This window comes from Chenopodium quinoa, unplaced genomic scaffold (assembly GCF_001683475.1).
Source record: "Chenopodium quinoa cultivar QQ74 unplaced genomic scaffold, ASM168347v1, whole genome shotgun sequence".
NCBI lineage: Eukaryota > Viridiplantae > Streptophyta > Magnoliopsida > Caryophyllales > Amaranthaceae > Chenopodium > Chenopodium quinoa.
In genome coordinates this window covers 2,709,106-2,779,509 of record NW_018744290.1, presented here as the reverse complement: position 1 = coordinate 2,779,509, position 70,404 = coordinate 2,709,106, and the positions used below count along the sequence as shown (strand labels likewise).

The 70,404-nt window shown below is 34.4% G+C and overlaps 8 protein-coding genes, 2 non-coding genes and 1 pseudogene across 14 annotated transcripts; 5 read left to right on the top strand and 6 right to left on the bottom strand.

The window, feature by feature from the left end:
• Positions 1–1,457: 1,457 nt before the first annotated feature.
• Positions 1,458–4,957, top strand: LOC110695298 (protein PIN-LIKES 1-like). Its single transcript, XM_021872556.1, has 10 exons — positions 1,458–1,704; positions 2,381–2,460; positions 2,574–2,698; positions 2,880–3,001; positions 3,093–3,251; positions 3,343–3,456; positions 3,780–3,880; positions 3,992–4,044; positions 4,149–4,334; positions 4,489–4,957. Exons 1-10 carry the CDS (start codon positions 1,570–1,572, stop codon positions 4,611–4,613), a joined length of 1,200 nt encoding a protein of 399 aa, XP_021728248.1. The 5' UTR covers positions 1,458–1,569; the 3' UTR covers positions 4,614–4,957.
• Positions 4,958–10,438: 5,481 nt separating this feature from the next.
• LOC110695295 (protein MID1-COMPLEMENTING ACTIVITY 1-like) lies at positions 10,439–15,941 on the top strand. Of its 3 annotated transcripts, none has more exons than XM_021872549.1 (8): positions 10,439–10,798; positions 11,390–12,053; positions 12,979–13,376; positions 13,951–14,060; positions 14,208–14,279; positions 14,750–14,856; positions 15,037–15,127; positions 15,673–15,941. In XM_021872549.1, the coding sequence occupies exons 2-8, from the start codon at positions 11,649–11,651 to the stop codon at positions 15,723–15,725; spliced, it is 1,236 nt and encodes a 411-aa protein (XP_021728241.1). In that variant the 5' UTR covers positions 10,439–10,798; positions 11,390–11,648; the 3' UTR covers positions 15,726–15,941. The 3 variants fall into 3 exon arrangements, with proteins under 3 accessions (XP_021728241.1, XP_021728242.1, XP_021728243.1); XM_021872550.1 differs by lacking the exon at positions 10,439–10,798 and adding an exon at positions 10,859–11,160; XM_021872551.1 differs by lacking the exon at positions 10,439–10,798 and adding an exon at positions 11,184–11,305.
• A 232-nt stretch (positions 15,942–16,173) lies between these two features.
• LOC110695296 lies at positions 16,174–18,575 on the bottom strand. Of its 3 annotated transcripts, none has more exons than XM_021872552.1 (5): positions 18,136–18,575; positions 17,291–17,644; positions 17,119–17,181; positions 16,490–16,862; positions 16,174–16,364 (listed from the first exon to the last, which is right to left on the bottom strand). In XM_021872552.1, the coding sequence occupies exons 1-5, from the start codon at positions 18,179–18,181 to the stop codon at positions 16,310–16,312; spliced, it is 891 nt and encodes a 296-aa protein (XP_021728244.1). In that variant the 5' UTR covers positions 18,182–18,575; the 3' UTR covers positions 16,174–16,309. The 3 variants fall into 3 exon arrangements, with proteins under 3 accessions (XP_021728244.1, XP_021728246.1, XP_021728245.1); XM_021872554.1 differs by having other exon boundaries at positions 18,391–18,575; XM_021872553.1 differs by lacking the exon at positions 17,119–17,181.
• A 4,415-nt stretch (positions 18,576–22,990) lies between these two features.
• Positions 22,991–24,109, bottom strand: LOC110695297. Its single transcript, XM_021872555.1, has 2 exons — positions 23,822–24,109; positions 22,991–23,685 (listed from the first exon to the last, which is right to left on the bottom strand). Exons 1-2 carry the CDS (start codon positions 23,847–23,849, stop codon positions 23,363–23,365), a joined length of 351 nt encoding a protein of 116 aa, XP_021728247.1. The 5' UTR covers positions 23,850–24,109; the 3' UTR covers positions 22,991–23,362.
• A 7,689-nt stretch (positions 24,110–31,798) lies between these two features.
• On the top strand, positions 31,799–34,769 carry LOC110695293 (SKP1-like protein 1A). The gene is made up of 2 exons (XM_021872546.1): positions 31,799–32,230; positions 34,248–34,769. The coding sequence occupies exons 1-2, from the start codon at positions 31,916–31,918 to the stop codon at positions 34,419–34,421; spliced, it is 489 nt and encodes a 162-aa protein (XP_021728238.1). The 5' UTR covers positions 31,799–31,915; the 3' UTR covers positions 34,422–34,769.
• Positions 34,770–35,697: 928 nt separating this feature from the next.
• LOC110695292 (pentatricopeptide repeat-containing protein At3g51320-like) lies at positions 35,698–38,336 on the bottom strand. The gene has a single exon (XM_021872545.1). The coding sequence runs from the start codon at positions 38,147–38,149 to the stop codon at positions 36,083–36,085; it is 2,067 nt and encodes a 688-aa protein (XP_021728237.1). The 5' UTR covers positions 38,150–38,336; the 3' UTR covers positions 35,698–36,082.
• Positions 38,337–38,418: 82 nt separating this feature from the next.
• On the top strand, positions 38,419–41,428 carry LOC110695294 (protein preY, mitochondrial-like). The gene is made up of 3 exons (XM_021872547.1): positions 38,419–38,586; positions 38,713–38,767; positions 41,022–41,428. The coding sequence occupies exons 1-3, from the start codon at positions 38,486–38,488 to the stop codon at positions 41,118–41,120; spliced, it is 255 nt and encodes an 84-aa protein (XP_021728239.1). The 5' UTR covers positions 38,419–38,485; the 3' UTR covers positions 41,121–41,428.
• A 502-nt stretch (positions 41,429–41,930) lies between these two features.
• TRNAE-UUC lies at positions 41,931–42,002 on the bottom strand. Its single transcript has one exon. It is a non-coding gene; the product is annotated as a tRNA-Glu (tRNA).
• Positions 42,003–44,055: 2,053 nt separating this feature from the next.
• On the bottom strand, positions 44,056–44,127 carry TRNAE-UUC. The gene has a single exon. It is a non-coding gene; the product is annotated as a tRNA-Glu (tRNA).
• Positions 44,128–45,517: 1,390 nt separating this feature from the next.
• LOC110695291 (protein FD-like) lies at positions 45,518–48,695 on the bottom strand. Its single transcript, XM_021872544.1, has 3 exons — positions 46,822–48,695; positions 46,233–46,307; positions 45,518–45,631 (listed from the first exon to the last, which is right to left on the bottom strand). The coding sequence occupies exons 1-3, from the start codon at positions 47,440–47,442 to the stop codon at positions 45,560–45,562; spliced, it is 768 nt and encodes a 255-aa protein (XP_021728236.1). The 5' UTR covers positions 47,443–48,695; the 3' UTR covers positions 45,518–45,559.
• Positions 48,696–50,056: 1,361 nt separating this feature from the next.
• On the top strand, positions 50,057–51,920 carry LOC110695341 (annotated as a pseudogene).
• Positions 51,921–70,404: the final 18,484 nt, after the last annotated feature.

Genomic DNA, 70,404 nt, shown 5'->3' with positions numbered 1-70,404 from the left:
AAGTTAATACTCCCTCCATTTCTTTTTATTTGCAACAAATTAAAGAGTTATTATTTGTGAGACATAAAAAATTTCTTTATTGCAAATACTAGTAATAAGAAACGAAGATAGTATATAACTTTACAGTATTCTAATACCTTTAGTTTTAGACTTTCATACTGCACGTTTTGCTAAGTGTTTTTCCCTTATTTAATTAGGTATTTTTTATAAGACAATCAAATGTAACAAAACCAGTTGTTCAATTTGACTATATCCCATATTATGCTCTACTAATAACTTTTTTGGAATTTAGGTCACAATCCTTCACGAATTTTACATGACCTGCCCCTTTATGCTAAGCGAAGGGTGTTGCTCTCTACCCGTCTCTTTCTATTTCTCAAGAAGGTAATTAATAAAGTGATCCCCTAAAATATTCTGGCTTATGATTATTATGTCCTTGCATTAGTATAATTGATTGAGTCTCTTTGGCCCTTATTATCCGTCCAAGTGACTAATTTGACAAATTTCAAATATTTTACATTACCAAAATAGCAATACCAATGCCCTGGGTTTACATGACTACCAGTACCAACACCCCCACTCCCAAAGGACCAGAGTGAGCTCTGAGAGGTTACGGCTCAATAGGGCTATCTCCTTACCTACCAAGAAAATTATATTCATATGCATGATAAAATGACTAAATTCTTTTAGCAAAACCTAATTTTTCTGTATTAATTGAGAACATGTATGTAATAGTGCAATACGACATGGTTCATTATTGAATAAACTCACTGTGTTGACATTTGAGTTCATGACAAAGCCTTATACAATAATGACGGATGTTCGCTGAAAATATTACAGGGTTGATATTTATATCTCTAATATGTTGCACAAAATTAATCATAATGACGCAATATTTAATAATTAAAATATAGTTATTCATATAATAAAAATAACTTATAGGGCCTGGCTTGGTCCCGGTGAAAGATGCCCATTCTGTTATACAATTCTAGTACTCCTTAGCACATAAACACTTGTAATAAAAACCCTTCTAAATTTCTAATGTATTTATGTATGTATTGTATAGATTAATAGATAGATGCGCATGCATATTCTTAACAAGCTATAATATTTTTCTCTAAGTTTGATTTGCACTCTTTACTAGCTTTCTCATAGAATATATAAAGCGTCCATTTTCCTCAATTATAAACTATTATTGTTTTGTCGTCTAGCCCCTCTTTTTAGTTTTTTATAATATAAAATGTAAATCCGCAATTTCCTACTCTAATTTTCTATGTTTTATCAGTGTTATGACTAGCTAATCAAGATAAACACAGACCAAGCTACTGCTTGTAATTTAGTTATAATGAAATAGGCAACACATAAGCTTTGAACAGGCAAAGATAGATGTAGAAAATATCCGATTATATATGCATTAAATAATTCTCAATAAAGCTCTATAAAATTAGCTAAGTATAAGATTAACGAAATCATCTTCAGGTTGACTTTTGTAGTTCATTTCTTTTTGTGATCGACTCCAATTAAATAAAAATCAAAAATCAAAAATTTTAAAAAAATTGGTGATCAACAATGGGATTCTTAGAATTGTTCATGGTGGCTCTAATGCCGGTGTTGAAGACGCTGCTGTTAACAGCAGTAGGGGTAGTTCTTGCCATGGATCGAATAAATCTGCTGGGTTCAACAGCAAGACATAATTTGAACAATGTAAGTACACATACATATAAGTCATATATACATACAATTATGATCATGCTATCAAATTTTCATTTGGTTCATATTTTGTACATTTTGCTTTAATTGATTTACCAAGAAAAATATGCATATTGATGATATATTCCAACTTAGCTTGATATATATACACATACTTGAACTTTATTTTTTATTCATTCTGAACTCTATGTTGTTAATATAAAGATAAAAATACATAGTTGTGGATGTAATGCACGCGTCTTTATTTTGTATGAGTTGGGTTCATAACAGATTAGAAAGTGTTAAGGTTCCTAACGTTTTCTTATTTTTCTTACCTATTTTTTTTTAAAAATAAAAATAAAAATAAAGATTACAAAGTGTTACGATTTACAATGTTAATGAGATTCAATCTCATGTTTAAAATGCCCTGTGACCGCCCAATGATTTGAATTACAAACCAAACTTGTACGCATGTCCTAGGACTTGGCCAAAGGAAGCAAGTCTAATTCAACATAGAATATATACTTGGGCAATCCTCCTTTCAATTCGAAAAAATTAATTATTATTGATCAAAATTGTTTACATAAGACGGAGTACTAATTACATATTCAGATGGTGTTTATTACTGATGAAAATATGTATCATTTACCTTCCTCTATAACTAATGAAAGGAATTTTTCTATGACAACAGATGGTGTTTTATGTATTCAGCCCTTGTCTTATGGGCGCCTATCTTGCAAAAACAGTTACATTGGATGTTATGATGAACATGTGAGTAACCCAAGTTGGTATAGTAATGCAAAAAATTTATTCATTCCATATGATGTCGCGCTTAATTAATTAATTACATAGTCTAATTTAATTTTATGTACTTGTAATTGTAGGTGGTTCATGCCAATTAACATTTTGATCACGTTTATAATCGGATCAGTTCTTGGATGGATACTTGTTAAGATCACTAAAGCACCCCGTGATTTGAAAGGCCTTGTTATCGGATGTTGTGCTGCAGGTATATTTTACGCGCTATCTTATAACCGAAAATAATAATGCTATATGTCTAATTTTTCATGTTGACATAAAATGTTATCAACATCCAAATTATGTTAATAATCAGTCAATTTAATATAATCTTTTACGTACCTTTTATAAAGTCTTACATTCAATTTGTTTATACAAAATTGAATAAACAGGGAACTTGGGGAACTTGCTTCTTATAGTCATCCCAGCAATATGCAATGAGCCAAATAACCCCTTTGGTGAATACTCAGTTTGCATGACTGATGGAGCAGCTTATGTTTCGGTTTCTATGGCGGTATTGCTTCACCATACTTATCTCAGTGACACTTATTAAGGATGTTGTATGTAATGTACAACTTTTAACAAAAATGTGCATGTTTTTCTAGGTAGGAGCCATCTATATATGGTCTTATGTGTATGTTATCATGAAAGTATCAGCTGAGAAGAGCACTCGCGGTGAGAGATTAGATACTCATCACTCTGTAGTCAGTGTAAGGCCTTCTGTTGCAACTTCTGATAGCAAAGAACCGTTACTAATCTCTAAGGTAATTTGATCATTGTATTTAGACTACTTACTGATAATCCTTGTTATGTAAATCAAGAAATTAATAATTAGCCTCGTGTTTGATTTTACAGGTAGGAGGCACTGTGTCTATGTTGGAAAAGATCAAGACGGGTGCATTTGGTTTAGTCCGAAGAATCAGGGGTATCAACTTGCAACATTTATTCGCGCCTACAACTATCGGATCTGTAATTTTCTAAACTCTGATTAATATTTTTGATCCTATATTCCTATATAGTATATACTCTTGCATCTTATGGACGGACTTGAATTAATTAAAGTATATGTCATTCATGATCCCGACCAATTCTATTTTGTAAATGACAAATTACACGAATGGTCTATTTCTGATGTCTCAATGTATCATTGAACAGGACTACAGATGATCTAGTAATCCTAGGCCATGTAACATTTTCTCAGTCGATGACTGATGCATATATCTCAGACAATTTAATCTTTTTTTGATCTTAACATAAGTAGTATTCTTCCAACTAACAATATTTGTACGTAGGTTATCGGATTTGTCGTTGGAGTAGTCCCTCTACTAAAGATGTTGCTGGTTGGTAACAGTGCTCCTCTTCGAATTATATTCAGTGCTTCTGAAATACTGGGGTATGAATTCTTGCTAATTAACTTTCTTCACATAAATGTACGAAATTTATTCCCTAATTTTCTGTTTTTTTTTTTTTTTTTTTTTTTTGTTGTTGTTTGGGGGGTCTTTAGAGGAGCAACTGTACCCTGTGTTACACTAATAGTTGGAGCGAACCTTGTAAAAGGTAATTATACAATTTACAGTAACGAAGTTACATAATTGCTGGTTTAGCTCGCTCTTTAAATTAAGTTGCCTAGGTACAAAATCATGATTCTGTGCTTGTTTCAGGATTAAGAAGATCAGGGATAAGTGCATCAGTAATCGTAGGGATAATAGTGGTGCGTTACATTGCATTGCCTTTGATTGGCATCGTCGTTGTTAGAGGTGCTCACCACTTTGGTTGGGTAGGATCCAACCCGTTGTTCCAATTTGTTCTCATGCTTCAATTCGCTCTGCCACCAGCAATGTCTATAGGTATGTTTTTCGTAGCAACTTAATCCATTCTAAGGCCCTATTCTCTTCAACATACTTAATTTACCAAAAATCAAATGATGTGAAGAGGAACTTAACAAATAACGTGTTTTATGTGTAACGATGGTAGAAGAACTAACATGAGCGCGCCAAACAGGTACAATAAGCCAACTCTTTGAGTCGGGTGAAGGCGAATGCTCAGTTGTTATGCTATGGACGTATGCTATGTCGGCGTTAGCCCTTACTCTTTGGTCCACACTGTTTATGTGGCTGGTGTTATAGGTTATGTATCTCTTTGCATTGATGTATAAGTGAATTATTCACTCATATCACACAACATTGTGATATATATTGAGAAATTGTAATCAATGATCAAATTATGGAGGCTGTAAATTTCTGCCAAGATGGCTGAAGAAATTGATTATGTGTGCCATCATATTACGGTACCCTACTAAGTTGTAATGGGGTCTAAACATGATGTAAGCTGAAATTGCAAAATTAGAAATTGGATGTGTTCAAGTTTGTTATGGTAAATTGCTTGGAACATCCTTTTCTACATCTGTAAACTTGGTTTCAAGTACTACCTTCCGTTACCTAAATACTCGTAAAAGGAATTCTGATTCAAATCTTCAACACAACAAAATATTGAAATACAATGACAAAAAAATAACCCTCAATCTCTAAAAGTTATTCATGTTTGAATGGTGAGAGGTCTAAGCAAAACTTTTTCGAGATAAAGGGAGTACATCGTTCGGTCTTTCCAAGTTACAACTTAGTCCGTACTAGTGTTTTGTCTTTATCATTAAAATAAATGTGGACATATGCATCAAAAAAATACATAGGCTATCCTAGCAACAAAATAAAATAAAAATTATATTGAGTAAATTATAGCTGACTTTCTTACTTTGACAAATTTATACATGTAACTATCTTTGAAAGATTAACAAATTTATATAACTAAGCAAAGAAGAAAAAAAAAAGAAATACATTTTTTATTATAACTACTACTAAGGAGATTTTTTTAAGGAAGATATTTTGTTCCTCTTCAAATATTTTTTTTTGTAATTTTATTAGTTCAAGTATTAATGTAACATATCCAAATAGAATTTCTAAAATTGTAGTACACCTTTATTCAGAAAATTGATGGAATAACTCCAAAAGTCCACCTACTTGTATGGCAATATAAGCCCTTTCTAACAATTTACATGGCCCGGATCTTTTGGATTCCCTTGTGGTCCGTACTATTTGTGTGGCCTTCATTATTATCTTCGGCCCACTAAGCTTATATCAAGTTATATTACTCAAACTGCTTAATAATATCAATCGCAATTCAATAATAAGGTCCTCTATTTATGTCCTTGCCAATTTTTTGTTGTTTCAAAATCAGTCGTATTCATATTCATATATTTATACATATATGTACATCGCATAATACCTGTTCAAAAGTGGAGGCAGTGGGAAAGATTTACAATTAACGTCTTGCTTGGATTGGGGGTAATATATTAAGGGGGTAATAAAAGTTAAATTTGAAAAAACATCATTAATTAGAGGTGGTGTTGTAGGAGGCACGGTGTTTACAAATAAAATAAAGTAATTATGCCATGAGGAAAAGAGAGAGATGGAGGAATTATTACCCTCATAATGAGGGTAATAGTTACTCACCCTCCCCCTAGTATAACTATTACCCCCAAAATGAGGGTATTAGTTCCTCTTTCTTTATCTCATACCACACCATCACTACTTAATTTTCCTTACAATCACACCATCACTATCTCCTCCTTCCCTATAGGGGTGAAACTAATGCGGTTTAAAACCGAACCAAACCGAATTAGAAATATGGTGTGGTTTTTTTTATTTTCTAATATGGTTCGGTGCGGTTTGAGGAATCCCAAAACCGAATTAATATGGTTTGGTTTTGGTTTTAAGATTTGAAAAACCAAAAACCGAAAAACCGAATTATGGCCCATATCCAAATTATAGTGTAGGCCAAAACTAATTTCTACCCTACATATATAAAGCCAAAAAATAATAAAACTTTTGTTTTTTTATGTCCTACAATGTCAACCAATGTGGGGCGATGTTGGAGTGAACGACCAGTTAGAAGGAGCAAAAAGGAAGAGGATGAAAAATTTCGGTGTGGTTTGGTTTGTTTTTGAAAAACCGAATTCAAAACGGTGTGGTTTGGTTCGGTTTCAATAATAATATGGTGCGGTGTGGTTTGGAAAATCTCAAAACCGAAGTAATGTGGTTTGGTTTCGGTTTGAGCTATAAACCACACCGCAAACCGAACTTTCACTCCTAGTTCCTTATTTTCACTTTCATTTTGCTTAGTTTGACTTTTATTACCCTACTAATACATCTCCCCCTATCCAAACATACCCTAAGAGAAATAAAGAGATCGAGCGATAATGACATGTATAAGTTTGAATTGAACGTTAAATAGTAAATTTAATAGCAGTTGTATTCATATACTTCGTATCATTTTGACAATTATTTCGTAATTCTTTCTTCTTGTTTATTTTGTTTGCAGGAAATTTCTCATATTTAGCAGTTGTATCCACACTTGTTAATAGCTGCCATACTTAATTAGGTAGGTCATTTGATTATTATGGGGCTGTTCAATGAGGGTCACTCTTTAGTGGTTTACTTAAAGTAACTATAAATTATACTAATATAAATTTTTCAAGGAAACTATAAAGTTAGATATAACTACGGTCTTTTTGGGATTTATTATTCAAAACCGGAATTTTGAAGTATAGTGACCCTAATAATGTGAAGATGTAATTTAACTAAACACCATAGACCTTAGTCCCTTACTTTGTTGCAATGTTGTTAATATTGTTGCATTGTCTCTTAACTGCATTTTGTCTCATTTTCAAATAAATAATTGAGGAAGCCCTCCTTCAGTCCCTGCAATCTTTCTTAATCAACGAATCTTTCTTAAGTATGCACTCGTAATAACTATGATTTAGATGTACATGTATGTAACCCTTACATACCCCACTATCAATTTTGCCCTTTTTTGGTCTAATTAAGGTCCCACTCTCTTATTAGTCTCTGTATATTATTACACTTACTCACGGACAAATTGAGCTAATAGTCCTCAATTTGATATGATATGCTTTGTAACCATTGTCAATTCATATTCTACTACATCGATCACTTCAATCCTTTTTGTTTTCATTTGAATATATTTTTTTTTATCACATAATATGATTCTAAGTAAGAAAAGTATAATCGTTTATTTAAGAAAATTTAAATAAGGGAATGTTATACTTGTAATCAAAAATAATATTTACTTGATTGCAATTTTTACTTTTAATTTAATAAAAACTTCAAAATTTTGAACAAGTCAGATTAAGTTCAACTTGACTCGACTCTTGACATATATCACCATGGGCAACTTTGTCACACAAGTCATGCACTTCGCCAATTACACTAGATTTTTTCGGCCACTATATGTTAAAAATTGACTCAATTCAAAACAATTTTACTTAACTCATCGAACTGTGCATGCATGGACACAATAGCTTTACGTGACTTAATTAATTTAAAATGACTGAACCCAACTCGATCCAATCGAGCCCAGCCGCTGACTCAAATTGATACCTCCCAATTTTACTTTTTTTTCCTATAATAGCTAAGTATATAAGTCTTTTTCTTAGTTACAGGTGTAGTTAGTTGGGGACTTGGGCGTGATAATAAAAATGCAACAACCAAAAGGTAGGATATACACATAGATTCCAACTTCTGAAGTGACCCACTAATTAATAGTGCTAAAGTTGGTAAACATACATACTAACATACAACTATTTGTATGTAAAGTTCCTTCAAAGATTCACCTTTAATTCCATAATCATGTTTTGGCTAACAAGGCATAATTTCATACTAGCACATGAATCCCTCAATGCTAAGACAATACGTGTATAAGAATAAATAATCAAGTTGAGTATATATTACATGATCAATCATATCATTATTATGATTTTACGATTATAATATAAGAATTTACCATAATCTGAAGCATCCTTTTCATTGTTAAATAAATAATTGAGGTGACACCCGTGAATGTATTTAATGCATGCTAGCTTAATTAGGGTATCATATAATATAAGTATATTTTTGGGGGTCAGTCCATTTACATGATAGTGATCTACTATATAGTTGTAGGATAATGGTCGCGATAATAGCTAGCTTCTCACTTTTGTTTTTGTTCCTTATGTTGTGGTCCATTCTTGTGTAGTTGTGTATATACTACTTGGTTGACTAGTTGTTTTTTTAAATTACCCTCTAATAATAATTAAGTATATTTAATTGAATAATTTAGAGATGTACATCTTAAACTGATCCTAAAACGGTTTTTAGTGGATTAGTGATTGTCTAATTGTAAGTATACCACTAATACCAGCAAGGTTTCCTGCTATTCATCTGACAAACCATTATAATCATCTTTATTAGCTTGATGATTATGTGTATTATCTATTATATAATATAGCTAATGATGGAAAATTAAGATCTCATTTATTATGTGTATCTATACTCTTAATTAGCTTGATGATTAAGCTCATTGACTAATTGTACTCGATATGTCGCCCCACTAATGCAATATGTACTTATTTGAATCAGCTGTGTACATAACAACTTGTCCTAGCTTTGAAAAAGGGACTATAACTCCATACTATATATAAATCAATTACAACAATAGTTTTAAGTATTATATGCATGAGTCACTGACTTATAATCTTATTTATATATGACGAATAATCCCATATATAATACGGAGTATAATCTTATGTAAGTATTTGTCCTCTGTTAATAAACTCATTAATTCTATATATCTATAATTAAGACACAGAGTACAAAATAATATTAAGTAGGGATATTCAAAGTTTAGTCTGAACTATACCAAACTGCATATTAGACCGTGTATGAGTGTATGACTCCTTAGTCGTTACATGTAGGACTTAGTGTTAGACACAGACTAGTACACTAAGGCAAAGTCGGCAATAAACAAAATTGGTGATTGTCGTGATACTAGCACTGCACGTTCACATTGTCTCAAACGTACCACTGAAAAAATAAGATAGATTAAGGTCACCCCACCAATCAACTGTTTATCAGTTTATCCAAAATTCAACGTTCATATGCCACGCATTATTCTCCATTCCATAATTCTAAATGGTGTAGCAATCAAACTGAGTCCACTACAAATATAAATTGGAACACTGTAAAAAATGTTACTACTTTTATCTTACAACGAACTCAACCAATTTTCTTGATAAAAGTTAGTCTATGGCCCAATAAACTTCAATGACAGCGTTGAAAATTGATCTGATGGTGAACCTTTAATTAGAACACCTCATTATAACTTCCTAATTCCCTTTTTTGCCGGAGTTTCATGCATGTTAAGCAATTATTTGATGGTATAATAAAGTCTCTTTTTCTCGTCAACAATCATAATCGATTTTTTTTTAGTTGACTGGGCTTAATCGATGTTGTCATGTAGAGATGTACTATTACTAAGTACTTGTAAAGAGTTGTAGATTTATAAAAAAAATAATTATAATTACGAGCAAAAAATTTTGAAAATTAGGAAACCTCAGAAAAATATAAGGATAGCTAGATAAGTATTTCACACTTTGGGAGCTCTTGCGGGTCATCGTGAGATCCTAGGGTGCTCATTTTCGAAGTTTGGGTGCACATTTTTAGTTTTAGAAGAAAGTTATAGGCTGTGAAGAGATAACAAACCTGATGTAGTGAGCCAAAATGAGTAAGGTAATAACTTCACTTGATATTTCTATGGGAAAAAAAAAATTAAAGATTGAAGAATTTAATGAAAAAAAATGTAATTAGGACAATAGAATATTTCTGTAGAATAAGGGATGATTTAAGTGCACTTGAGTAAAACACACTCTAGCTTGCACAATACCTGCTTATTTGTTATGCATACAAAACTAATTGTGAGGTCGTGCACAAAAAGTGAGTCATGCAACAAATACATTGATTGAATTCATTATAAGCTAATTCAATTTCAAATATCCAGATACTCATGTTAATTCATCATTACGTTATCATGAACAATCAATCTATATTCGATCTATATGAATCATTTTATTTAATTTTGTGTATAGTTTGATTTTGACTCGAGTAATCCCATAATAGAATTAGATACTTTTTTCATTTTTATTTATTTATTTATTTTTATTTTAAACAGATACAATACAAGGGGCGAAGAGTGAAGGACATAAGAGTAAACACACCCTCAATAAGGACCTTGACAACCCTGTAAACTCCAAAATCCTTACTTACTTGTCTGGGCATGGTGTGTGTATTCACAGCACAACACCATAATCAACAGTATACCTCCAAATCAAAACGACTGCAAATTCTGCAGAAAAAAATCAGCAAAAAAGAAGAAGAATCAGTCAACCAAATGTGAATTTCATGCACACCCTTCATTACAACCAGTAACTTCTTCTTCTCTCTCTCTGAAATCCCCAGATTTCTCTAAATTCTATGTTCTTACTTTTCACGTATTCACGGACTTCAATGTCTTTCTCTCTTTTTCCAGAAAATAATTTTTGTTTAGTTCTATAATACTGTTATTAGTACAAATCTTTTTTTTTAGACAATTAAGAAATTAAATAAAGTATTTTACTTTAATTAATCCGAATGTTTTTTGACAACGGTGCAGCAGCAGAACCACACTCCTGAAAATTTATTTTTTATCGGGTTTAATTTTTATATTTATGTGACAGTTTTTTTCGGTGCAAATTAAATTCCTGTGAATCAGTTTGTTGGAATTCATAGTTTTCTGTTTTTTGATAATGTAAGATGTATTAATGGCGAATTTTTATTTTTACTTTTATTTTCTCTCTCCTTTCTCTAGAATTAATTTATGCATGTAAATTTTCTCTTTTTTAATAATCTCTTCTGACTTCTGGTTGAAGATATACATTCAAGCAGACAATGGGGTCTTTTGCTTTTCTTCTTTGACTTACTCTTTTTTTTTTCTTTTTCTTTTTTTATAACTAATTTTCCCAAATTTTCTGTCTCAGGTAATTAATTTTACTGATCAACTCAGTTCAAGTGAGAGAATGTGGGAATTTTCAGCTTAAGATCTATCCTCAATTGCTGCAAGTTTAATCTTAAGATTAATTTGGGAACCCCATAATTTAGTTGGGCTTTCTTTTTTAAGAAGATTTGATAATGTTTACAAAAAGGGGTTTTTGATTTTTGATTGAGATTGTTGTAATTCAGTTGGGGTTTTGTGTTCTTGGTAATTGGAGGAGAGAGAATTAGAGTTAAGATTTGGAGATGGATAACATAGGATTAGGGGATGTAGCAACAATAGCTCAGTTAACTGGGCTTGATGCAGTGAAATTAATCGGGTTAATAGTGAAGGCGGCGAACACCGCCCGAATGCACCGGAAAAACTGCCGGCAATTTGCTAATCATTTGAAGTTGATTGGTAATTTGTTGGAGCAGCTTAAGATATCTGAGCTCAAGAGGTACCCGGAAACCCGGGAGCCTCTTGAGCAGCTTGAGGATGCACTTAGGAGGTCTTACATTTTGGTCCATAGTTGTCAAGATAGAAGTTATTTGTACTTGCTTGCTATGGGTTGGAATATTGTCTATCAGTTTAGGAAGGCTCAGAACGAGATCGATCGTTACTTAAAGCTCGTTCCCCTCATTACTCTCGTCGATAATGCCAGAGTTAGGGTAATAATTCTCAATTATGCTTGTGCCATTTTTATTTTTTTGGTTCTGAAGTTTTGTTGATCATTTGTTATGATGTTGGCATGTTAGCAGCAAATAATTTGGTACCGTATATTAATTTGTTGATTGAAGTGAAATAATTGTAATGATGCTGATATTTTGATTATATTATGTCAATTTCGGCATAAAGCAGTTTTGATTTGATAGTTTGTTCTTTTAGGGGAATATTATGGATTTCTTATGTGGTTGGAGTGTCATTTTAGAGCATTTAGGGGTTGCTTACTTCATAATATGATGTATTATGTCTTCCTAATTGTCCCTATCTTGTGTTGTTGACTTGTCACTTGGATGAAAAGCTTTGGTATGAAGTTGAATGTCTATTCCGGCGGGTGCTACTGATAACTTAATCTATTGCTTAGTTTGAATTTTTAGTCCTACTAGTAGTTATATACGCCAAGTATCAATATGACTTATATCCCCTTGGGCTTTGAGAAAGTTGCCTTTGCCTTGGCAAGAATGGCTTGGTCCTACAAGTCTTGCTTACCCCTGAGAGGACTGAGCATAAATTCATGATATCTTAAGCACGCATAAATCTGAATCTATTGACTTCTTTAACATCTCTGAATGTATTATTGCCTTACCTATTCTTTTCCTGTTAATCTATCATAGTTCGTGTGTTTGCTATCTTCAGTATCTTGTATGTGCAACATACAGAAAGAGATGTTGTTTGAGATTTTAAGTACCAACCTCTCATGCTGTTTGGATATTAACCTGGACTCTTAATTCATTACCATGATATCATTCACTCAATTTGCTGTTTGTTTTTAGAATAAATCTAATATAGATATAGATTAGACTACTGGACATGCTTGGTGCTGCTACTAAAAATGTTAATGCCAAGCTAATTTATTGACTAAATATTTGACAGGAAAAACTAGAATATATTGAAATGGATCAACATGAGTATACTTTAGATGAAGAGGATCAAAAGGTGCAGCAAGTGATTCTGAAACCCGAACCCTGTGAAACTGATACTGTGGTGCTAAAGAAGACTCTTTCTTGTTCATATCCAAAGTGCTCTTTTGATGAAGCACTTAGAAAAGAGAATGAAAAGCTTCAAATGGAACTCCAACGCTCACAAGCTAATTTAGATATGACTCAGTGTGAAGTCATCCAGCGCCTGCTTGATGTTACTCAAACTGCAACTGTGGTCTGTGAAACTGAAAATAATGCATCAGTGAAAAGCTCAAAGAAAGCCCAGCCATCTTACACTGATGAAAACTACTCATTTGACGACAACTCCCCCAAGAAAAATGGAACTTCCAGGTACATAACAGTCCTACCAGATATATATCAGGCAAATTTTATGATATGACTTGTAATCACTAATTCGTTTTAATTTACTTGTTGCTAATATAAGCTGAAGACAATTGACATCAACTATTGCAAATTTCTCTGATTATGATCTTTGTCTCACTTTATGACCACATCCTTGAGAAATATCTACACCTATAACTTTGTCATGTTATGCTTAGGTATCCCCTGTTGTTAATTGAGGCTAGGGAGAGGAATTGTTACAGAGAATACAAACTGTTGATATAGCCTTCTAATGTCCTTTGTTTGTTTGAATTCACTTACCATTGGATGTGGAAAACTGTTAAAATTAAGATATCTTGCCAAGGAGTTGCTTCATTGGTAGGTTAATAATATCCTGGCATTATTCAGTAATGCAGTGAAGTTTTACTTTGGTGATTTAACATAGGGAATGACAGAATGATTTAGTCAGGATGGATTTCAACAATCTAATCAGTACTTGTATTATGCTGTGGTTACAAATCTGCTTACATTTCAGATTATGAATTTTGAAGTGCAAGTGCCTAATGTTTTATCCCCTGTGCAGATCTGGCTCTACACTTTCTTCACGGCGTGATCTTCTGTCAAACCGAGGTTCATTTCACTATGAAGAGTGGCATAATGATTTACTGGACTGTTGTGCAGAACCTTGTCTCTGTATGTATCACGTATATCCCTGTTTCTTTTAGTATGGGTGATCATGAACTAGGACTGCCATTGGCATATTGAAATTTTTGGGTAGTCAAGTCTGTTGTAGTTGCATTATCCCTTTACCAGTTCAGCTGACAACCTTTTCTTCTGCAGGTCTGAAGACTCTCTTCTATCCCTGTGGCACATTTGCAAAAATCTCCACCGTGGCAAATAATAAATATATGTGTAAGTATCATTGCAAATATGACTCAGTTGCTGTTAAGAACTTCTGATGGAGAGATTGCAAAGTTGTCTTGCTTTTAGAATATTGGTCTACAGTCTTATGTTGCTATTTAACAGAAGTTTAGTTGCTCATAATATATTTTTATCAAAGGGAAACATCACCGAAGTCATGGAAACTATTTTGGAGATCTAATTAGCCAATTGGCAGTCTCAAGAGATAGTGATCATTGCTAGTCCAAATTTATGTCATAAGTTCATTCTTTTGGACTATAAAAATGAGAGCAGCCTATCTGTTGTTAAATAGCATGATTATCAGTAGAGATACATCTTTCTTCTGCACAAATGTAACTATGTAAGAACTTTATGTGGAAGGCGAAGGAGGAAATATTCAGGGAACTTCTGTATAGATTTTTTTATTTTTTATTTTTTTTTATCAATTGCAAAGCTTACTAAAAATTCACTCTTATGAACAGCTTCAGGTGAAGCCTGCAATGACCTGGTGGCTTATTCTTTGATACTCTCCTGCTGTTGCTACACTTGTTGTGTTAGGGGAAAGCTGCGCAAAACACTGAACATTAATGTATGTTCTTGCTTAGTAGTTATTATTTTATCTGAAATGATTAGCTTCCCATGATTCACAAGAAGTTGTTGATGGAGGATTAACTGCTCTTTGCCAAGCACTATCTATTGTTTAGTGTCCTGTTTTACGAAGTATATTGAGAAAGCAGCTGCTGAAGCTAATATGCACTTTGACTTGTAGGGAGGTGCCTTTGATGACTTCCTCTCACATTGCATGTGTTGCTGCTGTGCCCTTGTTCAGGAATGGCGTGAAGTTGAGAGGCGTGGATATGGTAGGTAGACTTATAAATTTTATTTATTAGGTAGACTAAATTTCCTGGTCTGGTTTATAGGATTGTTTTCTTCTGTTCAAAAAAGTTTTCCCTTAAACTTTACCAGGATTGCCACATCCCTTTTTTATTTCTCACCTTCCTTTCCTTCTCTCTTTCATTTCAAGATCTGAGCAAATAAAGTTTGAAGTTTGAAATCTGATATCATTAAATCATGATTTCCACACAGTATTGTTTGAATTTGTACCAAAGATACCAACTTACCTTGTTCGTTCTTCTGGAAGTTCTGTATTTGGCTTTTGGTAATACAAGAGAAGTTCCTCCCTTAGAATGTGAGAGAATAAATTTATTTGATTGAATGCCAGTGCTGGTTGTTCCAGGATGTACAACATGAGTAAGGAAACAATGAGACATTAGGAAGTCAAGTTTGCATCATTTTGAACCTAAACTTATTCTGCTATGACAAAAGAATTGATGCTGATTATTCATTCTCTAGTCCTCAATTCTGTACATGTTTACTCACTCACAAGCACTAACTCAAATCACAGGTCATGGAAAGACAAAAACAAGGCCCCCGACTTCCCAGTTCATGGAATCGTAAGATGCGGATCATAGATTTAGTGGTAGCCGGAAGTACATGCATGTTTAGTCTGATAGAGGTAATATGGTTGATTTGCCTCTCCTATAAGTAGATATATGTACTTAAAAGCGTTATATGACTCTGACTTTATGTAAAGTCTCATTTACTGAATGGTCATGATGTAAACAGATATTTTTCAGTTGTTACAGTGTGTTAATGAGAGTTAAATTAGATCCATTTTTTATTTATCTGCTTAGATTTTGAGTTTGGATCTGTTTCATGTAGACTGATATTACCTATTGCCCAAATTATGAATCTTAGATTTTGCGGGAGTTGATTTCGGCATCTTTAAATGATAGATAAGGGCAACCTATTGTACAGAATCTCTGGCGCCCAGTGTTTCTTGGTAGTGTGTATATTGTAAAACTTGATTACGCAGGCATTCACACTGCCATGAAAATCACCCAAGTGTATAATAGACCTTGCACTTGCATTCCTCTAATAAATGTTAAAAAAATGAAATTAACCTAGAAACAGAAGATTGTTGTGTTTACTATTCTGATCAATGCCCAACAGTTCAAAGCTAGCTGCATCAAGGTCCCAGACTAGGCCAGACTAGAGTTCCTTCTCACATGCCGTGATGAGGAAGAAGTGCTGAGCCTGATGATCGTAAAAACAAATAGAGTGTAAGCAAGATATGATCAGTGATTTAAGCACAATGAAGTAACTAGCATTTCAAAAAGCTCCAAAGCCCTTGATCATATCACTCTGATTAAACAACTCACTTTGTTGAAGAATTCTTTTTGTATTTCGGTAAAATTCTGAACCACATCCTCATAACACCATCTCTTAGTTCACGTGCGACAGTCTCTGAGACGAAGCAGCAGCAATCACAGCGCAAGGACAGTTTACAATAATAAGACCGCCCTCTTTCATCAAGAGGATACTCTTTTGAGCCCATCGGTCCAAAAATTATACAACATTTCTTCTCCACCTTCACTTCGCACATCCTTCCAGCACTGAAATCCGGCATGTCAAACCTAAAGTACATCCCCCACCCATCACCATCCTTTTCCTGGAGGAATTTTGTTTCAAATACACCTCTAACCCCTAGCAGTGTTGCTGGGTTTATGAAAGACATTTCTCTGGTGCATGTACCTGCATTCATGCAATTGTAATTAAGCTAAATACTAATCTGTTAGTGCAAGAAACGAAAGAGGTTCATAATAAGTTAACAACTACTTGGATTTTAATCACTTTCTTCGATGTCTGCTCGTTCTCCTTTACAACAGCGGCACTGAGGCTTATGCCGTTTTATACTAACCAATCCGCCTTGAGGTTAACAAAAGAAACCGAATTAAAATCCTAATTTCCAATAACGTGCAAGTCTTGTAACCAAGTACAGAGTAAATACCTATAATGACATCAGGTTGATGGACTTGCTCATCAACAGGATTTTGACAAAGCACAGATTCTTCTGAATTTCATTTTAAATTGATAAAAACACATGTATAGGGTCAATTAGAAGAACTGATAGAGTGAAAAACAAAAAAGAACCATAAATAAAGGGAGTTAAACGACGAAACCTTGATTAGTAAGGAAGCTAAGGTGTCCATCTGCACCGGGTAAAAAGAGTCGTAAACAGCCATTCTTGAATGTCTTTTCAAGAGGAATCGAGTCAGTGTCACGATCCAGAGAGATCGACCCTGCATACACTCTCTGAGAGTCATCAAGGGGCCAACCCTCATGCTTTGGGGCTTTGCCATAGAAAGTAATACAACATTTTTCAGACTTGTTGTTCACTTTCACATCATCTGCTGATGGTACTCCAGGCATATCCACCCTAATGTACAAACCATTGTTCAATCGCTTTACTTCATAAGCTCCCTTCGGCCCTGGTTTCGAGTTGTTCTGCAGAGGATGATGTGGTGCTTCGTTCTCTTCATAGTTCAAGAGACACAGTTAACTTCTTATTTTTGTATTGGATCAACAAGAAACACAGCTAGGTAGTGTGACATTACTAGATAATCTAAAATTAATAATAATGCAGCATCAATTTATAGTGTCTTGGGCTCATGGCATTACTACTTATGATTGTCTGAACTACTATCCAATTTTACACAGAACAAAATTGAACTAGAGAATAATATGGATTCAACAACATATGAATTGGTGAAGCACTAAAATCTCGAATACAATTTAACTTTGTCATCAGAAAACAACTGAGCAAAAATAGTTGCCTAGGAAAAACCAACATATATACCAGGACTATCCCTTTGAAGCAAAATGATAATCAATATACTCCGTTCAAAAGGAGACAGTCGTATAATTATTGATCAAGTTGAAGCAAAATGATTCAATTAATCAAGAATTATACGATTAGAATTACATTTAAAACAAAATCTTAAAGTCGCGACAAACAAAAATTGACCTTGTGGGTGACTAGCAGCGTTCTCCACAGCCGCCTTCCCTGCCATCACTTTATGGCTGGGAGGAAAAGAAAAGAAAAAAAAGGAAAAATAGGGATTCTTTTGTTTGATTTTAAAAATTAAATGGAAATAAAAGGAAATGAAAGAAAAGCTTCCTTTGCAAAATCTCCCCCTTTTAAAATTGGAGGAATTTGGGAGAAAAGAAAGAAATTAAATATACAAAGTATAAAGTTTAAAAATAGTTTTGGGAAAGTAACCTCGTTTTTTTTCACTTTTCTACGCTGTAACCCTAAAGTACGAAAAGTCACTACACTGTGACCTCGCCGTTAAACTGCCGTTAGTTGCTTCCGTTAACTGCTACGATTTTCGTTAGTGGGGCCCACCACCGTCCAGCCACCCCACTGCCACCCCATCCGTCAGCCACCCCTCCCCCTCCATTTCCAGTGACCCCATCCCTCCCCTTCCCCATCCCCATCCCCATCCCACCACCACCCAAACCCAAACCCTAGATCCACCATCCCACCAAACCCGAACCCCAAAACCACCCCACCAGCCTCCCCCCAACGCCGGCGCCGCTTAAACCCCTCCCCTAATCCACCAACACCCCAGACCCTCCCCCGAAAACCCAGCCAACCCCTCCACCTCGCACCAGTCCAAAACCCCTCACCGGCATAAAAAATCGGAGCGGCTGCTATGAGCTTTCTGCCTCAAATCAACGAATTGGATTTGTATGGAGCGCCCACTCAGTTTGTAAATCGATTTTAGCTAATTTACAGGCTGAATTGGAGCGATTGTTGTTCGAATTGGAGGTGGTGGAGGCCAGCACTGCTGTCGGTGATGGCTGTGAGGCTGTTTCGTCGGCTGACGGTGTAGTTGCGGTTGTTGTGCCGTTGAGGGGTTTTGGACTGGTGCCATGTTGGTGGTGGTCACGATTGTCTGGTGGTTATGGAGGGAAGAATCAGAAGGGAAAGGGGAAATGAAAAAGAAAAAATAAAAAGTTTAATTTTTGGGTTTTAACAGAAACAACTAACGGCAGTTTAACTGCAAGGTCACAATATAGCGACTTTTCGTACTTTAGGGTTACAACGTAGAAAGTCATATATGTTAGGTCACAGCGTAAAAAAGTGAAAACAACGAGGTTACTATGTAGAATTTTCCAATAGTTTTCTACTGAGTACCAAATATTGAATGATATAGTTTCATTTTTTTTTTCCCTTCCTTTTCAATTCCTCCCCTTCTTTTCTCATTCCCTTGCTAATTTTGAACCAAACAAAGCCAAACTTATTTCTTTAAGAGATTTGCGTTTTTCGTGTAAATCCTTTTTGGGAAAATAATAAGCATTAAAGGCTATTGATTAGGACTTAAATGTCCTTTTTTTTTCCTTTTTTTTTTTTTGTTTTTTTTTTTGGACAAGGATTAGGACTTTAGGAGTTACATGTGAAAATAATAAATAATACTTGTATAAAACGTCAATAACAGACTGAACTCTAGCTACTATCACCCAAGTTTTTTCAGCTACATTATGAATTTAAGGTTTTGTATTGGTAGTTAATGCTTGGAATTTACAATGGAATTTGACAAAATAAAGCCTTTTTCTATCTTTCAGCAAATTTTGGCCCATCTGATTTTATTTTTTTTTTTTTTTTTTAGAGAATGGGGATGCTAGATAACAGAGTTTAGTACAAACATATTGTTGGCTGGGACATCACCAACATGCAAAAGAATAGAGTCATAAGTAACAGCTAAAAGGTCTTTGCTTAAAGCATTAACACAGACAGGAGGGGGGTTTTGCAAAATACAAATGTGATTTAACTCCAGCCCATTGCATCTAGCATCCCTGGCCAGACTATCAGCTACTGCATTAGTCTTCCGATCTTCAAAGCACAAATCTACATGGTGTTCCTCCCGTAACAGGTCCCTGCAAGTTTTTAAGCATGATGGCAAATTAGAGTGGGATTGATTATCCAAAATATCGGCCACTGCTCTTTTCGAATCAGAAGAAAGGATAACATTCTCCCAGTGCATTGAAAGAATCCACTCTAAACTCAGTTGGATAGCCAACATTTTGGATCCAAACACCATTATTATTTCTGCACACTGCGGCGCATCCTGTTTCATTGGAAGAGTGAAGGAATGATGCATCACAATTGACTTTAAGGGAATTTTGGGGAGGAGGAGACCAAGCAACTGGGATGGGCTTTGGACTTTCTGAGTTGGTATTTTGAGAGAAATTCCACTCAGAAGCATCCCAAGTGCATTGGCGGATTGTATGATTAATGGGGCAGCTGTGCTTAGAAAAGATCCAAGAGTTTCTTCTCCTCCAAAGGAGCCCGATAGCAAGCAGAAAAGGACATTTCAAGGGATCGAATTTAGGGAAGGCTTGGTGCACTTGAAATTACTGGATAACCAACTAATCCAATGAGTAGCATCAGGAAAGTAAGGAGATGGGCAGGTTGGAAAGTTATCCCAGAATTCAACCACTCTAGGGCAGTCAAAGAAAATGTGTTTCGGATGTTCATTTATATGAGGACAAAAAGGGCAAAGGGGCTGACTTGTTGAATTTTTTTGTGAAGGTTAAGGTTAGTAGGGATTCTATCCCAAATTAGTTGCCATAAGAAGAATCTAACCTTAGGGAAGGTAGAAGCCTTCCAAATAAGATCCCAATTGAAAGCTGTAGGTGGGTTTTTGAATCGAATTTTCCTTAGTAAGTCCAATCCGAGATGAAAGAATCATGCTTATCTGAGAGTTGAATGGAGGAGAGAAGCGAGTATAGATGATCAGAGATAGGGAAAGACAAATTTCGCTTAAGAAACTCTTTGGATGAAGAATGGAGTGACTGTAAGTTTCTTTGGAGCTGAGAAGATTGAATAGGCCCTATAAGAAAGGATCGAAGTGATTTTTTGAGCAGCCACTTATCCTCCCACAAATTGATTTCCAATCCATTTCCGACTTCCCAAGTGAAGCTTTGTCCAAAGGTTGGCCAACCTTTTCCAATTGCTTTCCAGACAAAAGAGCCCTTGTTAAAAGGTGTTGGGTTGGGCTTTGAGTCTATGTACTTCTCTCTGACTAGTTGAGCTGCCCATCCTTTATTAGCGTGGATGGTCTAGCATAATCTAGCAAGAGTGAGCACATTTAAATCTGAGTGTTTCATAAAACCCAACCCATCTAATTTATATTGCCTTGGACCCAGCTCAAACAATTTATTTCCAACCGAAGCCTGTCATCGGTAACAGACGGATCTTACTTGAATAACCAGATTATTGTTGCCATTAATCCTAACAAGTAACGATAAAACCTTGTCTCGTAGTTGATGCATGTTGCACATACGACGAATATTAAATGAACAGCAGTTTCATTACAGTGAAATCCTACAGAAGTATTTCCTTCCAACATCATCATCCAATATACACTCTACAAGTGACTCCCTTTGCCCTAGAACAATTATTTGGTCATTATATGTGTCCACTATGTAAAGGTTCTTAGCACAATCGGGCATATCCAAACGGAAGTACATGTAATAGTCGTCGTTTACCAAATTGAATGTCGTTTCGAATAATCCCTTCACTCTCTTATTTATGAACGGGTTGATACGACTAGCCTCTTCGCTCCATGGCCCTATAACAGTAACATACACGTACACGTATTTATTCATTAGTTAAATTATATCCAGAGCCATTTATATATGATAATAATTTTAAATTAAACATGAAAGTAATTATTTACCATTCAAAGTTCTATCTCCTTGCAAGCCGTAGCAGCATTCACAGTTCTTGTCGTGCATAACAAAATTTTACAGTCCCTCTACGTACAATAATGATTAAATGCATGATTAATTATTATTGTTGAAATTATAAATAAAGAGATGAGAGAGGGGAAAGAAGAACATAAACTTGTATTGAATCCATTTAATAAAGAGATTACAACTAGCTTTAAATAGAGATTGTAAGTTAACTGAATGTAAAACAACAATGCTAAAATTAAGGCCCATATCCTGAAAGGATTAACCGAATGTGCTAGCTAGTTTGCGATTAACGACAATTTACAACAACGAATACGGAAAAGCAAGTAATAAACGAGACAAGGAGAATTTACCGTGGGAAACCCGAGAACCGGGAGAAAAACCCACCAATCCACTATGGAGTAATAATTTGATGAAGATTAATGTAGTTTACAAGCTTTCACTCACCATGAAAGCTCCCACCCCAAACTCACCCTCTCAAACACTCAAACCCTAAGTGTTTGGGTTTTACATGAGGCTCTCTTTCTACATTTTTCCCTTCATTCTCTTACTACTCCCTCTCTACAATGACAAAACATGAGTATATAGTGCTAGGCAAAATAAAACAATCCTACGGTCTTAAATAAGCCACATCGCTTAAGTCGCAAAACCGTAGAAAACAAGGGCACACACGAGGTTCGACCGAACCTACCACCTGTTCGGTCGAACAAGGCAGTCAGTAGCAGCAGCTCAATTTCTTCAAATGGTTCGACCAAACTTTTCAAAAGTTCGGTCGAACTTTTGCACTGCGCAGGCAGGTCTTCGTAAAATGGCCATAACTCCCTCGATTCTTGACCAAAACGAGCTTATGACTAGTTGTTGGAAAGCTTTTGAGACGAGCTATCACCTCCAACTTGAGTAATCTCAATATAAATTCTAGATCTTGAGATATTCCCATTTGAAGCCAGCTCCTACTTTTCATTGTTGCTTTGCACCAAGCAAATTAAACAAATTCATAGCTTAACACCAAAGCTATGCACCCCCTTAGCCTTCTTGAATCGTTCTCCACACTTCTCAAACCCAACATATCCCACAATTCATGCCTAGCATTATTTACCACTAACAAAATAATTGCTTTATTATAGAAACTAACTAATCAAGTATTTGACCACTAACAAGCATGACTATGAATCACTAAAAATTAGGAACCACAATTTGAAGCACTAACTCCAACAAATATAATTATCTTCAAAAAATTTTTTAAAAAAATACATTTATAAATTTGAATTATGCTTAATAAATGAAAGTAATTCATTACCAATTCGAACACTATCCGGATTAAGATGGTTTTCATTCACAATCGCTGGTTTAGAAGATCCTTCATCAATCAAAGAATAATAATTTCAACAACAACAACAACAACAACAACAAAAAAAAAAAAAAAAAAAAAACCCAGAATTGTTTGGAGTACGAAAAGTGAGGTAGGCATTATCAACACCACTAATGAAGATTTAGCAGGTACCATCGTTGACTTGATGATTGACCAACACTTGCTCAAAATCTTGACATTCAACTTTAATAGTACCAATATAACACCTACTTGATTTGTCGAAAGTCACGAAAGGCAAATCAATTTTCTTCATGGAGACGCCTCCAAAATGAATCTCATGACGAGTATTATCTTTATCCTTATCCTTATCAACGTTAACACTTGTTTGTATTGCTCCCGGCATGTCTACACGAATGTAAATGCCATCTTCGGTCTTCTTCAAAACGTACGCTCCTTTTGGTCCAGGAAGATAGTTGTGTTGTAGAGGGTGTTGATTTGAGGGTTCTTGGAAACAAACAAAACTTATGGGAAATATATATTCAAGAAATGAAATACTAAAATGAAAATAAATAATTGAAGAAATGAAATAGGACTTAGAAGAAAATAAATGAAAGAGAAAAGTTGAAGAAATGAAGTATACCAGTGACAACAATTTCTTCATCCGCCATTATAGAAAGCTTGTGATCGAGTTGGGTAATTTCTGCTAATAAATTCTTTTAATTTTGCTGAGTTTCGATCTCACTTTTTTTAGTATAAATATGATCAGGTATATATAGAAACATTATAGCCGACCTCTTAATTGGATTTACTATTTTTTTTTTTTTGTCCTTATCTGAAATCAGTATTACCGTTATTTAAAAATAAATAAATAAAAATTAAGAAAAATATCTAACTGCCTCCCGTTCTATTATTTCGGTTACGACCTCCGATTCTGTTTTAAGTTGTTAGTAATTTTCTTGTTTAACAGTGTGTAGTGGTTTATTATGTTAGACCATCTAGGCATCTACACTTACGTACACTATAAATCTATAATTCCTGTTTGGTTTATTATGTCCAAAATAAGCATTAATCTACATCTTATGAATGACGGGTGTTTCATCAAAAATTCCAACCTTATATCAAGTAATCGATTTTAATTTAATAATAAGATGTAAGTGGCTGGGTAATTGAGATATTAACAAATTGTATAAAATATAGTAGAGTTCAGTAGAGTTAATAAATAGCGCCATTTAATTTAAAGAAAGACATTGGCCTAGCAGAGTATGAGCGTTTAGAACTTGACAAATGTTGTATAACACAAGGCCTAATAATTATAAACGCGTCAGTCTCATGTTGCATAAGTAGGCCTATTCCTTTTAATAAGTTAGTTGCCATTGGCAAATTAATAACGCTTGCTTTTTATATAAATCAGTGGTAAATGAAATACGGATCGGAATATATCAATTATCAATATGATAAAATTATAGGGCTAACCAAAAAACAATTCACAATGAATAATCATTTATGAGCAAAATCTAATTAAAATAATAATAGCTCATCAATTGTAAAACCTTAGCATTCATCACGAATTCATGAGTTGAACGACTAATTAAACGCGCATTACCCTTCTTATTATTCTAGCACAACTCCTAGAAAAAGAAGTATCATTGTTATTCTACGTAGGCAGGTGTTAGCTTTGCATGCATCTTTTCCTGAACATGCATGTTAACTACGAACGAAATATATACAAGTATGATACATTGATACTAAACTAACACAAGTACAATGCTCATTTTTTTTATTTTATTTTTTTTTTTTGTAAAGGAAAAGTATAATACTCCTTTGTTAATATCACGCAATAACAAGAATTCCTCATTCCCAAAAAAGAAGATCTACCATTATTATTACCAATTAACTAATCGTCATATAAAGCTAGTAAGCTAAGTTATACCAAACTAATACAATAGCACGCAGTAACATTACTGAAACAATTCCCTTATTTTTCTATAGGTCTACTAATATAGCTAGAAGAATAGAGTTTCCCTTACTAAAGATTACTATCTTAAAAAAGAACACGTACTACACTTAGCAGAATATCAAACATTTCAGTATGTAACATAGCAGGTTGCTTGCAGTCACTTCTTCTTGGCGTGGCGCTTGGAGCTCGTTGAAGTGGAACACAGGCCGGAACAACAGAGGGCTTAGAACGAGGACGTTCCGTGTGAAGAAGCCTAGGGTCAACGGTAGCAGCAGGACGTCTCATTTTAATCTTGCAATAAACCCTGAATACCCCATCAGTAAGAGCAGCTTAACTGCCTAGTATACCATAGTCAAATGTACAGCACTCTCCGCATGGCAATGTAACCTCAGCGATGTAATTCACATAAAAAAGTATAATACACTTAGCATAAAAAAAATAAGTGGCTAAAATCACACAAAAATATAATACATATTATTTTATTTTTAAAAAAATTTGGCTAGCTTTTGAGGTAAAAAGAATATACGAAATGATGACGAGTTAACTAAGCTAATTGTTGGATTGCTTAGTATATACTTCATTAGTACAAGTACAATACTCTTTATTGAATAGCACGCAGTAACAAGAATCCCTTATTGTTTGTTATAAACCTATTACTAACATAAAAGAAAAGAGTTTTGCTTCCTAATTAAAGACTATGATCTTCCCTTAAAAAAAAAAAGACTATTATATATCTAAAAAAAGAGCACTTAGCAGAATGGAATACTAGCGATACATTTGAGTAGCAAATTGTTGCAAGCCTTGCTGGCGTTTATCAACATAGATGCAAGTAATCACCTCCTGGCACCGCTGCTGCTGTCGCCGCCACGATGGGGAGTCTGAGGCACTGAAGCTGAAGTAGAACACTCGGCGGAGTCGTCACAAGGTTCAGCATAACGACGTTCTAATTCCAACGACTGAAGTCTGTCACTGGGAAGGGATGGATCTTCCTTGTAAACATTACTCTTTTTAATCCTGATATATGCCCTAAATACCCCATCAACTAGCCCAGAACTGCTAACAGTGTTACCACGATAGAACGTACAGCAGTTAATACCGCAAGGCAATATAATCTGACAGCAGTACTTCCTTCGTCCACCATTTGAATCCAACTTAAACTTGTTATGAAATTCTGCCATTCGACCGCAACACGGTGTTCAACTATCGTGTACTTGCAATCCTTGGTTTTTAGGTCTACACTGCAATCCGGCATATCCATACGGAAGAACATGAAATAGTCCCCCGTCCCATCCCCTACTGCCGCGACTTTTGTTTCAAATGCGCCTATCTCTTCTGGAGCTATGTATCCGTAAATTCGACCATCCTCTTCGCTCAATGGACCTGCAATAACATTATAACACGTATTTTATGTTATGTTTCACAAAAAGAAATTAATTATGTAGGAAGACTAACATGAAAAAGATTAAGATTATTATTTTACCGTTCAAATATTTTCGTCCTTTCTCCCCATGGCAGCATGTACAATCATCGTTGTGCCGATCCAACAAATTGATTCCATCTACGTACAAAAAATTTGTTTGATGGGAAAAAAATACTTAATTATCATACAAAATTAAAATGACGTAAATAAATTTGAATAGTGTACATATAGATATGCATGAAAGTACTTTGTTCATTACCAATTCGAACTCTATAAGGATGATTATATGTGCCCGAAGATTTAGAAGATGAACTTGATGACCCTTCATCTAAAAACGTTGGTTGGAACAGAACAAGATTAGATTTCGTGATAATTAATTTCAACAAAAGAATCTCAAGAAAAAAAAATTAAAAGAATCTCACCAGTTTTCTTATTAGAAGAAGTACGAAAAATGAGGGAGGCATTATCAACTCGAGTAATGAGAATTCTGCAGGTTCCATTTATGATCTCATGTTCAACTACGACTTGATCAAAGTCTTGACATTCAACTTTCACAATAACAACATAAAACCTATTTGAATCTTTGAATGTGAGAATATCTTCGAGTCTTTTGGCGTAGCCTTGAAAACGAATCTCCTTTTCTTCTTTGTACCTTATAACCTTCAAATCACTCCCGGCATGTCCACACGAAGGTAATACCCGTTTTTTATCTTCTTCATCTCGTACGCTCCTTTCGGTCCTGGAAGCTCGTTTATCTGCAGTGGGTGTTGCCTTGGAAGTTCTTGAAATCAAACCCAAAACAAAAATTAATTATGTCACTCATTATTTTTTGAAAAATTGAAAAAACATTAAACAGAAAATAGGTATTGAGAAAAAATTGAAGATATGAAACCAACGTTAAACAGAAAGTAGCTTAGATAATTAATGAGAAAAATGGAAGAAATGAAACATCAAAAAGATATTTATAGAAATTGAATAATGAGAAAAATTGATGGTATAAAAAATCAACAAGAAATTAACTAAGTGAAAGAAAGAATTATACCATTGAGGTTAACAATTTCAAACGCCATTTTAGAGAGCTCTTAGGTTTTTCAGATCAATTGTTTTTACTAGATACCGGGCTTTTTCGGCAAATTTTTGAGGGAAAAGGTGATTTTTTTGATTTTGTGGGTTTCTGACTTTACTTGGTTTCAGGTATATAATGACGCTATTATAGCCGACATTAGCTTGGGTTTAATACCTTGTTTATTTTACTTTTTTTGAGGCATAAACACCCTTTCTTAATTGAATAAACACCCTTTTTTTGACATTTCTAGTTGGGTCTTTTTGTTGGTGTTACCTCTTTACACCCTTAAAACCTTTCGTCCGCAGAGCAACTCTGAATCTAGGTCTTCGGCAAAACGTTGGCTTCAAGAAGAGAGTATTTCCCGTGCTATTTGTTCTTGGAGTGCACCAGGTGGTAATTTGCAGCTTGTGAGGGATATTATGGCAGTGGATTCTCCTACTTTCTCAATGGTTGATAATGAGGACCTTGATTCGGAGGAGCGTAATATCAAGCAGTATTGTAAGAATATTTGTGATGGCCATTACACCGCTGTTGTCCGGGTACTTTCTTCTTCAAGCGTTGCTCCTTATAATGAGGCCACTCTCACGGATTTACGGTCTAAACACCCTACTTCTCTACCTCCATCCTTGCCTGATATACCTGTTGATCGCCTTCGTCTCGTTACTAATTCTGCTGTTGTTTTGGATTGGATTAAGAGTTTTCCCCATGGCACATCATGTGGTAGAGACGGTTTACGTGCTCAGCACCTTATGGATTGCTTGAGTGGTGCCGCCGTGGCTGTATCAGATGAGTTAGTTGACTCTATTTTCGGGGTGGTTAATCTCTTTCTAGATGGAAAATTTCCTATGCAACTGGGAAGTATATTGCTAGTGCTCCTCTTACACCACTTGTCAAGCCCGGTGGTGGACTTCGTCCTATTGTTGTGGGTACTGTTTGGCGGCGTCTGGTTTCGAAGGTGGGTGCCGTTATGGTTGGCCAGTCTTTAGGAAGTTACTTTGATGGTCTTCAATTTGGTGTTGGGGTTTATTCGGGTGGCGAGGCAATTCTTCATGCAGTGAATCGGTTGATTGAGGACCGTGGTTCTGATGTTGGTCTTTCTATGTTGTTGGTTGATTTTCAAAATGCCTTCAATCTAATTGATCGTTCGGTCATGTTACGTGAGGTCCGTCGTCGTTGTCCGGGCATTTCGCGATGGGTTGAATTCTGTTATTCTAATCCAGCTAGATTGTATTATGGGGACCAAACCTTATGGTCGTCTCAGGGGGTGCAGCAGGGTGATCCCCTTGGTCCTTTGCTTTTTGCTTTGTTTTTACAACCCCTAGTGTGTAAAACCAGATAAACTTTTGATGTATGTCTTCAGGCTTGGTATTTGGATGACGACACTGTTATTGGAGACACATTGGTGGTGGGGAAGGTTCTGCAGTTGATTATGGAGGAAGGGTCTCGTTCTGGGCTACATTTTAACATGGAAAAAACTGAAGTTTTATGGCCTACGGAAGACCCTTGAAGCAGGCTTGTGGGTGTCTTTCTACCTAATATTGCTCGACCTTTGCGTGGTGTTAAGTTGCTTGGTGGTCCCACTAGTTCCGATTCTGGTTTTAGTGGTGGGCTGGTGATACAGAGGGTGACCAAGACAATTGTGCTTATGGATAAGGTTGCTATGCTAGATGATCCTCAGTGTGAGTTATTGTTACTTAGGGCATGTACCGGAGTTTCTAAACTCTACCTGCATTGCGTATTTGTCCTCCAAGTACTTTTGAGGCGGCTCAGCGTACATTCGACGGGGCTTTTCGATTTTCCTTGAAGCGTATTGTTACTGCTTCGGGGCCTGGGTTTGGCGATTGGCAGTGGCGGCTTGCCACCTTACCATTTGCTTTTGGAGGGCTTGGTGTTTATGCCGCAGGTGATGTTCGTCATTATACTTTTCTTACTTCTCAATTACAGTCTGCTGGGTTGTAGACACAACTTCTATGGCATGGTGGCATTATTGGTCTTGGACGAGCCTTTGAGGATGTGTTGCGTTTGTTTAATGGAACGGTTGAGTCTAACATCTTGAATAATCCTAGAGAGGTCGCTGCCCCTAAACTCATGAAAAAATTGGCAGATATATATTTCAAGGTTACCGCTGCTGCAGAATCCGCCTATTCTTTAATTCCTCGACAATCAGCATTGTGGAAATCACAACATGGAGACTACACCTCTACTTGGCTTCGGGCGGCCCCTATTTCGGGGTTGGGTCAGACGATGAACGCCATGACTTACCGATGTGTGTTGTGCTACCGGTTGGATGTTCCATTGTTCACTATCATGACGCCATTTCGGTGATCACATGCGGTGTCTTGTGCTGGTATTGTGGGCATTAAACATCGGCATAATGTTGTTCGGGATACCCTTGTTGATATTTGCTATCGGTCAGGGATTTCAGCTAGAAAGGAGGTGGACATTGGGTTGCCTTCTTCACCTCGTACGCTCCTTTTGGTCCTCGAACATAGTCTAGCTGCAGTGGGTGTGGCTTTGCTGGTTCTTCAAACCAAACATAAATTATATGTATCACACATTATTATGCGAGTTTAATATTAAAGAAAATGATGAGTATCAAAAAGAAAATGTATGCATTTTTGAATAAATAATGAAACATCAAAAAGAAAATGAATAAGTGAATTGAAGAAATGAAATATCAAAAAGAAAATGAATGATTGAAGAAATGAAATATCAACAGGAGAAAGAACAAGTGAAGAAACGAATTATACCATTGTTGTCAATTGTAAATGAATTCACCATTACAGAGAGCTCGTGATCAATTTTGTTTACTGGGGTTTTTTTTTCTGGTAATGATTTCTTTTACTTGTGGATTTTTTTTTCTCACTTTACTGTTTATCTGGTGTATATATATAGACACATTTTAGAGCCGACATCTTGGGTTTAAAAATTATAATTTATAATAATTAATTATGATGATAAAGTTGGTTAACTGCCTCCGATCTGTTGATTCTGTTGCAAACCTCTGTTTATTCTGTTTTTAGTTCTTGGTAAATTTTTTAAACCTCGTGTGATAAATTATGTTACACACTCTACCCTTATGGCCTAATGTACAATATAAGTTGTTAAATTAGTTTAAAGTTGCTTAAAACCATATTTAATTTTAGATTTTTAGAACAATAGTGTTTTTTTTTTAAGTATTTAATTTGATTCTTGTACTTTTGCTCGTGTTCGGAGATCTTGTAATACGATCGCTCACCTCGTGGCAAGGTGAGAGGCCAAAATTCTGAGCTTGTACGTTTAGGTCTGTTCTCCCAAAACCTTATTGATTTGGCGGATATGGATATTTCTTAATTGCTTAATAATATGGTTGCTATCATTTCTTTCAAAAAAAATAATATTACGTACAGAGTAATAATTATTATTTGAAGTATTAAATAAGTGTTTGGATGTTTTTGTGAGTGGACTTCCACAAGAAGGCCAGTTAGATTATAAGTTCTCTCTGTGTTTTTTAGTGTTACGGAGTACACTACATTTGTTTCACAAAATCCTACGAAGACATTCTAAGATTACACGAGTATATCTTTACTCTCATGGTTTCCGCACATACCTGTTGATATTTTTATATATTTTTATTATTATTTCCTCCTCTTATATTTCTTACTTTTGATAAATCATTGCGTACCTCTATTATCTTTTTCTTATAATATATCCATACATCAATTACCTCATTCACATCTTACTTAGTCAATTAGATTATCTAAAACTATGTACTATAACAATTAATATAATTTTTCATATATATATAAAATAAAAAAAAATAAAAAAAAAAGTAAAGGGTTGTGTACACTACAAGAAGCTAAAAAAAGAAAATTAAAGAAAAATGAACCCTTAATTACATGATTGATGCGTGTTTAAACTTTGTCATTAATTCTAAACTTATTTGAAGTACTTTTCATAATGTAGCGCCGATTTGGATCGGGTGAAACTTGATGCAAAAGATTGATGGGACGGTAAAGATAATGTGGATGAGTGAAAAATTAATAGCAAGAGGGGAATGGTTATGAACTCATGAAGCCAAAAAGGCCCAAAACCCAATAAACCAAATCGGACCCATAAACCCATGGGTTGGTTTCTCTAGACCATTCCTAATTACCACGCGTACTTTAATTTCATCATTTATTCATGATTGTCTATAAAAATAAAACGCAACAAATTAAAAATCCCAAAACTTGTTCGTTCGTTCTCATCTTCTTCCTGCTATCACCATTTTCTCTCTCCTAGGGTTAACCTTCTTAATCCAGAAAAATCAATGGCGTCAACAAGGAAGATTACTCTGAAAAGCTCAGATGGTGAGACATTCGAGGTAGAAGAAACTGTTGCTTTGGAATCTCAGACGATTAAGCATATGGTTGAAGATGATTGCGCTGATAATGTTATTCCTTTGCCGAATGTTACCAGCAAGATCCTTGCTAAGGTGATTGAGTACTGTAAGAAGCATGTCGATTCTCCTAAATCATCGTCTGATAACGCCGCTGCTACCGATCGTCAGGTTGATGATGAACTTAAAACTTGGGATGCTGATTTTGTCAAAGTTGACCAGGCTACCCTCTTCGATCTCATCCTTGTATCCCTCTTTCTCTCTCGTCTCTCTATTTCATTGTTCAATTGTTGAATTTGCTGGGGTTTTTTTCCATTGTTTATTGATTGGATGAAATAGTTGCTTTTTTGGGGGTTTGAACTTGAATTTTGCTTGGGGTTGATGTTATGGAAGACTTGAAAGTTTTGTTTTGTGGAGAGTTTCTGATTTGGATATTGAATTTTGACTGTGGTGTATTTTATTTGGGAAGTTTGGGAGTAATCAGTTTTGGGGGGTTTGAACTTGAAATTTGCTTGGGTTTGATCAATGTAACTGCATAATATAGTGTTGTATATCTTTTGGACATTGAATTTTGAAAGTAGTGTACAACAGATTGACAGCTTGCTTCTGTAGGTATAGGATATTTGAGAGAAGAAATTATGACTATGTTTTCTTAATTTATTGAGAATTTCTTCACATACTGCTAGTCTCCTGGATGTTTTATATGATTCCTCTATTTGCTCGGATGATTATCTGATTGTTTATTTTCGACTTCCTTGGGCTTTAATTAGATGCGGATTAAAAGTTAGTGTGCTCTGTTGGACTTAGATTGTTCTCGAGGTCGTGGTAATTGTGCATCTGTTATTGTTTTGTTTGATTCCTTAGGGGTGTTGGTGTTTCCAAATTTTAACACTTCATTTGGAGATGGGAAAGGGAGCAAAAGGAACAAGATTTGTTTTGTTTGATTAGGATGGAGAGAACCTTCCCTCTTTAATAAACACCATCCCTCCATATTGGAGAAATAATAGAGCTCCAACTTTCTCCTCCCTTTCATTCCTCTTCTACCTTGCAATCTAAACAAAGTTATAAGGTTGAATCATTGAGTCCGATGCATCTTTTGTAAACATCACGCGGATGAACTAAGGATTGGTTTGTCTTTAAAATATTGGTCAAAAACCTATTGGTAAGGAAGTCTTTTCTAAAATGCTGTAGAAGCTAGGAAAATCTCTTTGGAGACTCGGTATCCTACCATCTAACCATCACATATTTCCTATTTCTACATTGCTTGACCATTCATTTTTAAATTTACTATGATTCTGGAGTAGTGCACAGGATTATGTTGCAATTGTCTATTTTCTGTTTTCAGAAGGGGCTATGTCAATGCACTCTTGGGTTCCTTTATCACTGCTTACTAGAAGTGTATATGACTAGGACCTTCTGGATGGGATACCATAACATCTGCATTAGTCTTTACAAAGTTTGAAGGATCTATTTGTTTTACATTTTGCTGCCTACTAGCTGATTGGGTTGTATTCTGGTTTATGTGGTCAGTTTCATAAGTTCATGGCTACAGTTACCATTTGTTCTCTTTTAGGGCATGCTTGGATTGGGAGAGATGTATTACTAGGGTAATAAAAGTCAAATTAAGCAAAATGAAAGTGAAAATAGGGAAGGAGGAGATAGTGATGGTGTGATTATAAGGAAAATTATGTAATGATGGTGTGGTATGAGGTGAAGAAAGAGGAACTAATACCCTCATTTTGGGGGTAATAGTTACACTAGGGGGAGGGTGAGTAACTATTACCCGGGTAATAATTCCTCCATCTCTCTCTTTTCTTCATGGCACAATTACTTTATTTCATTTGTAAACACCATGCCTCCTACAACAACACCTCTAATTAGTTATGTTTTTTCAAGTTTGACTTTTATTACCCCCAATTCAAATAAGTCCTTAATCTGATCAATATCTTTTATAATGTTATGCCCTTTCTTATGCAAAGGATTTTATTTATTTTATTTTTTTTTTTTTTTTTTTTTTTTGCTTTAAATGAATGTGGATGAAGGGCTAAGAAGTCAGGAAAGTAAAGCCAAACTGTGTTTGATAGTCTTTTTATCTTCTCATATAGTATTGTGAGCTGTCTTTCTTAGTTGACTGAGTTTTGTTTCCTTTTTTCATTAAGCCTTTTAGGTGTAACAAGATTCTTGATTTATTTGTCATAAAGTAATAAGCACACTTTTTTTTTTTAAATGTACTGAAAATCGATTGATTTGTTCTTGATTTCAGGCTGCCAACTACCTGAATATCAAGAGTTTGCTGGACTTGACTTGTCAAACTGTTGCTGACATGATCAAAGGAAAGACACCAGAAGAGATCAGGAAGACATTCAACATCAAGAATGACTTCACTCCGGAGGAAGAGGAAGAGGTTCGCAGGGAGAATCAGTGGGCCTTTGAATGATGCCATGGCATTGAGGAATACAAGCAAGCCCGTGCGAAGGATGTGTTTGGCTATTCTATGAATGAATATACTAATGAATTTATGCCTTTTGTAGTTGAAATTGAGATTCCTGACTTGGTCTCATCTTTTTTCTTCTGTCTTAGAATGTACTCTTCAGTGGTGAGACGAAGATGGATTGTAAATAATAGTAGTCTTATGGAGGGTTGCTGCTTGTGGGTGTCTGCTACTGATGGTAGCCCCATCTTCAGACAGTCACACCTTCCATCTTTTAATCATGTATGTGAATTGTGGGGTACTTTGCATTTATAACTTAAATTTTATGTTGCTTATTTCTTTGAGATTTAGCTACTATGAGAATATGAGTTGATTTTCTTGCTGCATTTTGAGTTTTGCCTTTAGGCTGAGAACTTGTTTGGTTCTACAGGAGATAAAGATATGGAATCAGACATAAGGAGGAACTACTGCAATACGAATAATATTAACTTGTGGTTTGTGTCCCATCAAATTTTTTTTCCTAATTAATGATTTCTTATTTCTCCTTTCGCATCATCATGGCATTCAACTTCGTCATTATCTACCCAAGAACTGAGAAAATCATCATTATCTGAGGTTAATAAGCCTTCAGATAACAGGAAACTTAGGAGATTTTCAAGGCCAAAGTTAGGAAAATGAAAAAAAAAAAGAATTGTTGTGTTTGAGCCTATTTTTTTGCTGAACATTTGAACAGCCTACACTCTAGATGTTTGCATGTATTTCGATGTACTCATATAGTCATATGTAAGCATATGTTTAATAGTTTATCAAATTGTTTCAAATTCAACTACCGTATTAGCTTTGATGCTATTAGAGCCTGAGGAAGCTTGAGGGCCAGCTTTCAGAAATTCTGAAGAGTGTGAAAAAGTTGCAACTTAAAATTGTTTCTGTTTCAATGAGCTTGCTGTTGTTAGATTTGTTAGTATGAACTATGAAGATTGAAGTGACAAGATGTTGCCTATATTGCCGTATGAATCCTTATAATTTGTCACTGCTAAAAATGTAGTTGCATTATTTCAGTGGCTGCTTGGTTAGATGCAAAAGTGACATGTAATGTCGTATATTCTAGCTTGCTCAGTAAATGCTCAAAACTATACTAATTCCAGGGGATCTTACTTTACATACGAAGTTTCACTGACCTTAGATTTGATTTAAATCTAAGGTGCAACCATAAGCAAAACGTTCATACGAACAAAGAGTCGGTGTAGCATCAAATGAGAATGCAAATTACAAGGCCCCAGTAGATATAAAATTATGTAATTACTCATTTTGAAAAACGAACATCACAATTTGTTATTTGGTAACAAAATGGGGAACTTTTCACTCAAGTTGTTACTAAAAATAATACAGTAAAACTTGAGATCTCAATGTGTGAAAGGGAGTTTCTGATCTAAAGAAGGCTCTCCCCATTCGCCTCCTGAGTTATTCCATCATCTTCCTGCTTACATAAAGCCAATGATCTACTGAATTCCTGGGGAATAAATACCATATACTCAACAATTCTTACCAAATGGTGTTTTAAGTTTGACCACAGACCATCAACAACACCATATACGGTATTTGGCAACTTGCCATTGATTTGCATCAGTTAAAACATCCTGTATGAGTGATATAACATGAGCCTGATACTAAGTTTGACATTCAGTCTTGCTCTCTTGGACATCAACAGCTTCTCCACCAATAACCAGTTTGGTTATCTCTAATGCATACTCTTTCCCATCTCCTAATCTAAAATTGTGAACAATTTCTATCAAGTCTACAAGACTACCACCATACACTTTCCCAGCCTCTCTTTTATACATCAGTTCCTTCACTTCATCAGCATCCTCCCACCTACCAGCAGCAGCATAAATATTCAAGAGTAGTGCATAGCACATTGTATTTTGTGGCTCTAGTTCAATCAATGTTTTTGCAACTTGTTCTGCAATAGACAAATCACCTTGAAATCGGCATGAACCAAACAAACTAGCCCACAACAATGACTCTGACGACACATCAACAACAAATTCATTTACTTTCTTAACAGTGTCTAGTGCTTCCTGCACCAGCCCCTTACTTGCCAGTAGATTTGCCATGCACCAATAATGCGCAAAATTGGGTTTTATGCCGAACAAATTCTCCATTTGATCAAAATAAAATCTTCCTTCTTCCAATAGCCCTGCTCGTGTACATGCGCATATAACACCGACGTAAGTGATTTCATCAGGAAGCACTCGATGTCTTCCACCTACATGCACATACCTATGACCTACAGCTTCAACATCTAGTTTCATCTTATATATCATATCTTCAAATAAATGAATTCCATCATTAGGATTTCCGTTAAGACAATGCCCTAATATCATTGAATTCCAACACACCAAATTCCTCTGGAGTAGGCCATCAAATATACTACGAGCCACCTCGACCTTTTTGCATTTACTATACATATCAATAAGAGCAGTGTTCATTATCAAGCTTAAATTCCATAGCCTTCTCACAAGGAAACCATGTACTGATGCTCCCTCTTTCCACCTAGCAGATCTCCCACAAGCTGCAAGCACATTAACCATAGTCGTATCATTCTCCAATAATCCACTTTCTCTCATCTGCCTATAAAGTATTAACACATACCCAGGATTGAGCCTTTCTAAGTACCCTGTCATCATAATGTTCCAAGACACTACATTTCTCTCAGGCATTGAATCGAACAAGTTGTGTGCAGTTCTCAAATTACCAACTTTCACAAACCCATCACAGATAGAGTTCCAGGACACCACATCTCTCTCAAGCATTAAATCAAACACTTTCAAGGCAACCTCAATTACCCCACAACAAGCATACATATTGATCAAAGAACTTTGTATATGCATCACACCATCAAACCCATTCTTAATAACTTGACCATGGCACATTTCACCTATTCTAGAACTACCCTCTTTAGCACAACAATTCAACAATGGCGGAAAAGTATAAGAATTAGGGAAAACCCCAGATTTCAGCATCTCAAAATAAATCCTTAAACCTTTCAATGGCAAAATACTACCTGAATAAGCTTTAATCGCATTGTTAAAATACACTATATCTGAAAAATCACCATCTTTCACAAACCCATCACTGCAGGACATTAAATCTCTCTCAGGCATTACATCAAACACCTTCAAGGCAACCTCATTAACCCCACAACAATCATACATATGAATCAATGAGCTCTGTATCTGCACCACACCATCAAACCCATTCTTAATAACTTGACTATGGCACATTTCACCTATTCTAGAACTACCCTCTTTAGCACAACAATTCAATAATGGCGGAAAAGTATAAGAATTAGGAAAAACCCCAGATTTCAGCATCTCAAAATAAAACCTTACACCTTCCAATGGCAAACAACTACCAGAATAAGCTTTAATCACATTGTTAACACAAACTATATTTGGAAAATCAATGCTGTGAAAAACCCACAAAGCATCACGCAAATCACCAAATTGGAATGAAAATTTGAGCAACTTACATCCAAAAAAAGGGATTTTCACGCGACCAGAAGTTATCAATATTGCATAAAGTTCTTTGATTTTGTTCTTCTTCAACCATTGAGAATTGAGGCAGGTCAAAATTTGATGAGAAAGAGGGAGATTAATAGTAGAAGATGAGTAATTACATCGAAATGCAGGAAGAAAGACACAAGAAATGTCTCGAATTAAAGCTCTTGCCATTCATCTGCAACTGGGTTTTGATGGGATTTCAAAATCAAATTGGGTTCCGCCATTAACGTTCATAACAACTTTCTCTCTCTTCCTCGGTTGTTTCTCTCTAAGACCATGGGAAATTGGAGGCGCAGAAGTTTACCCATTTGGTAGTCGTAAAACGACGTCGTTTTAGTCAGTAAAAGGGTTTTTACTCTGACAAAAAAAAAAAAGGGAGTGGGCAAACATAAGTAGGGTAGTGCTAGATTGTAAATTTAATGATTAGATGTAAGGTCTATATATAGCTTTTTCATATAAATATTTTGGAACAGAGCAAAACAGAGGAGAGAGAAAAAGAGAAATAAAATGGTAAAAGTGAGCAAATTTGTGATGAAAAATGTGGGAGAAGGAATCAGTAAAACTCTCTCTGAAATTCTGGTTTGCCCTTTAACCAAACAGTCCTTAAGGTAATAATTTTCCTCTCTTTTATTCTTCGTATTTCAGATTTGAGTTCCAATTTAAACAAAATGAATTGATTCAGGTTATAATTTATGAAATATTTGATTGGTTTTCTGTTTTTAATATATGGGCAGATTTTGTGAGAAGACAGGATCATTAATCAGTGATGAAATTGGGGTTTCTTTTCCGGTGAGATTTTAAATAATTATACTTCCTTTTGTTTGATGCATAATTTGCTGGAAATTTGGGGATTTTCTTGTGTTGAGCTAGAAATTTCTGATGTATATATTCAATTATTCAATGATTTGTTCAAAAGAAGAACCAAATTCTTAGTTTAGGTGTACTTGGTTGAAAATGAAAGCCTGAAACTTATGTGTTTTTTCACCTTCTTAGAGTATACCTAGTGATTGGGGCATGGGCATGGCATTAAGAGAGAAAAATATAATTGAATTGAAAAAAATTAGAGACAAAATATATGTGGTCAACCAAAAATATAGGGCAACCATTGGCGGTATTTGATGGGTGTAGTTGAGTGGTCGTGGGATTCGTTCATGGGTGGGGTTGAAGAGAGTGAATTCACTAGGAGCAATAACATGGTTATGGTCAACATTGGCTCTGCTCTTAGGATTCTCCATCAATAGAGTTACCTGAAGCAATAAGCATTGCACTAATGGTGTAATGCACATTGCCATCTCACTAGGATCACTTGATGTAATGTGTTGAATCAAGAGGGGGAAATGATGAAGATCATGGAATTTCCTAACACATCTAACTGAATGTCCAAAGTACGACATTTCCATCACCAAACTTTAAGGAATGACTTGTAATCAAATTGCTTACCAAATTGCTCCTTAAATTCATTGCTTTCGCCTTTCATATAATCATACGGACTATTTGTCATTTGTCAATAACTAGCACTCTAGCAGAAAACAGAATGAAGGTTCTTGATTACAAGGCATTCTTTAATGACCTGCGAATCCTGCGATTCATCTGATATATTGTTTCTTACTTCACAGTAGAGCACTAGAGTTGTTAGATTACTTACATAGAGGCACAGAGATAAATTACTCATATGTTATAGGCCATCATTGGCAAAACTCGGGGATTGTATTACTCCGTAGTAAATAGTTGAGTCCTGCAATATGGTAGCAAACTAGCAACTGTATTATAGCTATCTTGCATTGGTTCTGTAAAATTCTGACATTAAACTTTGCCTTTACTAATGGTATGTTTGGTAATCTAGCACTTTCCTTCAAAACTCAAATAACAACTTCACGATGGACATGCCAAATTAGGCCCAAACATGATGTTTTTGAGTCACATTCTTGCAAGTCTTAGTGTGACAGTGTCAACTGCAAGACATTGTTACAGCTTACAAGCTTGCATTACTTTACGCTTCTCAACCTTATACCAAAACTTAGTTGATTGCTTGCCATTGTTTTTGCTCCAAATAGAGAACTTTTCTGCCGTCTTCATCTTGCAGTATTAGGGGCTCACAAGATATGTCTTCTGCTTTGTGCTAGGATTGTTTTGCTGTCTAATGCCTCTAATCTATGATAGACTATATAAAGTTAATAATACAATCTTGTAATTGGTAGCTGAAAGATTCTTATAGCAACAACATGAATCAAGGGGGGGTTGATGATGATTATGTATTTATGTGTAATTTGATATGGAATGTCGTACTCCTTAGTGAATGTTCGAAGTAATGAATTTCCAATAGCAGTTGTTGCACATGCCTTCTTTTTTATATAAAGATACTGATGAGTGGTGACAAAATTAAAACTGTAAAAGTTTTGAAGCTTTATTCTGGAGGTCCATGGAACATCCCTACCAAATTGGCAAATTTCTCATCAAATTCGTTGCTTATATTTAGTGAATTGCCTTTGATACAATCACATTTGTCAATAAATTGTGCTCTACAGTAGTAGATATTTGAAATGAAGGTTCATGAGTTCTGGCTGCTCCTTAAGGACCTGCAATCCATCTTAAAAATAACAGATACCTATAGCTGTGTCCAGTAACTTTGACTGCAATATGGTACCAATTGAATTACATATTTTGCACAGTATCTTAACTAATGTATGTTTTAGGATATTGGGTGTCCAGTTACAGCTTTACAATGGATATCTCAATTCAGACTGAAAGACGTAACCAACTCCTGAAACCATGTTGAACAGTGAAAGGTGTTTACCATATTCATGATCACGAGGTTATTGGGCCATAATCTTGCTAGTCTTAGGGTCAGCTGCCAAGACATTGCTACAGCTTACTAGCTTGCATTACACATTTACACTGTGTGCCGTTATCAATTGCTTGTCATTGTTAATTATTCTGCTCTTGTTCTTGCTGTTTAGGGGTTCTCAAGATATGTTTTCTGCCATATATACTAGGGTTCTTTTGTTGTCTAATATCCCTCTGATCTTTATTTGTTACACTACAGATAGTTGATGGGATACCTTGGTTGGTTCCAAAGGACGGGAAGATCCTTGAAGAAGAAGGATTGTCCCATACAGATGGCCACAAGGAAATGAGAGATTGAGATTGATCTACACTATTCTATTCCAGAGTCAAGCATTTTGCATGTATGTTATATTTCTGTGTGGCGGGAGGTGGGACTTCTCTGTGAACCTGCCTAGAATAGCTATATACTCCGTTGGTACGAGCCACATATAACATTAGTTCCATTTCTAGGATTGGTGAACTATAATTTTTTTGTTCCGTATGATTCATACAGTTAATGTCCAGGATTGTCAAGTTCTTTAATCCATCTCCAATTGTATATCTATCTCATGAGAATTCAGCATTATATACAAATTGGTGCAGACCACGGATGCTGTGCATTATATACACACAGTCATAGACACTATCGATTTGTGAGCGATTGGAGCATAATGCAGGATGCTGAACTATACTTGTAGAGCAAAGGGATAGCATTTGCTGTTGTTTTAATAACCATTCTGATCATTCCATGTAAAATCTGAATCATGAAACTGATAATTGAACTGTACTTAGCAATTATGGGTTGGCATATTTAAAGGAAAAATCTTGAAGAGGATTTATACAAATATTACCTGGCAATGATATTACAACACGTGTATTTTTTACCTCTTCATTTTAACCTATTCATTTAATTTCTCCCAGATTTTTTTGTATGGTAAACTTGATCAACATTTTCACTTAAAGGGTCTTCTGCTTGTTTCATTCTTCAAGCACTTCAAAGCAGCAATTTGGTAAAATTTCTTAACCCCCTTTTTATATACGTTTCAATTTCATCTTCAATAAGCACAAAATTCATAAGCATAAGCATAACATGATGTTTTAAAGGATAAAAAATACAGCACACAAAAAGTTCCGATGCCGGGAATCGAACCCGGGTCTCCTGGGTGAAAGCCAGATATCCTAACCGCTGGACGACATCGGATTGATGTTCGTAGTTGCGCATTATATATATATTGATTGAATCCCGCATAATTTAAGAAATTTTAGGTAATGTTCAAATAATATGGTTTTGTGCTTGTGTAATGAATAGTGTAAATATAGATACTCATATTTAAACCCATGTTGAAACAACATTAATTATTACCTGATTATCTAAATTAAGTATTTTATTTTTATTAATTCTTCATACTATCTATACTGTTGTAATGTTGTTTACCCTTGTGAGTTGGTGTCCTACGTGATACACGTCTTTTTCTTTAGCTTGTAAACTATCACTAATTCAAGGCTCCTATCTAAGCTTTAATGAAATGTGCTCAAAAGTCAAAACACACTTTGTTAAAGTTAATTATATTGTTGATTGCCAAAGGGTTGTTGGGAAAGGCTATCCCACAACAAAACTAATAAAGTACAACTTAAATAAGTTTGTAAATAATTAACTAAATATCTTAGTGATTCAAAGACAAATAGACAAGGATTAAACTAAAGGGTAACTCTCTAAGTTTAGGTGCAACCGATTTTCACTAGACACTCCAACCATACATTCACTTACAAACCAAGCAAAATGACCTAAACAAGTTGCACTAACTTCTTTTATCCATTCATATAGTTAGTTGTTTCTCAAGAAACTAAGAATGTATCTTCCAACACTATTACTACCACTTCTTATTAATTAAGCCTTTCACTAGTAACGCAGATGATCATGCGGAACTTTATATGCTTGATCTTCAACTTCATAGGCCTAAAAAAGGTCAAGGAAGCAAAGAAGCTAATAAGTTTCACGAAAGAAGATGATTGTTGTGTGTGCTTGTCGAGCCTAACCAAGGAAGGAGAAGACGTTACAATTCTTCCGTGCCTACACCATTTCCATTCTACGTGCCTCAATAAGTGGTTCAAGGCACGTCGGAAAACATGTCCGATTTGCCGGTTTATTGTGGAAGATGAGAAGAAGGAAGAAGAGCATAGTGGGGAAATGATGATATGGTATTCTTCTTTTCATGTAACTGGATTGTCTGGCATTTTTTAAGATTTTTGTGTGAAGGGAAATGAATACTTATTCTTAGTCAAATGTATGTCTTTTGTGCACTCTTTAAATTTTGCCTTTAAGATGTGTATGTCAATTGAGTGAAGATATAACAACGGACAATTGTCAAGAAGTTTTGACTAATGTTTGACGACACAATTAAGTGCTTTTATTCCAAAATTACGTAGTAATAATACAAACTCTAAATTGTCGCTCTCTCTCCTTTTTTTTTTTTTTTTTTTTTTTTTTGAGATTTAATCTTTTGTCTAGTTTTTTAAAAATTACTACATCATCCCTCATAATCAGTCATAATTCATCAGAATGCTTTCTAAATGGATATTTGACTTCCCGTGATAGGGTATTTTCTTCAAAAAGAAAAAGTTTTTTGGTGGGTTATAAAAGAAATGTCATTTGCCTAGTTCATCAGTTCATGTTGCTCTAAAAATGCCAAAACATAAGGTTGTAGCTTGGTGACATTTATTTTTACAAAATACTTATATGAGATATGACATATTTCAGTATGGATAAGATTGGTATTGGTTCTATATTTATGCTCTAGACATCAGCTTGCCATGGAATATCCACATGTTTAAAGTATTTATTCACTTACCTTTTTTTTTTTTTAAATGTATTCCCTCTATCTCTATCTGTTTGCCCCATTGTAAATATTTTGGTCAAATTTTAAAGATTTTGACCATAAAATCCTGCTAATATCTTATAGTCTATGAAAAATTAAATAGACCAAACAATTTAGAACTAAGTGAGTAACATAGAGAAATTGGTTAAGTGCTTAATGAACATGTATGATCTAATGATCTATTATTGTCTTGAAAAATTGTCTACCCTACTCGAAAGTAATCTTGAAATTAAACTCCAGATTGAAAACTACTTCATAATTGTTTCTTATTACTTATTTTTAAAAAAGTAAAAATTCGTTGATGAAAATATGGTGTCGGTTATAAATTCATAATAAGAACTTGGCCCCAACGTTCTGAAAAGATCCAAAAACAAAAAGTTCCGATGCCGGGAATCGAACCCGGGTCTCCTGGGTGAAAGCCAGATATCCTAACCGCTGGACGACATCGGATGGCTGTTCAATTAATGCTGTATTTTTTTATATAACAAAAAACTTGGCACGTACCCATGAGTTGTAACTCCTGTAAGGCAAAACAATCGGGCCAACCAGAAAAGGGAAGCCCATTCATATAGGCCTATGAAAAAGCACACATTGGATAAAAGAGAATCTCAAGTTACATTTTTTGTTGCGTATTACTCCATAATATATAAGTGTTTTCCTCACGAAAAATATATCTTAATACAATAATACTCTCATCTTTCTTATCGTATCTAAGAAATAAAATTGTATTTTTACTTTAAGTCTGAATTGGGTTATGAGAAATTTTCTTCATCTCTTCCCTCAAAGCAGATCCGAAAAAAAAAAATGTACAAACACAAAGAGTACTTTGTCAATAAAAAAAATTTAAAAAAAAAAAATAATAAAATAAAAAAAAAAAAAAAACCACTTCACTATATAAACAATTGTGGGTAAGTTGAGGGCAAAAGAACCTACAAAGAAAAAATGCTACCTCCACCGGTCCACCACCTTTGCAAGTGATTTAGACACTCTTTTTTTTTTTTTTTTTCCAATTTTATTCTATAATTTTGGGTATTATATGGGGTAAATCTTGAAAATTCACCCTTTCGTGGGGGTACAGTACAACAACCTCTTGGGTCACATTGAGTACCACGAAGAAGACATCATTTTCTTACTTTGGAATTATTATATGACCATCACTAAATCTTCACTATCTCACACCCCCCTCTTCTTTAAGGAAATAAGATTTCAGCTATTTTTTACTTTCTTCGTCGTCTACCTTTTTCTACATGTGGTTCATATTCATTTTAACCCTTCTAATTAAAGTTATCACACGCACACATCACATATCTCAATCCATATTCGTCATTAGACCGAAAATTCTATTTTTAGTTATCAAATATGAAAGCAATAAAGTATCAGATATCAATAATAAACGGTTTTAAAAAATTGAATCTTTCAAAAAATTTAAGATTGTGATTTATTTTTTACAAAACAAGTTCAAATATATTCATAAGGGTACAAAATTATTTACATAAAGTTAAATATATTAATATACTCGTTAAGGTATAACGAAAATATATTTTGTTATTGTCGTCTATATATTCGTACTAATTCCTTTTCTTTGTCGTCTATATTTTCGTTAAAGGAGTAAGAAAAGGAATTAGTACTAATTAAGGATAATTACATTCATCCACATAATTAACAAGGAATAGAAGGGGGGAGAGATAAACTAGGGACCAATTAGTAAAAAGCACGTGTCCAAAAGCATATTTAGGAGCTTTGGTCCTCTCTCACTGTTAGTAGTACTACAAAATGACCCCACCAATACCAATATAGCAATACATAAACCAGCAAAAAACCAAATATTTTGGGTCTTCTGTTTTTTTTTTTTTTTTTTTTTTGTCAAAATAAAATATGCATCTTAAAATGGAGCTGTTGATGTTCGACGAAGACCGTGCTTTTTCGGAAGCTGAGCAGACGGAGCTTCAATTAACTGCACATTATTGTATGGGCCCCCAAAAACCCAAAAAAATAAAAACAAATTGCGTAAGATATGAAAGATTACCAAATTAATAAATGTTGCCCAATTCTTTAAAAAATGACTAGTCAAATATAGTAACATAAATATGAGGAGATTATATGAGACTTTTTCTATTAATAATAGTTTGACTTGAATGATCCGAGTTAGGATATGTACTATAAGCTTCTTTTTTCTTCTTTAGGTGAACTAAATTCGAGTACTCATACACAAGATTTGATTAGGAGCCTACCTATTTAGCCCTAGAACCAATTAATTCAAAGTAACATAACCATTTTTCAAAAAATATATTTGGCAAGTTCATTTGAAAATTTAAAAAAAAAAAAAAAAATAAATTATGCTAGAGTAGTTGACATTTTATTGTTGATATAAATGTCATTACTAAATTCCTAGATCTACCATTAATCTTAATATCTGCAATGATTTTTGCATGAACTTACAAGTAAAATTCATAGTTGGACTTCATTGTGACAGTGATAATCATCGTAAAACTAAGGGAATATAAACATAAACTTGCTTATAAAAATTAAATAAGGGTTGGAAATATTTTCTTCACCTGTCCTTGTTTCCTCAGTGCCGCGTTCTCTCTTTTGAAATTATCAATTTCCAACTCCAACTCTGTTATATACGCCTATATTAACGATTAAATCCTAGTTAGTAAGATGGTTAACAATTAATTAAGCCTCCTTAACAAAATCAATGGCACAGCTCATAATCAAAATACATGAGAATTTTTTTTCATTCGACTTCTCTGAGGATTAATATTTCCTACATTCGAATTTCTTTAAGTTTATAATAAAAACATGAAGGGTATATGTACTTTATATTATATACTTTTATATCATTTTGACAAAAAAATAAACTTATATAAATGAATTAAAAGTTTTATATCATCTTTAAAAATAAAATGTTTGATACTTTCTTTACTTCTTGCAAGGAGATGTATAATATACCTAAGGAATACTTCATATTTGCACACATAATGAATTTAACATGATAATGAATTTTTATAATGTAGCTCTGCATAAATTTGTATTTGAGAGGGCTTTGTTATTTTTTTTTATCGAGAATAAGAAATAACAATAAATTAAACTAGTAATAACACATATTAATAACAACAATAATAGAAAAATATGAATAAAAACCTGCTTTCGAGCCCTAGAACGAGCAGCAGATTCTCTGTTCTTAATCATCCGCTTATGCCTGCGTATACGATCAACTGAACCATCCTCGACATTACCAGTCACCTTCTTGTTATCGAAACCACCTCCGCAACTGCCATTGACAGCGGTTGCGAAGGTCAGAACAGAGGAAGAAGCAAGATTACCAAAAGAAGCAACACCAGCAATCATACTAGGAACAGAGGGATTCCCCTGTAATTGAAACTCGTTATCGAGGAATTGAAACTCAGTTGTGGTGGTTCGAGGAGGAAGAGGCGGCGAATTGACGGAGGAATTTCGAAGATTAGTGGGCCCATTACCACCATTGAGGAAATCCTGTAAGATGAAACCCTTGTAATGGGAAGTAGTGTTAGTTGTTGAATTGTGATGAATTGAGTGAATGTGAGAAATTGGGGTGTTTGGGATTGAATTAGTGGTGATATCTTTCCAAATTTCCTCCATTGTTTTCTGGGTTTGAGTTATTTTTGTTGTTGATTCAGAATTTTGATTGTTGGTTTTAAGATGAGATGAAGGGGATGAAGAAGATGATGAAGAAGGGGAAAATAATGTAGAGTCATTTGATGGTGGTGATGATGATGAAAACATTTGATTGGACAAGAGAGAGAAAGTATTTTAGAGAGAGAGAGAGAAAATGGTGAAGGAGTTGAGGAAAGGGGTGAAGTGAAGTGAAGTGAAGGGGGTGTGTATGTAAGTTCTGTATTGCAGGAGTGGAGCAGAAAAAAGTAGAGAGAGAAAGTGTCCTTAGAGAGAAAGTAATCGTGCGTGTACTGTGTTATTTTGTCATTATTATCTCTATTTTGTAACCGGTCACGTGACATGCACGTGTGATTTGGGGTATGGAGGTAGGGAAGAGGGGAATGGTCTTTAGGCCAATGCCCAATGGGTGTGTCACGTGCGTGTGAGTTTTTGTAACCATCTATTTGGGTTTCAACTATTTTTGGAAGGGAAATAGTATAAGAGGTAATTCTATGATCATCTCTTGTTAAAAAAAAAGTAATCCTATGATCATGTGGGTGTACTACTACTATTAATGGTAATTTTCAAACTATTTCCAAAATTATTTGAGGATGATGGTATACTCCGTACTTCTATGAATAATGGCATGTAAGAATGTGTTATATGGTGTAATTATGTATACTGTTCATTGTTCATTTACACGTCATATAGTGACAATACTTGATACTCCGTATGTAATATTGATACATATTGTTTTAGAAAAATTACCATACAAGAGTTAGCCATATAGATTTAAACATTTAAAAGCTACTAAGAGGGATAGAAGCAACTTACTTTTAAATCGAATACCTCTATAACTATCAAGGGCCTAAAGCTAAAACATCATAAAGTAAGTACTCGTATGAGTAAAGGCTAAAGCAATGTAACTTGAGAATGAGAAAACACATTGTATGAGTGTAATTTTATTCCAATGCTAAAAGATTGATTTATTGTATCTTTTGTACTCTTTATTTATACATAACATTAAAAAGAAATTACAAGATCTTATTAGCTACTTGTATATTTTTTTTTTCCTTAAATATTGACTTCAATTGTATGTTCTTAATTAATTTCAACGTAATTGTACCCAAAAAAAAAAAAAAGAAAAAAAAAAAAAAACTTTTTAAACTAAAGGAATCGGATGAATACATATTTCGTATTTCATTCTAATTTGATATTATGTAGATTCAAAATTTTAAATATGACTAACTCATAACAATTTTAATTAAAGAGTAGAATTAGTTAATTGAGATACTCCACACCGTCTAATTAAAAAAATAATATCTGCATTTTGTTGAAGTCATTCATCCATATACTCAACAAGCATAGTTTAATAAGATCATCATTAAAATAAATTGAATTTTTAGTGAAATTAATTTGATTTGATGAATTGTTTAGTGTTACTCAACAAACAAAAAAGAAACACAGTTGCGGAGTACTCAAGTATTTTGTATTGCTTCATTCATCGTCTTTTTTAATTTTTTTTCCTCTATCTTGTGCTCAAACGCTAACAATATGTAACCACAAATCCTACAGAAAACCAGTGAATATAAAACTTTTTTGACAAGAGAAAAATCCAACTCACAAAGTGACTTGAACTATCCATATTATAGCTCCAGTGACCAAGCAAGACCCAAATCCTCTGACCCATGCCCGAACCTGATGCGTACTCGATTTTATAGCTCCAGTGATAAAATACTGATACCTCAACTGCTTGTGTAAATCTTTTAACACTTTGATTTGGATATGAATACTTCATTCTGAGCCAAAATTGATAAGAAAAAAAAAAAAAGGCGATTGGATTACATGTATTTAGCATAAATCACGAGTAATCAAGTCTTAATTATATTCTAAGTAATATTCTAACATTAGGTGATATATATATATATATATATATATATATATATAGGATTAGGATCATGTAAAAACAAGTCTTAGGGTAAAAACTGAAAACAATTAATCCTAGCCGTAGATTATAATCTAGCGGATGACATCTAATGTATATAACCTAATTTTCTCTCTCCTCCCGCGAAAACACCTTCTCTCTCCTCTGTTATTTTCTTCCTCCTCTTCCTTCTCTCTTCACTTTCTCTCTCCTAATTTCTCGACATTTTTCCCCAATTTTCACGCTACTTTTTCAAACACCGCTTCAATTATTTTGATTTTTAGCAATTTCTCAGCTCTACGATCTATTATCAGGTGAGTTCTTTGTGGTAATTTCGCTATTTTTGCACGATTTGAGGTTATTAGGTTTCTGAAATTTTGTTTGCTGGAATTTCATGAGTATTTTTTTGTAGATTCAACCGGAAATTCAATGTCTATTGTGTTTTTCGTGTATGCTTTTTGTTTAATTTTGTAATTTTGCAAGTTTTTTTATTTATTTTTTCAATTTGATTTGATTTTTTGATTTTCAACTTAAGTTCGTTTTAGTAGGAGTATTTTTGCTCGAATTTCTACTTTTGTTGTTGTTCTTCACCTTCTTAGTAACACGATTTTTGTGTTTCTGATTTTAGTAAATTAAGTTTGGGTAATTTTAGTAACATGCATGTTTGATTATGACGAGATTTTGCGTGTTTCGTTCATCAATTTTGTTCGATTTCCAGTGCGATTTTGCGACTTTTGCTCATCAATTTTTTCGACTTTTTTTCATCAATTTTGTTCGATATTGTTTGATTTTGCGATTTCCTGTTCGACTTTGTTCAATTTTGTTCGATTTCCTGTTCAATTTTGTTCAATTTTATTCACTCATTTTTTGCTTTCAATTTTTTTGATTTGTGGGTTTTTGCAGGTGAAATGTGGGAATTGTGGAGAGGTGACAGAGAAGGAGAGTTATGTGATGTTGGGAGAAGTTGTTCCTATCCCTAAGAGTCGTGGCCAGGCTAATCTTGTTCAGAAGGTTTATCTCTATTACTCTCTAATAATCTGTTGTTCTATTCTGTTTTGATTGTGCTCGCTCTATTTCAGATTTAGTTGTCGCATTGATAGTGTAATTTGAATGAGTAATGTTACCATTATATTTGAATGGAGGTAGTATTTTGGCACTATTGATTGGTTTTGTCAGTGTTAATTTCTTTTTCTGGACTAATTTCTTGCCATTTAGTTTCATGAGGGTTTTAGCATTATATTGACTATTTCTTGGTTATTGTAGTGATTGTAGTTATGTGTTGATCAATGAATCATATGCTGCATTTATCTTACTGTAAATGTTACATGGTTATTGTAGTGATTGTAGTTATGTGTTGATCAATGAATCATATGTTGTATTTATCTTACTGAATGTTACAAAAATGTGTGTTATCTGTAAGATGATCAGTGTTTATGAAGTCTATTTCTAGCGTATCTTATAGTGAAGGAAAGTGTTTTAAAGTTTTTGAGAACTTGTGGGTTCTAGGAGCTTTGAACTTTCATCTTTTATGTTTAGTGATGATCTTTCGTCAATTTGCTAGAAGCGAGTTGAATACCCCTTAAGCTTCTTCATCCATTACAGGAGTATTGAACATGTATTAAGGATTATGAACACCAGGGTTGCAAACTGGAAATTTCTCCTCGTTGTTTTGATACCTGTCTGATTTATTGAACTGTTCAACATGATATAGCGTTTAAGTTTGGTATGAAATTTCTGCAATTATGTTATCTTAGGATTATTTGCTTAGGAATTAGGACTTGTTTAATATGTTTCTTCCGGATGTCAATTGATGGCCTTGTATTGGCACTTGGGGAATGGTTTATGATAGTGTATTGATGTTGTACTAGTACTTCTGCTCTGGCTCTTAGAATTCTTTTTTTTATCTATTGTTCAGTCATTTGCTGTACTGATTCCATCTTTTTCAATAATAGTGTGCCTGTTCAAGTGATATATGGCTTACGTTGTTGCTATATATGTATTGACTAAGCCTTGAATAATGTCCTGCAGCTTATAGAATGTGTTTGATGCTTTGATATGTATGAATCACGTGTTGCATTTCTGCATTTTTCTGGTTTACACTTAATTGACATTTGATGCCTGAATTATATTACAATGTATAAATTTTCTGTGAGCTGTTAACTTTGTTCCATTCCAACTATTGAAATTCTGTTGCTTTTTGTGTGTTATTGCCTTCTAAATTTTGGATTTTCTTACATTGGTAATGGTGATAGTTACATTGTGTTTTTGGCTTGTTGCTAATCAATCACCCTTTCATTATTTCAGTGCAAGTTCTGTGGTAGGGAGGGTACTATTACAATGTTACCAAAATCTGGCTGCTATCTAACAGGTGATGACTGACTGTGAAGCAGGAAAGTTTGTCCATTTGATGAGCTTTGACTGCCGGGTTTGGAGCCAGTGGACTACTCCTTTGGTGGTGACAAGGAGGAGCAGCAGAAATTATCTTATGATAAGGAGCAGCAGGAGAAGTTATCTGATGACAAGGAGGCCGGAGAAGGAGAAGTTATCTGATGATAGTTACCTTACTTTTGTAAATAGTGACATCTATATAAATGTGGTCAATGTTGTCAAAATTTATATAATTACCTTATTTTTATATATAGTGACCTTCGTTATTTTTATATATAGTGGCCTCTGTATAAATGTGGTCAAAATTGATATAGTTACCTTATTTTTGTATATAGTGACCTTTATGTAAATATGCTCAAAATTGATATAGTTACCCCATTTTTGTATATAGTGACCTCTAAGTAAATATTCTAAAAATTGATATAGTTACCTTATTTTTGTATATAGTGACCTTTATGTAAATATGATCAAAATTTATATAGCTATCCTATTTTTGTATATAGTTACGTTATTTTTATATATAGTGACTTTATGTAAATATCGTCAATTTAGATAAAGTTACCTTATTTTAGCATGTAGTGACCTTTAAAACGTTGCGTTTGTCAAAAAAAAAAAAAAAACCTTTAAAACAGTTGAATTGGTTATATGTAAGGTTGGAATGATCTTAGGGCTTTAGAACCGTCTGATCTTTTGTGCTAGTAATAAATGGCTAAGATTGCTTGTTTTTAGTTTTCACCATAAGCTCTGTTTTTAGCGGAACCTCCCCGTATATATATATATATATATATATATATATATATATATATATATATATATATATATATATATATATATATATATATATATATATATATATATATATATATATATATATATATATATATATATTGGACGTGATCCAAGCGGTTCAAGTGCCTGAAGAGCATATCTTCCGAAACAAATACGATTCTCCCGACAAGATATTCCCTTCATTCTTCCTCTATGTTGTTTACGGAATTTAGTTCTTTTGGGGTTATAGTTGATGGCTTTTTTGGAATTCCATCTCTACTACAAAACCGGACGTGAGAGTTTCTTCTCATCCAGCTCCTCGCGAATGAAAAAATAAAAATTTCATTTTAAATGAATATTTTATTTTTATATAATTAATATATATATCTTTCTTTTTTTTGTAAGGAGATAAATTTAATTGAATTATAATTTCTTATAGGTTAGCCAGCTCATATACACGCACACAAGCATGCTCGGCTGTATAAACTAGTCCTTAGTAGTACATGTATCTGTAGCAGAAATTTTAGAGAAAACTTTCAGAGAGAAAAACAAAGAGCTAAATAGAACGAGAGATTTTTGTATTGATTATGTAAGAGTGAAAATGAATGTATACATAATCCTGAGGTAATAAACAACTTATATAGTAAATACAAAGACTTCTAGAATCTACTATTCATAATAGAATTCTATTATGGAGCAATAACAACTTTTGCTGACGTGTAAAAAAGGCATAACAAAATTTTCTTCTAGAAGTTTAGCTGCTACAAGAAACGAGTTGAGGTGGCAGACTTGAGTAATCTTTAACACCCCCCCCTCAAGGTGGAGGTGGTTGATTTGCAAGATCAAATAACCCCAACTTGGACAAGAGCTCTTTGAACTGATAAGCTAGCAGCACTTTAGTAAACACATCGGCAAGCTGGGACTTTGTAGGCAAATATGTCAACTGGATCAAACCTTCAAGAACTTTCTCTCTTGTGAAGTGACAATCCATCTCAATATGCTTTGTTCTGTCATGAAAAACAGGGTTCTTAGCTATGTATAATGCAGATTGATTGTCACAGTGAAGTGTGATAGGACTTAAACGGTTAAACCTGTTACACCCATTTCTCCAATAAGCTGACAACCCAAACAATCTCAGAAGAGGTTGCTGCCATAGCCCTATATTCTGATTCACTGGAGGATTTAGAAACTGTACTTCGTTTCTTAGATTTCCAACATATAGGTGACTTGCCAAAAAGCAAAACATACCCAGTAATAGATCTTTTGGAGTCTAAGCATGCACCCCAATCTGAATCAAAAAAAGCTTGAAGTGTCAAAGAATCTGAAGCCTTTAAAAGAATGCTCTGTCCTTGAGTACTAGCTAAGTATCTCAAGGTATGTCGTAAGGCATCTAAGTGAAAAGTTCTAGGAACTTGCAGGAACTGACTTAAGCTTTGAACTGTAAAAGTTAAGTCAGGTCTTGTATTGGTGAGATAGTTCAGTTTCCCAACTAGGGATCTACAAAGCTTCGGATCTGCAATTGGATCACCATCTGTAGCTAGGAGTTTCAGATGCTGGGGTAAAGTTGTAGAAACCTTTCTTGTCAGATCAAAAGTAGATTCAGCTAGCAACTCTCTTGTAAACTTTAGCTGACTCAGGACAATACCTTCTACAACATGCCCAACTTCAAGTCCCAGAAAGTAAGTGAGAATTCCCAGAACTTTGATGCTAAACTTGTCATCAAGATGTTACTTGAACTTATCAATAGTAGGAGGATGATTCATTGTGATGATAATGTCATCAACATACACTGCTGCAAGTGTAATATCTGCCTCATCTTTCTTTATGAAGAAACTATGATCATTCTTGGATTGTGTGAAACCGGAAAGAGTTAGTTCATGAACTAACTTGACAAACCATTGCCTTGAAGCCTGTTTTAAACCATATAAGCTTTCTTGAGCCTGCACACTTTATTATTTGGGTTTGCAATCCCATCTGGAACCTTCATGCACACTTCTTCACTCAAATCTCCATATAAAAAGGCATTATTAACATCTAGTTGGAAGATATGCCAATGTTTACTTGCAGCAAAAGCTATTAAACATCTAACAGTTGCCATTTTCACCACTGGAGAAAAAGTTTCTTCATAGTTTATCCCATATTTCTGATTGTATCCCTTTGCAACAAGTCTTGCCTTGTACCTTCCAATAGTCCCATCTTTCTTCAGCTTTATTTTGTACACCCATTTGAAGCCAATAGCTTTCTTCCCTTTTGGCAAATCAACAAGTTCCCACGTGACATTGTTCTGTAAGGCTGCAATTTCCTTCTCCATTGCTTCAATCCAGTTTCTGTCAGTAACAGCTTATGCATAAGAGGTTGGCTCTTGAATGTGTGTAATGTGGGAAAGAAAAGCTTTTGTGTGGAATGGAATACTCAGAGTAACAAACCAGATTACACCAATGATTAGTAATGCTGGTGTTACAAATATAATCATCATGCCAAAAAGGTTTTCTGTGAGGTCTAGATGATTGTCTAGTGATCTGTTCACTAAGATCAAGTACAACATTTTGAGAGTCAGGCTGTAGTGTAGGATTAGAAACTGAGATTGGAGAATGAGGTTGAGAATGAGAATGAAAAGAGGAGGAAGAAGAAGAAATGAGAGGATAGTAGGAAAAGAATGATATGAGAGAATTTAGGAAGAAAGAAAATGTTCCAAATGTGATGTCTATTCATCATGGAACTGATCAAAGGTTTGTGAAGGAAGAAAAATCTTAGAAACAACATTTCTTAATATTATGACCTTGTTACTTTCAAGTATCAACACCTTGTAACCTTTCTGACTAACAGAGTGTCCAAGAAAAACACATGCACTTGCTCTAGGATCAAGCTGACTTCTGTTAACTTTAGAAGTATTCACATAGCATAAACACCCAAAAACTCTCAAATGCTCCAACCTAGCAGGTTTCTTAAACACTTTCTCATAGGTATCTTATTATGAATGGCCTGTAAAGGCATTTTATTAATGAGATAAGCTGCACAAATGACACAATCTCCCCAGAATTTTGCAAGAACATGATTTTGAAATAGAAGTGCCCTGGCGGTCTCTAAAAGGTGTTTATGCTTCCTTTCTACAACACCATTTTGTTGTGGTGTGTCACTACAACTGGTATGGTGAAAGATCTCTCAAGACAACAACAATTGCTTCATTTCACCTTCTCCTAACTCCTTAGCATTATCAGATCTCACAGACAAAGTCTTAGTATCAAATTGAGTCTTAACATAAGTGCAGAAATCAGAAGAAAAAAAAAATTTAACAGATTCTGATTTACTTTTAAGTAAATGCACCCAAGTAAATCTGCTAAAATCATCCACTATGGTAAGAAACTGATTACAACCAGAATGAGTTTTGACATTATAAGGGCCCCATACATCAATATAAACCAATTCAAAAGGAGCACTAGTTTTAATGTGACTAGTTGGAAAAGGTAATCTAGACTGTTTTGCTGCAAGACAAATTTGACAAATTGTGTCATTCAAACACTTATTATAAGCACTACTGGGTTAACAAGCTTCATTTGAGCAAAGGACATATGACCTAGTCTTAGATGCGACAACTTAGCATCATCTACAGCAGTAAAACACTTATGGTCTGACTTTACTTCAGAATGCTTGTCTGCAATGTTGTATAAACCATTCTTCAATTTACCAAGAAGCGTTGAAGTCTCTCTCGAAGTATGACCCTGAATGAAGCATTCATTATGAGTAAAATAGACTCTGCAATTCTTATCCTTACACAATTTGTGTATAGAAATCAAGTTAAACTTGAACTCAGGTACATGTAAAACATTTTTCAGGACAATGTTGTTGTTCAATCTGACTGACCCAACATGCTTCACTACTACTTTTCTCCCATCATGAACAATTATAGTGCAATTAGGATTGTTTATCAGCTTAAAATCTTCAAACCATCCCAAATCAAAACATATATGATCAGTTGCACCAGAATCTAATAACCAGCTAGCATTAAAGCAGGAAATAAGGCATGTATTACCTGTCATTGAAGTTGTATGATCATTATTTTATGTCTTGTCAGCTGCATTGTTCTTGCCAATGAATTCCAGGAAAGCCTTGTACTCTTCAGCTGTAAGAGATTCAGTGCTAATTCTCTATGGTTCATTAAATTAGAACCTTCAATAATATCTCCTATTCCAACTGCTGCTATGTGATACCCCATATTTTTGAAACGTATTTTCTAATTAATTAATCAAATAGTATTTTCTTAAAAGGGTATTTTAGTAATTTATTTTACTATTTGAATTTTGGAGCCAAAATGATATTTGAATTTTGGCGCCAAAAAACATTTTAAAACTCAATTATTATTTTGGATTTTGGATAAGATTTATTATCCATTTATTTTATTTTGAAAACCAGATTATTTATATATATTTCGGATATTTTAATTAAGCAAAGTTTATATTTTCTTATTTAATTTAAAAGGGCCGAATTTCCCTAATTAATTAGCTAGGATTTTCGGATTTTCAAAGTGTAGGAAATCTGATTTTATTAGTTAAATTAATTAGTGAATAATTGGTATTTTTCTAATTTATTATTTCTACAAAATATATTATTTACACAATCATTTTTATTCCTTAAAAACTAGCAAAATAATTGCCTAAATATTTAAAGGGAGGTCCGAAAATATGAGCTTAGGAAAGCTCAAATTTTCGGCCACTATATTGTATTTTGAGCAAAATTATTTTGGTAATTTTTGTATTTTAATTATCTTCTTCAATTCTATTATTCTTATTTTCCATCTCCTAAATATTTGATCATCTTATTTCCCTACCTTAAATCATTCTTGATTATTCCCTAAGAAAAGCCATTTACCATTTAATATTTCATGACTACATACTTATTTTATTTGTTCATTACTTAATCACCATAACCTAGACTTTCCATAATTCTTTAGCTCTCTTCTTCAAGTAATTTCTTTAAACCAATTTATCATAATTCTTCCGACAAGATCTTACCTTAATTCTTTCATTCATGAGTCTATAAATACCCCCTCATACCTCTCATATTATTCACACCAAAACTCAATTCTTTTCTTCTCTTTTAATGTTCTTTTCCATCAACCTTTTCCTACTTTTCTTCTCCTCTTTTCTAAAAGAAAATTAGCCCGTATATCTTTGGAGCCAATTTTTGAGCATTTCTGTTTAGTTTTGGGGTTTTTTTTATTTCACAGAAAATTGTTCATCTAGAAAAATCCTTGAGGTTAGGCTCAAGAATCACCCAATTCAGAGTTATATTGTAAGAGTAATAGCCTCTGCAAGTTCTGCCTATTCTTTGCGACGTAAATTCAATTCTCTTTAATCCTATTTATTTATTTATTCTTCATGGTTAGTTTTCTAAAATATAAATACCTATTTCAAAGATATAATTTTATATTAAAGTATTATTTTTAAAAGAGTTTTATAGTCCATGCACATTAGATTTGGGTTTGTGTCTAAAGATGTTGTGATAACCTTATGGTTATGTTAATTGCAGGGTGTATTCGTGATTGAATATTGAAAATGCGAAGGTGTTGATTGATATTCGGAATCAAGGTACGTTTAGATGGCTAAATGCCTTTGAAATTGATTGGATTGAATAAGCATATTTTACATGATTTTTATGATGATTGAATTAAATTGTGATTTATGAAATAAAACATGTTTTAAAAATTGGTTTTTGATAAATGAATTGAAGGATTGATTTTATATCATTTTTTGAATGGTTTGAAATTATTTAAAGGAGTTTGGTTTTTAAAAGTATGTTGGATTGATTTAAAAGAGTTTGGTTTGATTTTAAATGCTTGTTGAATTAAGTACAAAAGGAGTTTTTGAGCTATTCTATTAAAAAGTTTGATTTCATTCAAAGAGGAATTTAAAGAGGATTTTATTAAAAAGCTTTACAAGCATGATTATTATATTAATCTCACTATGCGGATTCATTGAAGACTATGGACTTTGTATGACCTAGTCTTTCCTCAAGAATAGCCTTGAAATAGTAGGAGACTAGCTTGGGGGGTGTGCACACTTAGAGAGGAGATTGAGTTTTCGAAAATAATTGATTTTACTAATCATTATTATTGAGTTATTGGAATTGTTTTGAGAATATTTGAGAATTGATTTTCAAAAAAGGAATTGGTTTTATAATATCGAATTATTGAATTATTGGAATTGATTTTAAATCATGAGTTTTGGAGTTGTTGGATTAACATTGGAATTGGTTTTTAAAAGCATGTTTGCAAATAAATTGAATTTACTTATCTTGCACTTATCGTACTTAGCATATTGTTCTAATCCGTATTTCCTATTTGTTTTGGTTCGCCCTGTTTACCTTAATGGTAAGTAGTGTTGACTATTTTCAGGTGGAGTCAATAATTTAGCATATGGGAGTCCCGGAAATGTTCTTCACTTAGAATTAGGATTGTTGGTCTTTGTTTAATTATGAATACTCATGACAATGGTTTCTATTTATAGCTATTATTAATAAAGAAAGAGTTTGAGTTTCCGCTGCAAAGTATTGGTTTTGGTTAGTAGTTTTGGTAGCCTTGCGTAATCACGCGGCGGTAATACGCCTAAGTCTATCTCTACGGTATAATTATACGTATTATACTGGCATTTTCGTAGAGGGAAATTTGGGGATGTTACATGCTACCTTATTATCTTTAAAACCAGTAAAGCCTGATGGAAAGCCATGTAGCTGAAAGCATCTATCTATGCTATGTCCAGGGATTTGACAATGAGTACAAAAGAACTTTGATCCCGGTCTCTCAAATCTCTTTGTTCCTGACAGATTCTGCTGCTTGTAATTGTTGCCTGGGTAGTTATTATTTCCAACATAACCTTGTCTCTGAAAATGTGTATTACCAGATTATCTGCAATTCTTGTTCTGCTGATCATTAAACCTTCTTCCCACAGCAAATGCCATGGATTCTGTCTAAGCATTCTGCCGTGTGAATTCTTTGTGTCTTTCTTCTTGTGCAAAAATTTTGTAAGCTTCGTAATTCAGAAACCTTAGGTAGAGGTGACATCATTAACACATTTCCTCTTATTGTAGAGAATTATTCAGTTCATCATGAACTGTAATAGTTTCTTCTCTTGCTCTCTTTGAAAGATTTTGTGAGTCAAGTTGCATGCGCACTTATTACAAGTACAGTAAGGTATAGGATGTGCATCACTAAATCTATCCCATAATGATTTGATTTCAGTGTAAAGTTCATATATTGATTGAGTTCCTTAAGAAATCTTAGCAAGTTTTTGTTCCAGAGAAAAAACTTGTGCCATAGAAGCAAAGCCAAAACGTTATTCCAAGTCCTTCCAAACATCTTCAGCTGATTTGAAGAACAGCACACTCTTAGCAATAGTAGGATCTAGGTTAACTAGAATCCAAGACATCACCAAATCATTACACCTCTCCCAAGCAACATATTGTTCAGGTTTTATATCAACATTAGGTTTAGGAATTGTTCCAGTAACAAATCCTAGCTTATTCTTAGCTGTGAAATTTATCATCATTGGTCTCTTCCCGTCATAATAATTCTCTCCTTTGGACTTAAATGATACTAACTGTGCAGAATAAGCATAATAAGGATGGATATAATACTTGCTTGAAGGATCATGGTTTAAAGGTAAAGTAATTCTCTCAGAATTGCCAACCATTTTCAGAAGATTTCCTAAGAAAAATCGAAAGAAAATTTGTGTATGATGATATAATTGAGCAGATCAATCAACAACGAACAACTTCAATTTAGAATTGATTTACAAATTTTACAATCAACAATCTATTCCAGAAGTGATCAATTGATCAAATAACAATCAACAACTCTTTCTGAAAGAATTCAAAACAACTTTCTCAACAAGTAAAAATCAGCAGAATCAGATCAAATCGATGAAAAAAAAAATTGAGATCATACCTGAATGAAACAGCAGAATCAGAAATCAAGAAGATGAGCTATCAATCAAACTTATCTTCTTCAGCAAGTCAGAAACAAATTCAGCAGCTCTAATGCCATGTTAATTTTTTATTTCAGTAGAAATGTTAGAGAAAACTTTCAGAGAGAAAAACAAAGAGCTAAATAGAACGAGAGATTTTTGTATTGATTATGAAGAGTAGACCTGTTCAATGGGTTAGGGGTCCATTTAAAGCCCTGACCCAGCCTTTTTATAAAAGGGCTTTATCCATCCAATATTTAAATGGGCCGGGCTTTTAAAGGGTTATTAAATAATGGGCTTTTAAAGGGCAATGAGGCTTTTTTATCCTAAATTTTCTGTTTCTAAAACTTCCTAACATTAAATTATAGTACTTTTGAAAATAAAAATTCCCAATTTTCCCCAAATTATAAACCCTAAAAAATTCCCAATTTCTCTCTCTTCTTATTCACCAGCAAAAATATATGAACCCTAAATTTTTTTTCCAACTCGAATTCAAATTATAAATTCTATTTGAGAATTTCAATCGACCCATACAAATTCGAATTTCTCATTCTAAGGTAAAGTTTTCTCATTATTTTTCGTTTTTATTGAATTTCCTCTGTTAAATTTTTACCTAAATACTCTGTTTCGCTATACGATATGCTGAATTTTTTTGCCGAGTTTTGTCAATTTCTAATTTTCATATGTTTATTTCGCCTCAATTCTGTTTTGTTGAATTAAGATTAGTTTTTCCCCTCAACTTCGTCTATAATTGCAGGTCTAATTTCATTATTCTCGAAAAAATTCTTGTAAAAAAGAAAGAGATTAAACCAGTATTAGATTCTCAAAACATCATGTCAATTTACTTTACTTTGCAATTAGACATACTGTTTTCTATCAAAGTATGTTAGTTAGTTTTCATCCACCTCAAATATGAGACATGTTGTTTTATAAAGTCCTTTACTTTGCAATTTATAGGCTTACTGCATGTTTAATTCATTAGTAACTACAATGTACTTCAATTTATAGGCTTACTTCATGTAATTCATTAGTAATTTATAGAGTCCTTTCATCCACCTGATATGTGTTTGGTTTTACAGTGATTTCTAACAAGAAAACACTTAAAATTGTGTGGGAACAAAACCTAAAAATAAATGATTACAATGTAATTGTAAATATCAAATACAAATCAATGTATTTCAATCAAGTATTAACAAAGTCTAAGAAATTACAGAAAATTATATAGACTACATTAGTGTGAAGTTGATCAAACTTGTCTTTCCTCCAAGCCAAGAACAACGAACATGAACATGAGAATTCCAATGTCCCGTAAGACTAGATCCTTGATACACTGTCAAAGGCGTGTGAACACTTTCCTAAAGAGGTTTATTTCCCCCACAAGGTACTTGGGTTAAACCGAAAATCCTCTTTGAGATATATACTTTGACAGCAATTTCGTTCTTAGTACTAGAATCAAAATCAAGATGACAAATTCACCAATATTAAAATAATTGAAAGAGTTTCCTCACAAAATTTTGCAAGAAGTTTGAGAGAAATGTGTGGAGAATACTGTTTGGGAGAAGAAGAATGATGTTCTATCCTTTTCTTTCACGAATTGATTTCTTTCAATAAAAGACTCAACCACTCACCCTTCCAAATTGCCAAATTCCAGAGAGGTACGCGGTTTAGGCGTGCTCTCTGCGCGGCCGCGCCAACCTTGCGCGATCGCTCCTTCATGGTCGCGATCGCGCAACCATCAACACTCTAAATATTCAACAATATGTTTATACCTTTGATTCTGTTTTTGTTATAGGAGCAAGCTAATGTATCAAACTACTTTAAATACTTGTAGCTTATTTTTTTGTTGGAACAGTGGGTTATTATTATATACCTACTTTTGCAATTTTTTTTAACCATGGAAAGTGAAGCAACTACAACATCAATGCTGGTAGATGATGAGGTTGATGAATCTAATGCCGCCCGTAAGCGAAAAAGGATTAGGAAATCTAAAGTTTGGCAAGAAATGACGGAAGGAGAGAATGCAAAAGGTGAGCGAATTGCTATTTGTAAGCATTGTAAAGTGGAGTTAATTTCCCACAAAAATAGTGGCACATCTCATTTAATACGTCATTTGCTTGAAGTGTGTAAAAAACGAACTGATGAACTTTCACTTGGGGAGGCGGTTGATGATGAGGAAGAATTTGTTTTTGATATGAGTGAATTAAGAAAGGAGATTTTATTGTATGTTGTTGAAGGTTCTCATTCTTTTTCGACCGTGGAAGAAAAAAGTTTTAGGCGGATGATGTTAAAGTCTAATCCTAAATTTAAACCATTTAGTCGAACAACTTTAACTAGAGACCTTTTTTTTCTTTGTATGCCTCTTATAGAGAGAAATTAAAAAAAAAATTGAGAAGTGCACCCGGACGAATATGTTTGACAACTGATAATTGAAAATCATCACACACTTGGCAACATTACATTTGCATAACCGACCATTTTATTGATCATGATTGGAAACTTCATAAAAGGATCATTAAGTTCACATCATTGTCACCCCCTTTTGATGGACAAAGCATCTCCAAAGAGATTTTCATGTTTCTTAACCAATGGCATTTAGATGACAAAGTGCTTAGCTTATCAGTTGACAATGCAAGTTACAATGATGTGATGGTTAAGCACATGAAAAATCGTCTTAGATCAAGGGGAATGTTGGTTAGTGGTGGTTGTTTTTTTCATATTTAGATGTTGTGCTCATATCATCAATCTTATTGTCCAATCCGGTCTATCTTGTATTGAGAACATATTAGATAGGATTAGAAACTTGGTAAAATTTGTTATAAGATCATCTTCTAGAAGCAAGGATTTTTATGATACCGCTCAAAAGCATTTTCATTTAGAGGCTAAGAGGAAACTTCGAATGGACATGCAAGTTCGTTGGAACTCTACATATATGATGCTTGATAATGTGCTTTACTATAAAGATATGTTTATTTATTTGGGGTCATTAATGCATCTTTCAAGAGTAATGTGCCTTTGGAGGATGAATGGGTTAAATTGAGTGTTGTTCACAGGTTTTTGAAACTTTTTTATGAAGTTACATGTATGTTCTCGGCCAATAAGTCTCCAACTTCTAACATGTATTTTAAGGGAGCATGTATGGTGCATCATCGTTTACTTGAGACATCTAAAGGTCCACATGAATTTTTAGCTCAAATGGTGTTACCTATGTTGGAAAAATTTGACAAATATTGGTCCGAGTATAACATATATCTAGCTTGTGCGGCAATTCTTGACCCAAGGTTTAAGTTAAAGTTTGTGGAGTATTGTTTTGACAAGATATATGGTTCGGATGAGGCTATGTATAAAGTTGAAAAAGTGTTGAACACTTTAAGGTCTTTGTATAATGAGTATAAGTCAACATTTTCAACTTCCCCAATTGTTGCTCCCTCTACTACAAGTAGTAGGATTGAAGATGAAAACTTCTTTGATGATTATCAAAGCTATAGTTCAAGAATTACAAGGACTCAAACAAAAAAGTCCCAACTTGAGTCATATTTGGAGGAATTGGAGCTTGATTTGAACATGGAGCTAGATATTCCAGAGTATTGACAACAATATGTAGTGAGATTTCCGGAGCTTGCAATATTGGCACGAGATCTTCTAACGATTCCGGTTAGTACGATGGCTTCCGAGTCGGCTTTTAGTGTAGAGGGGAAAACTATATCTCCTAATCGTAGCTCATTGAAACCCTCAAGGTTTAAGCCCTAGTTTGTGTTCAAGATTGACGTCGTGATGAATATAACATCCCTTCAATCGTGATTCTAGCTCGGATGATGATGAGGCCGTTGATGATGATGATGAGGTCGATAATAGTTTCCTATACTAGGTAATTGTTTTGATTTTTCTACTCTTATTATTATAATCTTGATGATAGTTGCTGTTTTGATTTGTATTGAGTATTACATGTTTGATGAAATTCTTGAGTATTACACTTGAATTTTAGTATGATATGATACAAGTAGATTAGTTCTACTGTAATTGTATTGGAATTGGAATTATAGTGTAGAAGTGTTTGTGGATCAGGGGTTTTAGGGGTTTCAGGCAGAAGTGTTGGTAACTCTGTATATTTACACACTTCTTTCATGTGCTGCTGCTTGTGTTTTACTGTGTTTGTGTCCATTCTCGTGGTAAACAGGTTCATATTTTGAGTTGTAAGTATAGCAGAACCTAGATTCAGGGCCATTGGGGTATTTGTGGGAGGAAATGATGATTAATTTTTAAAAATTCAATCTTTGCTTTTATATAGTATGGAATGTCAGAACTCAGAACTCTAAAGTTTGTTTCTAGTTCATTCACATATATGCTGACTGCTGATATGTTTGCATTATTCTCGAGATTTGTTCTGGTTTCTGCAAATGCACATTATACTTGACATTCTGAACTTAGGACATTTAACTCAAAACAGTTAGGAATTACTATTTGAAGTAGAAAAGTTGTAACATTAGGAAAATCATGTTTTGGCAGCCTTATGATAATGCTGGTACAGGAATGGCTAGTGCTTAACCATATTTCCTTTGAAGATCGATATGTTTGAGATTGATGACAAGCAGCTGGTTTTATATGCACAGATGGCCAACCTTGTTAGTGTGATACTTCAGTGGCCTGGCTTGAAACTGAAAGAAGTCGTTGAGAACTTTTCCAAGGTTTAATTTGCCGGTGAAACTTGTAGTTGGCTTATAGTCGTTGGAATGCATGCATCCTGGATATGGATTTCTTAATTTTTTAGTGCTTAGACTTCAGCCGCTTTGCAGCCAAAAACCTGAGCACCGTGCCGGGCCGGGCCGCCGCGGGCCGTGCCTGGCGGGCCACAGGCTGGTTCGTGTCGTGCCCGTCGTGCCGGCGGGCCCAGGATTTCGTGCCGTGCCGTGCCGACCATTTTCACAGGCCAGCCCACGGCACGGCACGGCCCTCGTGCCTGGCGGGCTCGTGCCGTGCCGGCCACGTGCCGGCCTGCGGGCTGGTGCAGCTTTCAAATAATTTTTTTTTATTTTTTTTATTTTTTTTATTTTTTTATATGACAACATTATAAATTAATAAGTTTATAATGTATATAAGTTATAAAATTATAATTATAAGTTTTATAAGGTTATAACTTATAAGTTTATAACTTATAAGTTATAAGTTATTAAGTTATGAATTTTATAATTATAAGTTGAATATTTATGTTTTATAATTTGTATATTCAATATTTATATTTATATATTTACTTTATACTATTACTTTAAAATTTAATGTTTATGATTTATTAGTAATTGGTATAATTTTATTTTTTTTAATATGAATTTACAAATTGTAACAAAACGGGGAAAAAAGGCAAATTGGACTTTGGATGTGAATAATGCGTACTTTATATTATTATTACTTGAGTTGAGAAAATTGTACAATGATAAAAATCAGACAACGATGGTATTAAACAAAAATTGGAAAATGATAAAATTGATATTTTTAAAATCGTATAATATACAATAATTGTCTATTCTTCTTCTCCTTCTTCTTGCTCGTCTTCGTCTTCGTCTTCGCCTTCGCCTTCAAGGTCATCGGCTAGTTGCATAGATTGGGAACTAGCCGAACCCGAACCGGAAGCGGAGGTTCCTTCTTCGTTGTCGTTGTGGTCGTAAGAACGATCTTGTGAGCGATTTTCCGCATCCAACCAATCTTTGAAACACACGCACATTTCTAGTGTTTCGGGTTTTAGACTTGTTCTTCTATCGTCTAAAACCCTTCCGGATGCGATGAAAGCTCGTTCGGAGGCGACGGAGGAAACTTGGATAGCAAGAATGTCTCGTGCCATTGCCGCCAAAGTTGGATGCTTCGAGCTTTGTTGTTTCCACCATGCAAGGAGGTCGAGGTTGTTTATCTCATCGTCGTCCATGCCTTTGGTGAAGTCGTAACTCAGGTACATCTGCAACTCCGAGACGTCGCTTTGCGTTCTCCTGATTGATGAATCACCAGAAAACCTTGAAATCAAGTTAGTAGCTTGTGAAAATAAATGTTTGGCCTTCTTACTTACGTTTTTGGATGGTTGGGAAGGCCCTGAGCGAGGAACGGTGCCATATTTGGCTTCATAGACTCTATATAAAGCAAAAAACTGATCATTCACATTAGTCTTATAGTTTTCTACATCATCGTCAAGAAACATGCATTGAAAGTAAATGTCAACTAACATAAATGTGTTTTCATACTTTTGCCTAGGATCTAATATGGAAGCAAAAATATAAATCAAAGGAATCTCACTATAATATTTACGCCACTTTTTTTCCATTGCTGGAAGATACTGATCATAATCACTTTGATGGCGATGATCAGCGAAAAGTTGGGCGAGTAAGCATGCATTAGAAAGAAAGTTTTGAGCACAAGGATTGTAAACAGTAGAAAAACAATACGTCATGTTATATAATAACTGTAAAAATTGCATATATCTTTCACAGTTATTCCAATCATCATCATACAAGCATTTTGTGGAAATTTTTTGTTGTAAAATAATGTTAACGAGCCCTTGTACTCAATTGCCTTTGTTAACATGTCATAGGTGGAATTCCACCTAGTTGGGCAATCGGTTCTAATTTTTATTACCCTTATCTTTTGTTGTTTTAGAAAACTCTTCCATTCTTGGTATCTCATGTTAGAGCTATTAATAGACATAATAGCATCTCTGATTTTGCTGTAGTATGGGCCAATTGCCCGAACTCCATCCTGTACACATAAGTTAAGTACATGGCAAACACATCTAGTATGAAGAGCTTCATCGTCTAATAGTACATCGGTTAAGTTTTGTTTGATAAGATTAGTTGTGTATGTCATAGAGGTTGCATTATCAAAAGTCATAGACATCATTTTATCTCGAAGGTTGTATTCGTCTATTGCTTGCATTAAATGGTGAGCAATGTTAATGCCGGTGTGTGGGTATTCCAGCATTTTGAAATGTATTATTCTTTTTTGTAACATCCATTGATCATCTACCCAATGGCAAGTCACACATAAATAGTGATATTTATAACCACTATCCCAAGAATCGGCTGTTAAAGATACTCTACAGTTAAGGTTACTCAATTCGGCTTGTAACCGGACTTTGTACTCTAGGAAATTTTTCATTGCGGCGGAACGAACGGTTTTCCTAGAGATTCTTTTATGTTGGGGTTGTAGTGCTTTGTTAATGTAGGTGTTGAATGCGTCACTTTCCGAGAAAAGAAAAGGTTGTTCGGCGTGTACTATCATTTTTCCTAGTTCATCCCTATCCTTCTCATAGTTGTATGTAAAGCCGTATGGATGGAATTGGGAAATTTTGGGCTTGGTTGGATCACTAGCTGGTTTTGCACAAGCTTTCATGTGTCTAGATAAGTGTCCCGTCCCGTTTTTGGTAACTGCCGTGAATACACTATTACATGTTTTACATTTTGCCCATTGTTCACCATCTTTACTTAGGACAAAATAACGCCATACCTCACTCCTTCGGTTTTTCAAAAGTAGCATCTCAGTTTCAGTTAACCATTCATGATGTGTGTGATGGTTAGTAGTGGGACTAGTGGGAGTGGCAGTAGAAGGGGTAGAACCGGAGGGAATTCGGGTACTTTCTTGGCTACCTTGGCTAGAACAATAGTTTTGTTGATCACCGATATAATTAGGTGGAAATTGGTATGGTGGTAGTGGAAATTGGTTTAGTGGTGGTGCTGGAAATCCCGACGTATTATATGGCTCATAGCCCGGGGGGAAGTAAATGGGGTCATTGGTTTGACTCGTAATTTGGGGGCTCGTTGTATTTGGTGGTTCCCTAGAACTACTACTACGGATAAGTCGGCCTTTCCCCCTAGACCTAGATGATGGGTTGTTCGATGCCATAATTAACAATTAATTTTTTAATAAAAAGTGGTTAACTATAATAATAATAATTAATAACAACAATTTTAACAATAAAAATATCAATAATATTAATTAATAACAACAACTATAACAATAACAATAACAACAAAAATAAATAATAACAACAATTGTAACAATAATAATAATTAATAACAACAATTATAACAACAACAATAACAATTAACAACAATAATAATTAAACAAGATTATTCTAATAATAACAATAAAACAATAATAAATTTAAGATTAGTTTAGATCTTACAACCGTGCTTCAACGCTCCACTAATTACGATTACGAACTTTTTAATTTTTTCCGATATTAGGAAAATAATTAGAGAATTTAAGAGAATAATTAGATAATTTAAGAAAATAAGGATTATTAGAGATTTAGAGAATATAACAGATAAGAAGAAGAGATTGTGATTTTGTGATTTGGGAATGAAATGGAGGTGAGTATTTATAGAATTTTTGGGGAGCAGATTGGCAAAAAACTAGCCGTTTTTTAGCCGTTTTTTTGGCTTATTAAGGAGCTAGAATAAACGGTAACATTACCGTTGGCCCGCGGGCCGGCACGACGGGCCAGCACGGCGGGCCATGCCCGTGCTCGTGCCGGGCCGTGCCTGGGAATTCTCAACCCTGTCCGTGGCACGGCCCGTGGCACGGGAGTTGAACTTCGTGCCGTGCCGTGCTTGAATTCGGGTCGTGCCGGGCGGCACGCGGGCCAACCCGGCCCGTGCCTGAGCCAATATATGCAAAAGTTATGGTACTCTACTAGACGTACTTGAATTAGCAACTGCTGTAAATAAAGAACTGGACATTTTCCAGAGTTTGTAAATGTTATAAATCTTATAATGCTAAGGCCTTTTAAAGGTCCTTTATAGGGCCCCTTAAAGGCCCTTTATAATTCTCTTATATTGTGTTTACTTCATAGTTGTTATAGTTTGTTTATACATTTTGAATGGGTCGGGCCGGGCTTAATGGCCCATGGACAAGCTCAACCCATTTTGAATTAGGCTTGGCTCGGCCCATTAAACAGGTCTATCGTCTATGTAAGAGTGAAAATGAATGAATAAATAATCCTGAGGTAATAAACAGCTTATATAGTTAATACAAAGACTTCTAGAATCTACTATTCATAAGAGAATTATGTTATGGAGCTATAACAACTTTTGCCGACATGTAAAAAAGGCATAACATAATTTTCTTCTAGGAATTTAGCTGCTGCAAGAAATGAGCTGAGCTGGCAGACTTGAGTAATCTTCAACATCTGAGGCTTCTCAGCACAACCATCCACTCGATCAAAAAGTGACATAAGGCAATTATGGTGGTATTGTCCACTTTATGGAGCCATGGTAGAAAAGAGAGATGGACAGATTTGTTGAAGTAGCCTAGAGAGAGACTAAAGAAGAGGGATAATGATTTTACAACTAGTGTTGGGAAGTGGAGAAATATCTCATTTAAAACAGTAGAGAATCGGAGTGTTTAAGTGGTTGTATGTATACGGAGTACAGTAGTGTTTTACCAGTGACTGAGTGAGTGTAGTAACAACTGAGAAGTGAGTAGTACAGCCAGTTGTAGTAACTAGTAAGCATGCCGCCGCTCCTACGATTACGTGTCTCTATGTTCTGCCACCACTGCCACTACTTGCCTCAATGTATTTAGTCAACAGATTCTCCCTCTTCCATCATATCTTTCCATTAATATTATCACCATTTTCATTGCTCCCTACTTTTCTGTTTAAATATAGTTACGCTTTTCTTTAACTACATTTGCTAATGTATGATTTTGAATATGTCAAGATGCAAAGTTTATAGAAAAAATAAAATTAAATAAATAAAATGATATTGTAAAAATAAATATTTAGTCGAATTTAATAAAATCTCACATAACTATGAGTTTATGTTTAATACAAAGTACTTGTTAAGAGTATGTCTTGAATGTAAACAACCAATTTTGATCTAATCTTAATCTTGATTTTGGGCCGTTATACTTAATTCACCTTATTTAAGTGTCATACTACTTATTTCCAAGTGAAAGTATGAATTTTTTTTTTGATTATACTTAATTCACCTTATATAAGTATCATACTACTTGTTTCAAAAAAAAGTTATCATACTACTTATTTCAAATCACAAATATAAGTTCACATCAAAATAA

Coding starts and splice junctions, on each gene's coding strand:
- LOC110695296 (XM_021872552.1), bottom strand. CDS start 18,181: ATGGCAGGGAAGGCGGCTGTGGAGAACGCTGCTAGTCACCCACAAG. Junction 16,863..17,118: donor TCAACCTGATGTCATTATAG/GTATTTACTCTG, acceptor GCATGAATGCAG/GTACATGCACCAGAGAAATG. Junction 16,365..16,489: donor AAAAAGAATTCTTCAACAAA/GTGAGTTGTTTA, acceptor TACGATCATCAG/GCTCAGCACTTCTTCCTCAT.
- LOC110695295 (XM_021872549.1), top strand. CDS start 11,649: ATGGATAACATAGGATTAGGGGATGTAGCAACAATAGCTCAGTTAACT. Junction 14,280..14,749: donor GGCAAATAATAAATATATGT/GTAAGTATCATT, acceptor TCTTATGAACAG/CTTCAGGTGAAGCCTGCAAT. Junction 14,857..15,036: donor GCAAAACACTGAACATTAAT/GTATGTTCTTGC, acceptor TTTGACTTGTAG/GGAGGTGCCTTTGATGACTT.
- LOC110695297 (XM_021872555.1), bottom strand. CDS start 23,849: ATGGCGGATGAAGAAATTGTTGTCACTG. Junction 23,686..23,821: donor TGAAGAAATTGTTGTCACTG/GTATACTTCATT, acceptor TTTGTTTCCAAG/AACCCTCAAATCAACACCCT.
- LOC110695294 (XM_021872547.1), top strand. CDS start 38,486: ATGGTAAAAGTGAGCAAATTTGTGATGAAAAATGTGGGAGAAGGAATC. Junction 38,587..38,712: donor TTAACCAAACAGTCCTTAAG/GTAATAATTTTC, acceptor ATATATGGGCAG/ATTTTGTGAGAAGACAGGAT. Junction 38,768..41,021: donor AAATTGGGGTTTCTTTTCCG/GTGAGATTTTAA, acceptor GTTACACTACAG/ATAGTTGATGGGATACCTTG.
- LOC110695292 (XM_021872545.1), bottom strand. CDS start 38,149: ATGGCAAGAGCTTTAATTCGAGACATTTCTTGTGTCTTTCTTCCTGCA.
- LOC110695298 (XM_021872556.1), top strand. CDS start 1,570: ATGGGATTCTTAGAATTGTTCATGGTGGCTCTAATGCCGGTGTTGAAG. Junction 3,881..3,991: donor AGTGCTTCTGAAATACTGGG/GTATGAATTCTT, acceptor GGGGGTCTTTAG/AGGAGCAACTGTACCCTGTG. Junction 4,335..4,488: donor GCCACCAGCAATGTCTATAG/GTATGTTTTTCG, acceptor CGCGCCAAACAG/GTACAATAAGCCAACTCTTT.
- LOC110695291 (XM_021872544.1), bottom strand. CDS start 47,442: ATGTTTTCATCATCATCACCACCATCAAATGACTCTACATTATTTTCC. Junction 46,308..46,821: donor GTTCTAGGGCTCGAAAGCAG/GTTTTTATTCAT, acceptor TCGTTAATATAG/GCGTATATAACAGAGTTGGA. Junction 45,632..46,232: donor CACTGAGGAAACAAGGACAG/GTGAAGAAAATA, acceptor AATAATGTGCAG/TTAATTGAAGCTCCGTCTGC.
- LOC110695293 (XM_021872546.1), top strand. CDS start 31,916: ATGGCGTCAACAAGGAAGATTACTCTGAAAAGCTCAGATGGTGAGACA. Junction 32,231..34,247: donor CCCTCTTCGATCTCATCCTT/GTATCCCTCTTT, acceptor TCTTGATTTCAG/GCTGCCAACTACCTGAATAT.